General features: G+C 43.7%; 1 long non-coding RNA gene across 1 annotated transcript; it reads right to left on the reverse strand.

The window, feature by feature from the left end:
- Window positions 1-2462: 2462 nt before the first annotated feature.
- Window positions 2463-32770, reverse strand: LOC138297269 (uncharacterized). Its single transcript, XR_011203987.1, has 3 exons — window positions 32593-32770; window positions 3876-3915; window positions 2463-3066 (listed from the first exon to the last, which is right to left on the reverse strand). It is a non-coding gene; the product is annotated as an uncharacterized lncRNA (long non-coding RNA).
- Between the last annotated feature and the right edge of the window lie 39319 nt (window positions 32771-72089).

Here is a 72089-nt window from a genome sequence, read left to right on the forward strand (position 1 = left end):
TTTCATTAATATAGTTTCAGTAGATGACTAGCTGATTCAGAGTGGTTAACATAGTTTGAGAGCATATTAGATTGGATGCTAAAGTAGAATGTACAGTAGATTGCACTGAACTAGATGCTATTTTGATACTGTGGGAAACTGGCATTGAACACATACAATCCAAATTGCAGAAATATGAGCCAATCAAAGGCCAAACCAACTATACCTGTTTTGAGGTGCAACTTTGTCAACTAGAACTTTGGAACATTTTCTGGGGAAAAGTTCCTCCATTTCTGATTTAGCAAATTTTATGTATGTTAACACAGGAGATAGTTCTGAATTCAGTAATACTAAATGTGAAATTAATACATCAGTGTTATTCCAAAATCATCCAGTACCTGCCAAATTAGGAATTACAGGCCTTAGTCTCTGGATGGTGTAGTGTGCACAAATGCCATGAATGTTAGGATTCTGCCATGCTTTCCCTAGGCAGCACTCACAAATGTCCTCTTTTGTTCTGTTTTTATCCCTGAATATGATATTTTACACTTCTACACCTTGCATTCCCAGATACCATTTCTTTTCCAGTCCAGGCTGCAACACTACTGCCCTGGTGCATTATGCCCCTCTAGTCCTTTCTGTCTCCAAACCCTGCCCCGATCACACCCTGGTGGTCGTATCCTACTCTCCACCATGATCCTGGATACGACTGCCTTTCTGACTTCTTTATATCTGCAATGTGGATTTTTCAATCCCTTGGCTCCAACCCATTCTCTATTCCTAGTTTTGCTTTGTCCTGCCCTGTGTCTGCTGGTTTCCTTGATCTTCCTCTTTCCAACTCCCAGTTATGCCTTCCCTTCATTAGTGGTTCCCTGATTTCTAGCACCTGGCTGTCTTCCTGCACCTTTGCCCCTCACCTGGGCCTCCAGCTATTTCAGCTTGTTGAGTGCAGAGTGCAGTGGATCACAACTGACCTTACTGCTGGTCTCCAATCTCTCTGTCTGATCCTCCAGTTATATCCCAGGTTTGTCTTTTGTTTCAGTTTTCATTGTTGTTTGGTTCTATGTTCCTGTTCTGTTTATTTACTTGTCTAAGTTGCCAATCTTTTATTTATCCTACCTTTTCATTTCCCTGTTTGCCTTGACCCTAGATCCTGACTGCACTCATATTGTATATGCATATTACTTGTCCAGTATTCCTGTGTTCTTGTTCTGGCTGCATATTCCTGCCATTTAGTAGTTAGTGTGCAGATGCCTCTTTGTTTCTCTATTTGCCTTGACTCTAGTTTTGATTGCACACATCCAGACCTGTCTTATAGATACAGATTCCTTGTCCTGTATTCCTGTGCTCATGTTTTGGTTTAATAATCATTACTCCCCTGTCTCAGTTAGTGTACAGTTTTCCACTTTATTCAATTTGGTGTTTTCCAGTCCTATTCCTGATCCTCATTCATGTCCAGATTTTCCCTGAGCCCAGTTTCTGTTTCTGTGTACCTGCCCCTGTTCTCCTTTGTTTGTCTTGTGTGCTCATATTATATCCTGATTTTCATTGTTTCCAAGGGTGTCAGTTAGATTCCAAGGCTTGAGCCTTTGGCACAGGGAACCGCCCAACACTCCTTCTCCATAAGAGCTGGGAGTCTCCCTGAACTGTGTGAGATTAATCTGCTCCTTGCCTTCTTGCAAGATCTTTTTTCACCTCATAGAAAGATCACTTCTAGGGAGCAGAGAAATTATCATTTATGATAGTTTGGCTATCAATTTCCTGCTTTACCTTCCTGTTTGTACTTGTGTTATAGTTTACTCTGCAGACTTCCTGTTCCCACCAGCTTCTGTCCCGCTTCTCTCCGAGCCTGTAGGTATTCTCATGTTTATAATACTCCTCTCTTTAGACAGACTTTATATTTGATTAGAGCAAGAATCCACACTCTGCTGCCTTCTCCTGAAATCAGCTTGTCTTATTGACAGTTTGTGCTGAATTATCTAGATCCCTCACAATGATGCAATGGCCCTGTCTCTTGTATGAAGGCATTGTGCTGTAATTACTGTGAGTCAGGAGCAGAGAGAGAGGTCTGTGCCTGTCATTACCACTTTCATGTAAACATTCATAGCAGAGTCTCAGCCACACACAGGTTCTTTACAAACATCAACATTCAGAATAGAGGGAAGGCTTGCCAGTAAAAAGATTGTTGTGATGACCAAGTCCACATAAAGCAATTGTTATCTCCAGATTCTTACTGTACTCAAGTGTCAGGAAACAATTATCAGGACCGAGTCTTATATTCTTTTGATTAATAAAATGCTTCATTTAAGAAAAAATCTTTAAAATGTATAGATTTGACCAGCTCAACTAGCGTGTTTTGTTTGCTTCTTGTAACTTTATCAGGGCTGTAAAAACACTTATATACAAAATTACAATCATAGACAAACATAGAATTAAAAACACATAATCAAATTACTAATTATATTTACAAATTGAACCCCCTAAATCCTGATTAGTATTCTTAGCATACTTAAGATACCTATTTGCATGAGCATTTAGTCACCATAAGCAGTAGCGTAAAACCTCAAGAAGATGATAAAGTGTATCTGATACTTTAGGAGAATTAAGTTTTTCTAATCATGTCACTACTTCATTAATTCATGATTTGTTATACTACAAAATAATTTGGTCTTATTTATCTGTTGTATAACCCAAAAAATCACACAGATTTACAATCATAGACAAAAACAGAACTAATAGCATATAAACAAACTACTAATTACATTTACAAATTGGACATCCTAAACCCTAATACTTCTTCTTCGTAAAGTCAAGATACCTATTTTCATGAGCAATTCTTCACCGTAGGTGGCAGGTAAGGCCCTCCAGATAATAAAGTTTATCCTATACTTTAAGGGAATAAATCTTGACCAAATATGTCACTCTTTATTTATTTTTTTATGTTATAAAATCACATATATAAGTCATAAACTGTGAAACACCTTTAATGGAATCAAAATTAAATTCCTGTTGAGTATCTTCATTTCTTGTGGTTCGTACTAGGATCCCTCAAACTGATGAGCAGTTAATATGCAATCCCCAACTCATCTAAATCCAAACAGAAAATCAAATGGTTATTGACAAATTAGTAGGGAAATAGCCTATATAATAATGAATAAAGAATATTCTGTTGACGTACTTGGGTTCCAAATGTTTCTTGTGAAATACCAGTCAAAATTCACAAGAGAATGAGATTTACTGCTGGTGGTATCCCATAATCTACTTCATTTCATTTCCAAAGATCCATGAGCCATACAAAAATGACTGTCAGTATAATCAATCACAAGGAGATAAACAAGGAGATGCGTATGCTCCCTAATTTGACAATCCATAGCATGTTAATTTCCTTTAAAACGGAATGTCCATTCTATTTAATAATCTATAAATTACAAACAACAATCCAACCTCAATACCAAATGTTCTCATTATAATTGCTGACATTCTGTGATGTTCAAAATGTAAATTGGAGTGTGATGGCCTACCATTCTGGAAATACATGTATAGAAGGGACAACAGATCGCACCATAGTGAAACATGTAGAAGAAACAAAACTTTGGAGCCTAATACATATTCACATTTCTGATAGTTCAAAACATTAGTAGCATCATCCTATGTCTCATTCACATCTATAATCATACGCCACATAGTCACAGTGGAAACAATATATAATTCTTCAATAATCCCTGAAACTGCAGGAAGCTTCCCTGAACAAAATCTACTGCAGGTATGTGACTATAAATGCTGACATCTTAGAAGAGACACTTCTAAACAGACACTAGTGTATTATTGAATAATTTCTATGCCAAATTACTGCTACGTTTTGGTAAACCTAAGAATACTGAGAAGCCAAAGCATACCTCTCCAAATTGTGGTTGAAATATTTTAATCAGCAGCAACCTAAAAATTTAAAGATTTTGTTATTCCACCCATCTACTATCTAAAGTTTCAAATAACTTCATGGTGTTATAACACCAAAATTGTGGCCTCTTAAACTGAATTGTATCAAACATGTCAGAAGTATGAGGCACAGAACTATTCCTTGGCAAACTTACAAACCCAAAGTCTGCAAGGAAAATTATTTGTGTTGGTAAAGTACGGCTATAGGCATAAGCTACGTACATCCTAAAACGACAGAGGGCGAACATAAAGCATGCCCCAGAAACTATGTAATTCCTATAAAGATAAGCTGAACCTCCAATCAATATTCTTGTTCACAATTACACAAAAAAAAGCATAAATAATGTGCCATCTTAAAATAATGTGAACAAATATAGAACATGTCACAGTAGATTTCTGATTCATACAAGTACAAAGTGAAATTTCAAAAAGATTTCCTATTTACAATTGCTCCAATCCAGCACTAAGCAATCAATTAATCAGTGTGTCCCACTATATACTTACATTATAACATGGTTAGTCTCCCTCACGTAGTTCCAACAGCATGTATATCATAACTTTGCCCCACACTTATTTAAATAGCCCGGACTGAAAATACATCATCTTTGTGATCAATTGGCTTCAGCTGTATGTTGAAATCTATCCATAGTACCCCAGTAGGCCCACAAATCTCTGTCATCACAAAAGGTCTTGATCAAAATACATACCGTTTACATGATTATGATCACAAGGAATTTGATTGGTTTGCACACTGATTTAGATCTAATTTACATTAGAGGGTAACCAATATAAATTAGAACAAGGTGTGAGTTTTAAACAATATTGTCACTTACTCATAAACCTTCGACCCATGCACATTTTACTGTTAATAATTGGGACTATTATACACCTGCATAGACATCAGTCCACACCATCTCAAAAAAATCTATGAAAGATGGACAAAACTATCCTTTTCCACAATAAATTCCTATTTAGAGGGTGTCTCTCCTCTGCTTTTGTTTCACAATAATATAAACAATTACCTGCTCAAAAGATTATTGGACCCACAATCATTAGTTTTTACATCTATTCAAACCTAGATTTATTTTGTCTGATGTTAAACACATTCTCTTCAGTTCCATAGCAAATCAAAATGGTGTAGACCATGACCATTTGTAGGTCAGTAGACCACAGTGAGTCACTGTAAAATAGCTTTGTGCCATTTTGAAAAGGACAAATGTTTTTTTAAAGGGCCAGAGCTATAATATTATGAATATTTTCTACTGTGACAAAATAAATATTATAAGCAAAGGTTCTAACCATTCACATTGAAAAAGTATTATGTTGAACCTCAGCACATAACATTCACAACGACAAATGCCATGATGCTAAAAAGCTCGCTAAGCCCTAAATAACATAAATCATGCCTATTAAAGATTCAAAGACCCCTTAAAGTGACCAGTACATACTGTACTCTTAGTTTAAAGTAGACATATGATAGTACACAGTGTCCATACCAGGCCTCAAAAAATCTACTCACCCACTCACTATGGTGAGTCATATTTTATCAGGTTGAGCTATTTGTAGAACCTATTCCCCCTTTCTAGTGAGGTGACAAAGAACAGGTGTTCTGTTCAGTCAGAAAGTGAAGGAGTATTGAAGAATTAAATCTTATTTTTATCTTGACACATTTGCTCTGTGTTCAGAGAGAAGTCAAAAGTCAGTTAGTTTTCTTATAATTAACTTTCTTTCTCTGACTGCAGAGTTCCAGGATTTTTGAAAGTGAACTGTCTGACCGGCTGTACAACAGTAGGTTGTAGGGTGTCAGATTTTTCCTAACACACATTTAAATTTAAATAGCTAATAGGTCAACTGAACAAACCTTTCAAAATATATTTCAGTAGTTGTGAAAGCCCATTTTTGTACTTCTGAGTGATGTAAAAATAATTTAATAGAATGAAAAAAAATCGGAACACTTTACTTGGTGATGTGCAAATGATAAATACGATTTCTGAAACCCAATTGTCACAGATTGTTGTTAAAACACTGTATAGTTTTATCAGTTAAGCTACAAGTTAATGGGAATGTTTTTTGGCCATTTCTTGCAAATTTACTGTCTGTAGATGACAGTGTGCTACCCTATCATGCCTTAGTAATATATTTATCACAAGTGTGTGTTTAAACATAAACTGAGAAAAGCTCTTGCCCCCTGCCCTGATGGCAATGCTATTAGTAAATTAAGAGGCAAGTCATGGATCATGTGTACCCTAGAGGTGAGCTAGATTCTTAGGGTCTCATTTATGATGACCTTGCTGCACTGCATGACTGAGAAAGGGCAGAATGCACCATATTAAAGGCAAAGTGGTGCATTTCTGTTCTTTGCCAAGTGCTGGAGCACAAAAGGTTGCCTAGCGCTAACACAGGCATATGTCTGCATTGCATGCAGGATTGTTTTTGTGCAGGAAGGGACACTTTCTTGCACAAAAACAATTCTGGGAGTCATACACATAGAAAGAGGAAGTAGTGAGGAGAAATAGAGTTATTTCTCCTTGGTACCCCTCCCCTTGGAAGGTGTAAGATTTTGGCGCATACCCTGGTTTACAAGTTCTTGGAAATCTGGAGATGCATTGAGACCCACAAAATATGCATGGGACATCCCGTGCAAAATTCATGGACAGTGGCTTTGCATGGCTCAAAAAATCTGTCTTCGGATTTGCGTCACTCTTACATCACGTTGCATGGTGCATGTGTGATGCAAACAGCCTCATAAATAGGCCCCACATCATACATGGAACAAAGGTTTAGTCTATTTACTCAAACAAGATTTCTTGTACAGCAGAAATACTGAATTCACATATTTGAAGGTGCACTCCTATATGAAAATATGAAAATGAAGAAAAAGGTGACTCTGTAAAATAAAATATTAGGGTCACACAATTTGAGAACCGTTTATGGGTCAAATACATTACAGTGAGGTTGAGTAGACTATTCAAGTTATCAACCTGCATGTCTAATAACATTTTTATGATTTTTCTGGATGTGCATAATGATTGGCTTTAACTCACAAACTGGTCCTGGCATATTCATCACAGATATAAGGAGACACATCACCGTTTTTAAAACAACAAGTACATGCTGTACTACTAGACTATATAGGCATATATTATGCAGTATAAAAAAGAATTAGCTTGGACTCAAAGATTAGTACAGGTTTACCTATGACATTTATATGGAGACACATCACAGAAAGGAATGAAATACTTTCTCTAAGTTTAGTCCTTGCTCTACGAAGTGCAATGTTTACATTTATTTGCTTTTGCCTGTCTGAATCCTAGCTCTCTATCATCCCTTCTGGGGTTCCTAGAAATAATCTGAATTCCAAGAAATGTAAACTGGTTGTCTTATTGGTGCAACATTTGTATATGTCCAGCTAGGAGCCTCCTGGTTCCTTGTGGCCCTATTATGCCCTTGTATTCTTATTTTAAGGTCCCTAATCATGCTACCCACATAGGTCAGATTGCACTTATAGATAATGGCAGGTATAACAAACGTCCTATTGCAATTTAAGAACTGTGTAATCTGGTAGTTTCTGATCAAATTGTAATGGCAATCCATAATTCTGTTTATGCCTAGTGGCACATATTTCAGTTAGAACAAATGGAAAAACGTTTAGGAGGATATAGAAGCCAGGTTTTATTGGCTCCATCTACTCTTAGATGGTTGGTACCTATTATTTCTTTTATAGTTATATTCCTTTTAAATATGATTTAGAGGTGGAGGGGACTACTTCACTTAGTCCTGGTACCCCTTGTAATAGCAGCCAGTGTTTCTTAGAATGTTGTACACATACCTATGAGCAGAGTCAAATGCTGTGAAAAAGGTTAACCTTTCCCTTTGCTATCAAATTACTTTTGAGGGTTACAGTTCCCTAACCTTTTTAATGCATGTTTCAGACTGTTCTGCCAGGTTGCAAACATAGCCCCTGCTTCCTAATCTATTTTTTAACTCAATCAGACAATCCAGGAATATACCATATTTTTTTTTTTTTTTTTTTTTTTTTATTTATTTGTTTATCAATTTTATCAACTTACAACAATGCAACAGCTATCCCCCCAAAGCAGCACAATTCAACATATAACAGCTGTCCACAGTTAATCTCTACATACGTTTAGCATAGGGAGATCAAATAATTACACAATAATCCTTGCAGACCATTTGTTCTTCTAAATTCTTTTCCACCATTGGATGCTGCATCCATATCAGATTATCACGGGGCAATTAAATTAACCATGTTGCAATAATAACAATATGCAGCCAGTGGAGGGATATCAACAAACACACAGAAAAAAAAAAAAAAAAAAAAAAGGGAAGGAAAGGCAGGCGGTTGGAACAGACAGTCAACAGCAGACATTCACCTTTCAGGCATAAATGCCAGCGTACCAAGGGGGGGGGGCAATAGATCAGACCGGGCTTCTTTGAGTATTTCGTTCACTCGTCCTGAGTCGCCAGGTAATTATCTAACGGGGCCCAGATATTCCTGGGTCTGGACCCTTCAGGCATCAAATTCCAGAAGACCACGAGCTGATCATGACAAAAGGCAGCATCTCGCAACCATTCTGAACGACGTGGTACTCTCTTTCCGCCCCAACATATGGCCACTCTACGCTTGGCCAACAACAACAGCAGTCCCACCAAGCGTCTATTTGTTGGCCGGATATCCTCCACGTACCCAAGCAACGCGGTTCTAGGAGTGGCAGGAATTTCTGTATCGACCATTTCAAAGATTGCATCAAACACAGCCACCCAGAAAGCATTAATATCTGCACACTCCCATGCCAAATGTAAAAAAACGGCTTCTGGGGCCCGGCAGCGCATGCAGCACGCATCTTCACGTAGCCCCCGAGAATGGAGCCACACTGGAGTATAATATATTCTGTGCAAAAACTTAAAATGCAACAATCTGAGTCTATAATGGGGCGTCAGCGCTCTCATATGAGCACAGCAGCCACGCCACAAAGCTTCCGAAATGGGCTCACCCAAATCTGCCTCCCACGCTAATCTAGACGGCTCCCGAAAGTTACTCCCCCGCTCCTGCATGCAGTTATAGAGTCTGGTGACCAGCCCGCTGGAAGATTGCGCACAGCAAAGGATCTCCAGTGCACGGGACTCCACTGGGGCCTCAGCTGAGTTCCACAGACGGCTCCGCATGGAAGAGCGGACACGTATCACATACATACGCTGAAGCACCGTACATTCGCGGTCAGCCAGTATCTCGGACACGCCAAGTAAGCGACCATCCACCATCCAATCTCTCATCTCAGTCAGGCCAGCATCTCGAAGAAACCCCCGTACTCCATCGTCGCGGTGCAATTGTCCATCAGCTATCGCCATGACCGGCAAGGAGGGGGCGAATGGAATCGCAGCCCCAGACCGCCGCAGCAGTAAGCCCCACGCCAGCAGCGTGCAGGAAACCGGGTCGATCCCCCGCACCCGGGATGGAATACGCCCACCAAATGCCCTCGCCAGGTCGTCTGGCCACACAGAGTCACTCTCAGGCGCCAGGTGTGGCAGATAACGGATAGGATTTAACCAGTAATACGCAAAATGTGCCTGAGCGCATAGATAGTACAGTTCCATGTCCGGTGCAGCAAGCCCACCCAGCTCAAACGGCAACGTCAGCCTCTCCCAGGAAATGCGCGCGTGGCCCGCCCATACCAGACAGATCAGAGCAGAGCGTAGGCGCCTCAGGTAATCTCTCGGAAGCGGGAGCGGAAGATTCACAAACAAGTACAAAAACTTCGGCAGAACCACCATCTTTGCAACAGCAATCCTGCCGATCAGTGACAGCGGGAGGGTTCGCCAGATCTCTACCTTCCCCTCCAACCACGCCAGAGCAGCGCCATAGTTAGCACGCCACAACTCCTTCACGTCACAACTCAGCTGTATACCTAAATAGCGCACCGGGCCCTCTGCCCACACCAGGGGGTATCGGGACTCATAACGTGGCACTCTGGGGGTCAAAGGCAACACCACGGACTTAGACCAATTAATAGTGATACCAGAGAAGGTACCAAAACGCACAATCTCATCTAACAGTGTGTCCAGATTTTGGTCAGGGTTCCGTACATATAATGCAATATCGTCAGCATATAGAGATATCAAAATTGGCCGCTGCCGAAACTGTAGGCCCATATCGTTATATTTCTGGCGGAGCCGAGCCGCCAGAGGCTCCATCGCCGCAGCAAAAAGGAGAAGGGACAACGGGCATCCCAGACGCGTGCCGCGCGCTACAGGGAAAGGGGAAGACACATTCCCATTAAGGCGCAATCTAGCAGTGGGCAACGTATACAACAATTTAATCCAACGAAGGAAGCGCGCGCTAAGTCCCACCCGTCCCAGCAAGGCAAACATATAGTCCCATGCCAAGGAATCAAACGCTTTAGCAGCGTCCAGAAAAACAGCTGCTACATTATCATCCTCTACCAGTGTACTCGTCACCGCAAAGAAAGTGCGTAAATTATGGCCCGTAGACCTTCCCGGGACAAAACCCGACTGGTCCGGAAGTACAAAGCTAGGGAGGAGGGGCTGCAATCTTGCTGCAATCATTTTTGCAAGAATTTTATTATCAATGTTTATCATAGACAGCGGTCGGTATGAGTCGCATTGAGTCGGATCCTTGCCTGGCTTCAGGATCGTCACAATCAGAGCCTCCCTGAGCGAGGTCGGAAGGGACCCAGTCTCTAAGGCTTCTGCATATACCTCCAATAGTCGGGGAGCTAAAATATCCACATATTCTTTATAAAACGTAGAGGTTAAGCCGTCCACACCAGGAGATTTCTCCCCGGGCATGCTACGGATAGCCGCAGCCACCTCCTCCACTGAGAATGGCTCATCCAGATATTTCCGGTGCACTTCATCAAACCATATTAACGCAATGTCCTCAAAGGGCCCTAGTGCATCAGTCCCGCCAGCGTCCGCCGGAGCCTCGTAAAGTCTTGTATAGAATTCAGTGAATACCTGCATGACTCCACCTGATCCTGACACACTCCTCCCCTCACTATCCACAATCTCGGAGACATAGTCACCGGCCCAAGGCTTGCGAAGTAGTGCTGCCAACGCGCGACCCGCCCTTTCACCTTCCCCATATTGGCGAGCTCGAGCCTCCCTCCCGAGGAAACAAATTTCTCTGAGAGAGGCCTCCTCATACTGCGATATTTCTCGACGAATCTCAGCGAGAGTTTAGTTGGACCAGTGGGATTCCAATCGTCTTTCCAACTCAGCGATCCGAGCCTCAATTTCAGCCATCTCGCGCCTCAACGTTTTTACTATGCCATGTTGTTTCGAGAGACACACCCCTCTGATAACGACTTTGAATGCCTCCCAAATAGTTCCTGGGGACCTCACCGTTCCCTGATTCTCTACAAAGTACAATCTGATCGCCTCTCGCACCTCCTCGCGGAAGGCCGAATCCCGGAGCGCCCCCCTAGGCAGACGCCACATAGCCGATCTACCAAGTTCAGTCGGTATCTCCAATTCCAAACATACCGGTGAGTGATCTGACAGCGTGCGGGGGAGGTGGTCAATTGCTCTAGTCCAAACCAAAGTATCCCCGGAGCCCAGCCAGCGGTCAATACGGGACCAGCTACCATGCACGTAGTTTAAGCATGTACCCTCTCTCGCCTCCCCATGTCGTCGCCTCCACAGGTCCACCAACGCACCATCGCGCATCACCATCTCAAGCGCTTTAGCAGCTGCAACATGCTGCATCCTGGCTAGGCTCTCTCTATCCAACCTGGCGTCTAGGACGACATTAAAATCGCCCCCCCATATCACCGCGCCAGGACCCAGCGACTCTATTAAGCACCACAGCTCCAAAAAGAAATCTGGATCATCAACATTCAGCCCGTATACAGCAACCAGGCGGCACGCTTTGTCTAGAAGCACACCACTCATCATAACGTATCTGCCATTTGGGTCCACCAGTACCTCCTTCGTGCGCCACTGCAGCCCCTTACGAATTAGGATAGCAACTCCACGGGAATAGCTCGAGTATGTGGAGCTATGTATCTCACCCACCCACCCAGATTTAAGTCTGCATATTGTGGACTTCACCAAGTGCGTCTCTTGTAGCATACACACATCAATTGCATGTCTCTTAACATAGGCAGCCACAAGGTGAGCCTTCCTGCCATCATTAAGCCCTTGCACGTTCCAAGTCAAACATTTGATCACAGACACTTCCTCACCCCTCGGTCCCATCGACAATCAGCCAGAAGCGAATTCGAAGACCAGCCACCACCTGCCTTGTATTTAACAAAGGAGCTAATAAAACATCCATACAAAGAAAGGGAAATAACACCCCGCAACCATTCAGGAGATCAACCACCCCCCACCCACACAGGTCCCCCAAATGGACCCAACCAGAATCCCACCCATCTTGGCCCCAACACCCACCCCAAGAACAAGAACAAAAATTGACAGGACTCATCCTAGGGGCTATGACCAGCCAGATACCTCTCTACTCAGTTAACACCGAAAGAGAGGGGCCCGTGGGCCAACCATTAGTCCTGAGCTGACAGGGAGCCAGGCAAAAAGCAGCTAGCGCGCTCAAGCAGTTCCAGCAATGAGTACTCAGTCAACCAGAGCATATTAGTCATTGTCACTTAAGGCAGCATCGTCGTCGTCACGTCCCCGGCGCTCCACAGCCTCCCGTCTCCTAGGTAGCTGCCGGGCAAATTTAGTCGCCTGTTTCAGGTCTGTGAAGTAGATCATCTTACCCTCATGACGCACCCTTAACTTAGCAGGGTACAGCAGAGCAAAGTTTACTCCCGCTTGTGACAACAGACGCTTAACCGGCAAAAAGGCTCGCCTCTGGGACTGCACACCAAGCGTATAGTCTGGGAAAAAATTTATTTCGGAGTTCTTATAGAGTAACGGGCGTCTCTCTCGTGCCAATCGGAGTACCGTGTCACGGTCACGGTAATTCAGTAGACGTGCAATAATTGGGCGTGGAGGTGTCCCAGGTGGAGGACGGGGTCCCAAGGATCTGTGAGCTCTCTCTACCACCAGCAACCGAGAGAGCTCGCCAGCAAACAACTCAGATAACATCTGTTCTATAAAGTCTTCCATTCGCCCCATGTCGGTCGCCTCCGGCAGCCCCACGATTCGTATGTTATTGCGTCGAGATCTTGATTCCAAGTCTTCGTTCTTGTTGCGTATGACCTCAAGTATTCGATCCATTCGAGCGATCTGATCTCTGTCTCCCTGGCGTGCATCCTCTATTTCAGATGTACGTGTCTCCAAAGCAGCAAATCTGGAGTCATGATCATCAACACGCACCCTAATTCGATCAAGCTGTTCGGTAACATGGTCCAGCTTAGCATCAATGCCAGCCAAGCTGGTCTTAAGGTCTAAGAACATGGACTTCACCGATGCCACAGAACTGTCCTCTCCGCTCGGCTCCTCGCAGGACTGGGAGCCAGCAACAGCGCTCTTTTTTTTCCCACCTTCAAAGGTAAGTTTAGCCTGGCGCTGATCAGCCTTACCCATCGTTCCACACTGCGTCAGCACCTCCAACCAGACTCAGGTATGTGGAGCCAAACCAAGGGAATTCCCGGTTCCAAAAGAAACTCCTTCTGTAGCGTGACTCTCACCGGGGGCCCCCGTAACAGCCACAGGGGTTATCGACTAGCGGGACCCCTGAACGCCAGCCTGCCCTCACAGGCCCGATTGGCTACGCTGCCCGGCCGGATCCTCGCCTCCCGATTTTCTCCGCAGGAGGCTGCAATCTCAGTTTTCACCGCCCTCCATCAGATCGTACCTTTGTGTCCTCGAAATAACGGCCCAAGAGGCTCGCCCAGGTCCCGGAGTACTCCCTCACTGTGCCCAAACTGTCAGCAGCCACAGGTTCCAAAGCCCCACGCAAGAGCTCGCCTCTCCAGCCACGTCCGTATAATACCTCTAGGCAGCAGGAGAAACACGAGGACCGTCAGTGGCTCCTCGCCCCAGCGCCACCATGCAAAGCACTCCGTGGGGCCGTAGGGCCGCGACGCGACCCCGTCGCCGAGTGGCCCCCAGGCGTCACCTCGCTTGCGGACAAACACCTCCGTGAGCGGCAGGGGGCAATGGATCCCCCCGTCCGCTTCGTGCTTCTCTAGCACAACGCCCGGCCCTGTCCCTCAGCGGCCGGCGCAGGCTCCACCTCTGTCCGCCCACTCCTCTTGCGTTCCGCACACGCGGGCGCACCCGGTGTGGGCCCGCCCGCGTCTCCGCTCAGCTGCTGCTCTGGTCTTCGCGCCGTTCTGAGCCGCAGAAAACGGCCCAGGGGCGCTTACTATTAATGCGCGCCCAGCCGGTACCCGTCCAACCGTCAGGTGTGTCAATAAAATGGATAAACGGCCCCGGGCCGGGCAGAGCCTCACAAGGTGACGGCCATCTTGCCCGGCGGTCAGGCCACGCCCAGGAATATACCATATTCACTGCAGTTCCATCACATTCAGAGGACTTCCCCAAAGGGGATGCCTTTTAGGGTGGGTACTATCAACTTGAAGAATGCAATTGGATGTAGTCTTCTTTCAATATAATGTGCTTGCATTCTGTTATTGTGAATGTAAAATTCAACATCAAGATAGCAAATTCTCTGTCTACCAATCATTATGGTGAACAAGACATTGAAAGGATTTTCATTTAAGTACTTCATATTTTATTCCATTTGTGGTTCAGAGCTTGCTCAAATTATAATAAGAATTTCAATGTAATGACACCAAAAATTAAATAACTGGGTGCATTGTTTGGCAGATAGGAACCAAGCATGTCTCTTCTCATGCCAACTCATGGAGAGGTTGGCATATTAGGGGGCAAAACCTGGAACGTATTACAGTACCCTATAGCTAGTAGTACCACTCAGAGGGCCTGATTCACAAACGTAAACTTAGACCAAAAGTTTAAGTTTAGACCTAAAGTCTAACTTTACTCGTAGGAAAGCTAGACCTTTGGTGTAATTTTAGACTGAAAGTCTAAACTTAGACCAACCGTTTTTGAAGTTTGGTGTACGTTTAGACCAAAAAGCTAAACTTAGACCAAAAGTCTAACTGTACTCACAGTAAAGTTAGCCTTTTGGTCTAAACTCACACCAAAAGTCTAAACTTAGACCAAAAGTCTAACTTTACAAAGAGGAAAGTTAGACTTTGGGGGTCATTCTGACCCTGGCGGTAAATACCGCCAGGGCGGAGGTTGGCGGTAGTACCGCCAACAGGCTGGCGGTGCTCCGCCGGGCATTCTGACCGCGGCGATACAGCCACGGCCAGAAGCGGAAAGCCGGCGGTGTACCGCCGACGCGCCGCCATGGGGATTCTGACACCCCATACCGCCATCCTGTTCCTGGCGGTTCGCCCGCCAGGAACAGGATGGCGGTATGGGGTGTCGTGGGGCCCCCGTAAGAGGGCCCCACAAAGAATTTCAGTGTCTGCTTTGCAGACACTGAAATTCGCGACGGGTGCAACTGCACCCGTCGCACCTTCCCACTCCGCCGGCTCCATTCTGAGCCGGCTTCCTCGTGAGAAGGGTGTTTCCCGCTGGGCTGGCGGGCGGGCTTTCGGCGGTCGCCCGCCAGCCCAGTGGGAAACCCAGAATGACCGCTGCGGTCTTTTGACCGCGGTACGGTCTTCTGGCGGTTCCCGCTTGGCGGGCGGCTACCGCCGCCCGCCAAGCTTAGAATCAGGGCCTTTATTTCTAAACTTAGACTTTTGGTCTAAGTTTACCTTTGTGAATCTGGCCCACTGCTGAAAAGGAAAATGTTATTTAAAGGGCTATTTGCCATCTCCAACATCTTAGCATGGTCCATGTAATTGGCAGGTTTAGTTGATAAAAGCAAATACATTGCAGTCAGACCATACTCTTTTTTATACATATGTACAATCAAATTACTGCTAGACTGCTGCCATGTGATATCTTCAAATTTGTTTAGTATATCCGCTGTATCCGTTAGATATGATGCTAGATGTCAGACAAGAGGTTTCAACAAGTAATTAAGAATTCTGATAGATGCTCTGTGATTGAATCTATTCCTGATATAATTGGTTTACCTGACAGGCAATCACCCACTTTGTGTATTTTGGTCAAAATGCAAACAAAAGGACATTTGGGAAAGTCTGTCTTAAGAAACTTATATTTCAATCAGTTAACTAGTCCCAATTAATTTCAATGATGTTAATTTTCTTCACTTATTCAATGATTTCATTAATTATTTTCTTGGTCTGAAATGTAGGATTATCAGCCTCATGAACTACAATATGCTGGTCATCCCTTAAAAATGATAGCACCATTCTATCTTTCCTGATGATATTACAATGCTCTTCCTGCCTGACTTTTGTTTTATTGTGCAGTCATTTTTGTTCTCCAATGTGTACACATTTTCAGCTATTTCTTAGCAAATGGATCAATCCCTGCCAGTTGCATATTCTGGGTAACTAATTTCAAGGTATGATGTAAAACACTATCACAATAAAAGTCTGATTTAGTGTTTAATGATTCCAATAAGTAATGTACATTGACACATCCATCAACCAAGGATTATACAGTATGGATGCTAGCAATGTCTGCAATAGATAAATCAGACACATGAACTTGAGTCAATTTAGAATGAGCTTTTTGGTCAAATGGGGCAAAGTAGTGTTTCAGTTTCAAATAGTTAGTGAATTTGAACATATCTACTTGCATATTTGGAAATCACAAAAAGATGTGGAACAGAATACTAAGGGCCATATGTACGAACACTTTTTCCCATAGACACAGAATGGGTAAAAACCTTTGCTACATCTGGCCCTAAGTCCTTACTTAATGCAGTATTCTCAATAGGAGATACTACTCTGTTGGACAAAAGTACAAATTTCCAAGGCACCCTCATTGTCTGCACTGTTTGGTACTTCAATTGTATTAATCTCACTTATGCACCAGATGGCAACCCATAACTTCTTATTTCTTTGTTTAGTTGCAGGTTTGTACTCCTGACCTCTCTGAATTTTTCCAGATTATTTTCTACCTTGTTTTGTTTTATGTGTGCTTTTTGGGATTCAATTTGAACCTTGTGAACATTCTCTAGAAATTAGGATGCTCTTAGAGTAGAAGGAGATGGAGTCAAATCACTGGGTCCCATTATTTCTTCCAAGGGACAGTTCATGGCTACTGTACGAAGGCAAATCTCTTTCCCCTATCATAGTTTTAGAGTTTGCCTCCCTGTAAACTTGCATGCCATCTTCTTTTTTGCACTGCTAAAGATGTATCCATTATTACAGTATCTCTCCTCCTTATTTTATTCATTTTTGCTTATTAGTCAGCTGGTGCTCTCTAATTATATTATTCAGGATTTCATTTTTTTTAGCGTTTCCTCTTTTGACTCATTTTTCAGTTAATTATTTTATGCAGCACATCAATCTGTTATTTTAATTTGGATACCATTTAATTTGAATTCGCCCTTAAATCCTCATCAGTATCTGTGAGGCACATGTCAAATTAACTTCCCATTCATGCAACAATTCATTGGCCTGGTCATCACATTTTGGGAAAATTAAAATGTGTAGCTATCAAGGGACCCTTATATTGTCAAAGTAACTTTCAGAGTTGAGTCATCCGACGACTTAGATAATTCAGGTGCTTTCATCCTTTCTAGTCTTATGAATTTGTTTCTATGACTTTCGTTAATGGTATTTCTCCTTGTAATCAGGTGTGGTTTATCAAAGCTAGATGTTAATAGGTCCTCCCCTAATTCCTCAAAGTTGTCCTTAAATTGAGACATGTTTATGAATCAGCAACTTGCAGGGCTAATGTAACACTTAAAAAACTCTGCCTAACATTCTATGATGTTCAAAGACTAAATGTGGAATCCGATGACCTAGCATTCCTAGAAATATGTGTATTCAAAGGAAAACATATTGCACAATATTGAAATGTGTAGAAGAAACAACCCATTTGAGCCTAACTATAATTGCAACTGTCTCTCTCACATCTATAGTCATTTACCACATTGCCACAGTGAAATATGTATAGAATTCTTCAATAACCAATAAAACTTCAAGGGGCTGGATAAGATTCTGGCCTGATTATTCCATGCTGAAACTTGAGAATAAGAAGGAATTTGGGGATAACTATTTCTTTAAGTGGACTTGGACATCGCAAAACTTAGACATCACAACAATTTTTTACTTTTACTGGAGTACTTTTTCTTGTCCTAAATGTTGTACTTGACTTTTTGGGTCATTTCGGCAACATGACCAGTGGTTGGTTAAGCACCCAATATTAAATGGACTTAGTGTTGCATGTGCTGTGTCAATCATTGTTGTCTGTGTTGTGTTTCTTAACTTTCTTCGCCAACAACTCTCAGAGAAGCAGCCCATGCAGGGCAAGAGCGGGGTGCCTGGTGACCCCACACTCGGTCTCTTTTTCTCAGATTCTCCCCCAAGTCGGAACAACAGTGTCTCTAAGGAGAGGAGCGGGCATCGCAAGGGTGTCTTTCATGGAGGCAATACTCTTAAAACTACTTGCAACACAAACCTTGGTCATGCTATGAAGCTCCTGGTCTGCTCTCCAGTTGCAACTCAAGATCTCTCTTTATCTCTGGTCCTTCCCTAATGGGCCCTGTTTCTTTTTCTTTTACACACTGTACTGCACAGGAGAAACTGTGTAACCCCTAATCTTCTGGGGATATCTGCCTTAAATGTATGGAGCATAGAGTGTCTGGTACATGTAGCAGCATTCAGTGTCCGAGGGCAATCTAGCTGATCATCGACGAGGTCTGCCATGGTCCAAAGTAGCCATTAACAGTTTACATATGAGAGCACTCAAGGAGCATAAAGGCCTCAGTCAAGAGGGAAGGGTCAGTGATCAACTCACAGTAGCATGACTGTTCAACAATGTGAGGGGGCAGGATGCAGGGGAGGCAGCTGGCCTCTAACCTCTGCAGGCCCATACTCTAGTTCAGGCTAGGCATCAACAACTGTTTTAGCACAGGTTCACAGCAAATCCAGCCTGTCTAACCCAATAAGCCACAGAGGGAGCAGGCCAGTCTGATTGCCACAGCTCCAGAAGTATTCTGTTGAGGAAGTGAAGTAGTGCCCTAGTCATGCTGCCAATCTTAGTGCAGTAAAATTATGCTACATCAGACAGCGGTAGAAAACAATATAAAATCATATGTGGTGAAAGGGCAGAGTAGGCCTAAACTTTGAGTTGATGCCAGAAAGTTGAAGAGTTCACTTGAAAACAGAATGCATGACCAGTAAGGTTGAAGTTAAAGGAAAACCTGTGTTTGTAAGCCTAAGCCTAAAGGAATTAAGGCCCATATATGTACTGGTTTTGCACCACATTTGTGTCATTTTCTGACGCAAAAGCAGCGCAAACTTACAAAATATAATTGTACTTTCTAAGTTTGCGTGATTTTACATAAAGAAATGATGCAAATGCAGTACAAAAAAAGTATAAATATGGGCCATATTGTTTTGAGCACACAGGCATGTATTCTGTTGTCTCAGTAAATTAAAAGCATGATTGAAGAATGGGAGCAGGAGATTGAATTTGCCAAGGGTATGCAAAAACTGAGGAGTTCTTGGGAGTAGAGTGATAGAGCACACACACACAAATACACATGCATTTCAGAGTAGTGAATGGTTATTTTGTTAAGGATTGTTAGAATTGCAATAAAGAATATGTAGGAAATAGGCTAAAGGTTAAGGGACACCAGTGATGTGATTTTGCAACAAGTATGTAATTGCTAAACTTACTAATCAACCTTTTTATATTGTTCGTATTTGCTATATAAGTGGCTGCCTATGAAGGAGCAAACTGAGACTACCTGTCTACCTCTATGGTGGTAACTGCTCTCCCTGCCGCAACAGTAAAAAAGCTGTGGTTTACCTTCCCAAGAGGAGTCCTGTCTTTTTTATCTTAAGTTTCCCTGCAACATTTGGTGCATCTCTGCTGAGGTAAGCAGACATTGTGTTCTCTCTAAAGCTCTGCCTATTCAGGGGGGGTGTAGGAGCCAGTGATAGCCGTCATTTAAGGTGAGGACAGATGCAGACTTTGTTCCACTTTTTGTATAAATTGTATGACTTGTCTCTCTGGCAATGGTAAACACAGATGTAATACAGATATAAGGATATAAGAGTACCACATGCAAGAGTGTGTACATGTGTTGTACAATATTACGTTAAGGTGCTACATAGTCAGAAGAAGATTTATCCCAACCTAATAAATTGGATGTGGTCAATGTGGGTGATTCGAAGTTGGGTTTCCAATATGTGTTCCAATATTTTGACATAGAGGAATGGCTGAAAAGCCCATGTCATTAAGCTTTACCTCAAATATAATCTGAACACTCAAATTACCGTACTGAACCTAATATCCAGGAGTCACTCCATGGTATACAAGCTGCATGGTTTGAGGGTTATCGCCTCTTGGGGCATGGAGGGAAGTGACCAGTTGCTACTGACAGAATTTACTGTTTAGAGTTAGACCAATTGTTGATTCATATTTAGAAGTAGTTGAAGTGTTCTTATTTTTAAAATATTGGTGATGAGTGCGTGTGTAGGCGTGTAAATAGAAATGTGGTCACAGAGAGATGTTGGTAATATTGCATTGTGTTGTTAGAATGTATAAGGTTTAACATTTGATTAAGAAGACACGTTGACAGATTTTTTTTGTTTGTAAGGACTAGTGTACAAATTTTAGTAGACAGATAAAATTTAAATGACAAAACTTCTTAGAAATATGGGGGGATTATGGAGACTCCTTTAGAGAATATGCAAAATACTTTTCCGGATGACCATAAAAAATTACAGAAATATTGTCAGGAGTGGTTTAAAGCTACTCAGAAGCATACATATCCCTAACCAAAGAAAGGGGCATTTAAAGACAAAGTATTAGACATTCCTTAAGAGCAAGTACGTAGGAACTAAATTGCAGCAGCAAGAAGCTACCTTAGCATTACGGCAATTATTTTGTGAGAAGCCTAGGAACTCCTCAAATGTTTATACTCCTAGTACCCTGTCTACTTCCCCACCTGTCTATGACTCAATGGCTTCTTCCCCTAAGGTACCAGGTATTTATTCACTGACATAACCAGAGGGAGCCGCAGTAGGATTTGAGAAACCTGAAGTTGAGAACCCTTCGCAATCCCCAAAGGAATCCTCTAATGTTGCCCCACAGATGTCAAAGCCAAGACATACAAGTACTCCCAGATAACAAGTAGGGATGGGTGATTCTCAATTTTCAGGACAATTAGAAGCACAGTTTATACTGCATTTAGATCCAACTTCTCCCCAGGAGGGTAGAGGTGAAAAGCAAGGTTCAAGAGACAATGACAATCAGTAGCATGTTTCATCAGCAACATCACACTTATAACAGAAAAGAGATGTAACAGGAAGGGTAGTTAGAGAACGAATATCTACCCGCAACAAAGATCTGCAGTTGATTCTAAATGGAATGACAATGCACACAGGGTGTAGGAAAGAACCATCTTGCCTGGCATGTTACCCCAATATTTCACTGTATATATGTTGTTTTAGTGTATGTGTCACTGGGACCCTGCCAGCCAGGGCCCCAGTGCTCATAAGTGTGCCCTGTTTGTGTTCCCTGTGTGATGACTAACTGTCTCACTGAGGCTCTGCTAACCAGAACCTCAGTGGTTATGCTCTCTCTGCTTTCCAAATTGTCACTAACAGGCTAGTGACCAATTTCACCAATTCACATTGGCATACTGGAACACCCTTATAATTCCCTAGTATATGGTACTGAGGTACCCAGGGTATTGGGGTTCCAGGAGATCCCTGTGGGCTGTAGCATTTCTTTTGCCACCCATAGGGAGATCTGACTATTCTTACACAGGCCTGCCAGGGCAGCCTGAGTGAAATAACGTCCACGTTATTTCACAGCCATTTACCACTGCACTTAAGTAACTTATAAGTCACCTATATGTCTAACCTTCACCTGGTGAAGGTTGGGTGCAAAGTTACTTAGTGTGTGGGCACCCTGGCACTAGCCAAGGTGCCCCCACATTGTTCAGGGCAAATTCCCCGGACTTTGTGAGTGCGGGGACACCATTTCACGCGTGCACTATACATAGGTCACTACCTATGTATAGCGTCACAATGGTAACTCCAAACATGGCCATGCAACATGTCTAAGATCATGCCAAAGGATCGACCGCTGACTGCTCAGGAAGACTGCAAAACCGCAACAAAGTAGCAAAGACGACTACTGCAACCTTGTATCGCTTCATCCTGCCGGCTTTCTTGACTGTTTCCTGGTGGTGCATGCTCTGGGGGTAGCCTGCCTCCTTCTTGCACCAGGAGCTCTGAAGAAATCTCCCGTGGGTCGACGGAATCTTCCCGCTGCAACCGCAGGCAACAAAAGACTGCATCACCGGTCCTCTGGGTCCCCTCTCAGCATGACGAGCGTGGTCCCTGGAACTCAGCAACTCTGTCCAAGTGACTCCCACAGTCCAGCGACTCTTCAGTCCAAGTTTGGTGGAGGTAAGTCCTTGCCTCCCCATGCTAGACTGCATTGCTGAGTACCACGTGATTTGCAGCTGCTCCGGCTCCTGTGCACTCTTCCAGGATTTCCTTCGTGCACAGCCAAGCCTGGGTCCCCGACACTCTAACCTGCAGTGCACAACCTTCTGAGTTGTCCTCCTGCGTCGTGGGACTCCCTTTTCTGACTTCGGGTGGACTCCAGTTCACTCCTCTTCCAAGTGCCTGTTCCGGTACTTCTGCGGGCGCTGCCTGCTTCTGTGAGGGATCCCTTACTTGCTGGGTGCCCCCTCTGTCTCCTCATCCAAGTGGCGACATCCTTGTCCCTCCTGGGCCACAGCAGCGTCCAAAAACCCTAACCGTGACCCTTGCAGCTAGCAAGGCTTGTTTGAGGTCTTTCTGTGTGGGAACACCTCTGCAAGCTTCTTCACGACGTGGGACATCCATCCTCCAAAGGGGAAGTTCCTAGTCCTCTTCGTTCTTGCAGAACACAAAGCTTCTTCCATCCAGTGGCAGCTTCCATGCACCCTCAGCTGGCATTTCCTGGGCATCTGCCCACTCTCGACACTGTCGCGACTCTTGGACTTGGTCCCCTTGTCTTACAGGTACTCAGGTCTGGAAATCCACTGTTGTTGCATTGCTGGTGTTGGTCTTCCTTGCAGAATCCCCCTATCACGACTTCTGTGCTCTCTGGGGGTTGTAGGTGCACTTTACACCTACCTTACAGGGTTTTGGGGTGGGCTATTTTTCTAACCCTCACTGTTTTCTTACAGTCCCAGCGACCATCTACAAGCTCACATAGGTTTGGGGTCCATTCGTGGTTCGCATTCCACTTTTGGAGTATATGGTTTGTGTTGCCCCTATACCTATGTGCTCCTATTGCAATCTATTGTAACTTTACACTGCTTGCATTACTTCCTTTTGCTATTACTGCATATTTTTGGTATTGTGTACATATATCTTGTGTATATTTGGCATCCTCATACTGAGGGTACTCACTGAGATACTTTTGGCATATTGTCATAAAAATAAAGTACCTTTATTTTTAGTATATCTTTGTATTGTGTTTTCTTATGATATTGTGCATATGACACCAGTGGTATAGTAGGAGCTTTCCATGTCTCCTAGTTCAGCCTAAGCTACTCTGCTATAGCTACCTTCTATCAGCCTAAGCTGCTAGAAACACCTCTTCTACACTAATAAGGGATAACTGGACCTGGTACAGAGTGTAAGTACCCCTTGGTACCCACTACAAGCCAGGCCAGCCTCCTACACAGGGCTGTTAGTAAAACATGATGGCCAGTATCCCAAGAAGGAGATGAGGATTTTAGGAGTACTGAAGATAATCTACCACATTGACAGAAGGAGAAGGGGAATGTAGTAGTTTCACCAGAAAGGGTTCAGGAATGGTTGTCACAAGGATAGAAGGGATGTGAGAGAAATAAGGAGAAAACGATATTATGATGATCTTTCAGGGCAGATTCAGGGATGTTTTGGAAGGAGGGCAAAAACAGTAGAGTCAAAACACAGGCAGGTATATAACATGGGTAAAATACTTTCATCTCCAGAAGCTAGGCGCTCTACTTATGAAATTGGTATTCAAAAAAGGCCTCTTATTGATCTTGACCCTACAAAGAGAGCAATGGAATTGCCTAATCACATTGATATTAGAGAAAGAGAGCAGGACACATTCTCTAGAGCTAGGAAACCTCAAGCAACTGAGCTTGAGCGGATATGATTATGATTTCAATTTCAGGGAACGCATGGCCAGACAGACCCTAGGATGGGATCTTGTGAAGCCATGGGAGAATTTACACTACATGATAAACCAATGCAGCAGATGAGTGTTAATCAGTTTTATGCAGCACTGATCTCAACCCTAGTGAGAGTTGGTACAGTGCTGTACCTTATGTGGATAATTTGGCAGGATTTGGCAGGATGAACGGAAGGCTTAATTCCACAAATGAGTTCATGGCCACGAGAAGGGTCTTTTGATCCAAGTGACATGGCAAATGCTGAGGATTGTATTCCTTATGGTGAGGAAGATCCAGACTGGGATTATTCCTACACATAGAAATGTTTGTGTGTGGCTAAAATATGCCAGACAGATTAATCCCCAATATTCTGTCACTCACATATAGCAGATGCCCTTGATATGTAAGATACCTGGAGCACCTCATTATGTTCCTTTGCCACAAATGGACAAGAAGAATCTTAAAATGTTGTTACCGCCGTTTACAGAGGGAGCAGGGAAATGGATTAAGTTTTTTGAAAAGCAAACTACAGGTAGCACCCTAGCAGTAGGTGAATTAAAGAGTTTATTTAGCTCTCTTATAAGAGATAAGACAGATACTATTCTTCAGAAAGCTGGAGTGAGACATATTACCTTCACTGAGGCTAAGTATGATGCCCCCCATTCAATTTAGTTTGGACAATTGTTTGGGATCTGTTGAGGAAAATGTACCCTGCCAACCAGTTATTGGGTCCCTCATAGCTCAATCAGTGCAGCAACATGATGATCCTGCTCAGTTCCTCAGTAGGATGAAAGAAAAGTGGACTCAAGAAGTAGCTCAGGGTTGGGAAGTAAGAGGGGGTAAACGCTGTGTTCTACAATATAGTGAAAAGGGTTTACCATCTGGTGTACAAGACAACCTTAATAACATAGTGACATTGGAAGCCAAGTGCTGGAAAGAAATATAGGCACACACAATCCATTTCTGTAAAAAGAAGCAGGTGAAAAAGAGAATTAAGCAGCCAAGTTAGATCAGCAAAAGTTGGCAAAAAAAGGAGCAGTGGAAGGAGCTGTAGTAGCAGCCACCACTCAAATGACTGCAATTTCTGCAAGATCAGTCCCAGGAACCACCCAACAACAGTACCCACACAGCAGAATAATCAAAGGCACATGGAAGTAGAAGAGGGGGGCGAAGAGGAATAGGAAGAGGCAGGATAGGCCCCAAAGGATGGATCAAACATGCCATTACTGTCACAGATATGGACATTGCATTAGAGACTGTAGGACTAAGCAATGTGATGAACAGAATAGAAGGAGAATTGTTTATAATCAGCCAGGAAATACAGAAGTGCAGCCACAATCAAACCTGCAAATAGTAATGTACCTCAGATGCCACTACCACAAAATGTGCTGCTATCAGCAGTCCCTCAGGTGCAACAAATGTTGCGACAGCAAGGTTACCATGCACCCCCTAATGGCAACTCCACTTCAATGTGGACAGGGAGGTGTGATTGTGGGAGGAGGAAATATTTTCCAGACAGGTTATATGAGAGGATACACGCAGTTAAGGTGCCCACAGGGTAGCTCCATGTTTCTAGTATTGTCAGTGATGCACAGACCAGATGAGGAACCCACTGTGACAGTACCTATCAATGACAAGAGGTATGCATTCCTCATAGATGTGTAAGTGACCTGATTTTGTATGAGGGAGGGAGACCTTCCAATTTCTAATAGATCAATGGACACACAAGGATTCTCTGGCGGAGTAATGAGGGTTCTATTTACTAAACCAGTGGAGATGGAAATAGGAGGGAGGTACATTAATGGATGTTTACTGTACTCTACAGCTTCCCCAGCTAATTTATTGGGGAGAGATCTTATGGCCAAATTAAATATGACTATTCATTTTGAGTCTGATGCAACTATGATTTATTCAACCCTGGAATTCCATCCTCCAGGATAATGACTGTAACAGTAGATTCTTTCACTAGAGATCAAATCAGAGCTCAACCTACTAACATAGAAGCATTAATTACAGCAGTATATACAATAATAGCGGAAACACCTGAGTTACTGGGAAGAAAGGTCCAGTTACTGAAGGAGTTTCTTTTCTGACAACAAGGGAAAGAATCTTAGATACCTGACAATGAGTTGATATTACAAATAGAGGCCTTAGAGATAACACCAACCTATGGTGCTTTGATGGCCAATGATTATAGTCATGTCTTGTGTTATATTCATGGAGCCAGGTAAAATGGTTAGAGAAATATTGGATGATCAACTGTTTGATGATGATTCTATGAAAACAGTTGTAGCCTTTCAAAATGACATACCATTGAGAATAGCATTGGAAGTAAGGATGCCTACATCAGGTAGAGTCTTAGATTATGTCAGAAAAGCAGATATTTCCCAAGTACCAGACACTTTGTGGACCAAGGATCCCCATGATGTGGCTCTTATTCGTACTGCTACTCCATTTAGAATTCAACTGAAGGAAGGTGCTATATTACCTAGGGTGAGATAGTATCCTCTTTCTAAAGAAACAAGCAAGGTTATCACTCCTACTATACAGGTGTTACTAGAGGAAGGAGTAATTTACCCTGGAGTATCACCCTGTAATATTCCTACTTATCTGGTTAAGAAATCTAAGGACAATGCTTGATGTATGGTTCAAGACCAGCAGCCCTAGAATGATGAAGTAGCACCAGAATTTCCAATTGTTCCTAATGCATCATTTTGACAAGCAATCCTCGGGATGATAAATATTTACCTGTTATAGAGCTAAAGAATGCATTTTTTAGCATTCCTCCTCAGCCAGACAGCCATTATTTGACATTGTTTTCCTATCGTGGGGCTCAGTATTTGTATTCTTATTAACCTCAAGGGTATTGTAACTCCACTAGCATTTTTAACAGAATGGTGACAAACGATCTGTCAAACTTCCAGTGTGACAGTACCTTGTTGCAGTATGCTGATGACATATTAGTTTGCAGTTCTACTAAACAACAGCTTAGAAAATATACCATATCTCCTTTGGTTACTCTCACTCAGAGAGGATACAAGGTAGAAAAAGACAAAGTTGAATACTGTCAGGAAGAGGTCCATTACTTAGGAAAATGAGTCCGCTTCTCGTTAACGAGTAACCCTTGGAGAGGCAGCATCTGTACGTCAACTGACTGAGCCAGAAACTGTTAAGGGAATGCAGAAGTTTCTTGGTCTCTGTAACTATGTGAGACAATGAGTCTTTGATTACACCACTTTAATAGCACACTTGCTGGCTTCTATTATACAGGCAAAAGACTGAAATGGTAAGATAACTTGGACACCAGAAATGAGGAAGACTTTTCATAAATTGAAGCCTGAGATACCAAATGCCCCAGTTTTGGGGAGTAATGATTACACTAAGAAACTCCATCTCTTGTTGTTGCAATGGTCAAGTGGTGACAGCTGTCTTACACAAAAATATCCTCTAGAACTCAAAATCATTGCATATTTTAGTGGACAGTTCGATTCAGTGAGCACCCGCATGGCTGTAGGGGCACCTTTGACACGCTATGCAGAACATGCAGTATTTGCCATTCAGAAGGCTAATACAACTCTAACTACACAGAGACTGTCAGGATATGAGGTGATTCTGTCACTACCATCTTTGAAGGCTGTAAAGTGGCATTCAGTGAATCCTGCAACATTCTTTGCTCACCCTATATTAAACTCTGAGGATGATGTGCATGACTGTGCAACATGTTCCCCAATGAATCTAGTCAAGCAACAGAGTATCCTATTCCAGGTAGTATTGTCTATTTTTGTTGACGGTTCCTCCACTATTGACCAGGATACAGGAGTGAGACACACAGGTGCAGCAATAGTCAAAGCACAGCAGCATTATTCTTCAGACACACTCCACATAGTTGAGCAGTTAACACTACTAGCTCAAGCAGCAGAGTTGGTAGCCTTGATAGCAGCTCTTAAGCAAGGAGCAGGAAAAGTCATCACAATATATTCAGATTTGGTTTATGTAACTACCACTGTACATTCTAGCACAATGGGATGGAGCAGGAGAGGTTTCCTCAAATCAGATGGAAGTCCTGTTATGCACAGGAATCTTTTAGAGGCTTTAATAGAGGCACTTGCATGACCATAGGCAGTGGCAGTTGTGAAGTGTGCAGCACATACAAATGGACAGGATTTTGTGTCACATAGAAATGCACTAGCAGATTGGACAGCCAAAGCTGCAGGTAGGGGCAGACCCCTGCCCGTACCATCAGGTCCACAACATATCCCAGTTTTAATGGCCCAGACTGCTTCACCGTCTAAGTCTGAACCTGCCACTTTAGCGACACAAAAGGATGATAGACGGGATGCTGAAACTTTTCAAACACTCACCCCCAGTTACAGATCTGGGTTTAATCCATTGTTCTTTTGCTCACCATGCTACTTCAGTTTTCACCCAGCCATATGCAAATCAGTCTTGACCCTGCTCCCAATGGGAACAGTTCAGCCTGAGCTGCCAGGCTAGGTCCTCCCTGGACCAGAAATAAGCATCCTGGGATCGGTTTCAGGGTATCACCTCTCATCAAGCAGTCTAGCTTGAATCCAGTGGCACAGTGAGCAAGGGAGCCACGTCTGGGCATACCGTGGCCGCTTAGGGTGACGTAAGCAGCACAAAAGTTGGGGGACAGAGTGTTAAAGCTTTTTACCATGACACCCCACTTTGGACCCAGCCATAGGCTTTTGGGCTCTGCTCTCACCAGGAGAAAACAAGAAAAATCTACTTGTCACAGTCACATACAGATTGCGCTCCAATAGATCAGTGATGCATTCATGTCCACGAAGGGATTTCACATTTTAATAGGGAGGGTGGGGCACGTGTCCCTCTTCCCCAGGCTGATCTCAGCCCTGGGGACCCCATGCCCTGGGGCCCAACCTTAATTGAAAAGAGGAAGGGGGCTGTGAGCCCCCGCCGCTGATTTTGGCCCTAGGGATCCGATCCCTGGAACCCGGCCTTAAAAAAAAAATTATGTGGTAGGTGGGCTGTGTGGCCCCCTCCCTGGAGTCATTTTGGCCCCAAGGACCCCATCCCCCGACGCCCGGCCTTAACATATTTTTTTGGGGGGAGGAGATCTGTGCGGCCATCTTTCCCAGGTTGATCCCGGGGCTCAGCCATGTCACCTGGTTGCCCCTCAGGGCACCCTGTCACCACTGTTGGTGATTGAGGGGGAGCCTGAATGCCCACAAGGTTAGAGCCTGCTGCCGCCTCCTGCAGGAGCAGGCATTGCTGTCACAGACAGGGAGCTGAAGCCGAGTCCCAAGATGGCTGCCAAAACTTACTCGTTGAAGTGTTGCCAGCCAATCAGATCTCTGCATGAGATCTGGAGTATTCGAAAAGCCTTTGCACCTCTAGAGAGCTACATTTTTTTCCTTTAATATCTCAATAACTACTGAATCACTTTACACCAAATAACAAAAAGCACTCTTTCTGGACCAAGAGCTACCTTCCTACCAAATTTGGTGCTTACTGTCCAGTGGTTTCGGCTGTAGTCATGCCTAGAATCCCCATGGGAATTAAAATGGGAAATACACATTTTTACCTCCCCTTTTCCTTGGCCCCCACTTGGTGGATCACCCTGAAATTTCCCATGCACACCAAAAATTACCAGCCACACTTTTTTTGGGAGAATTTTATGAAGATCCGTCAAATGGCGCCAAAGATACAGGCAAGTCAAAAAATGCTTTTTCAATGGAAACATGGTCCTAAGTATAAATACTTACTGGCGACTGGAAACCACACCTACTGGCACTTGGGGCCAAATTGAATGGAGGACGGGGGTCGTGCAGCCCCATCTTGTGGAGCCATGCCCACACCTGCTACCTCCCGAGGTTCCCATACTCGGAGGTAGCTGTTTGCTTTTGCTTGGCAGGTACTTACAGCTCCCACTAAGGAAAAGCAAACATAACTCCACTTTCAGCAAGCGGGAGCTGTCAAACTCGTGCCCTTGCCATGCAGTTTTCTTATCATTAATGTTATTGAAAACATTACATTGATATCACAGTTGCCATACAAGATCTCATCAATGACATAATATGTGGAGTAATTAGCCGTGCATGGCGAAGGCGCGAGTTATAGTTACCTTAGGACGCAAAATATAGTTACTTAAAAGAACTCTAACTTAATTGCTGAATTTCTATGGTTTTGTACGAGTAAATTCAGAACCTAATAAAACCTGTAACCTTTGTTTTATCCAATGAATTTCTATGGATTTTTAAGGTAAAATAATTTAATTACTATACGTTATTCCAACCCCCAACGATCATGGCCTTTGACCGTGCGTGGTGGGGGTTGGTCGCAAGGCCGGTCTCTGTCAGTGGATGTTTGAGTGAGTGCGTGAACGTCTAAGTGGGACTGAAAGGGGGGGGGGGTGAGTCTAAAAGTGGGTCTGAGTGAGTGCATGAGTGTTGGTGTGGGTGTGTGAGTGGGCGTCTGAGCCTCTGAGTGCATGCATGAATGAATGAATGAGTCTGTGGTTTTTCTTTCAAATTTTTCCCTAATACCAAATATTTTGCAAATAACTCATGGAAATATGTGAACATGTGTGAATTTTCATGAATAATGTGCTGTGATGCAAAATTATATCAAACCTATGATTTGCCCCTAACACACAGCTATATCACTCCCCTGGGGTCAGGGCACCTTCAGCCTGACCCCTTATGCCACTGTAAATTTGAAATTTCTCCCCCGGGGACCCTGTCCCATAAAATAAAATAGCAGTCGCAAGTTTCTAGCCAGGTTGCAGTCAGCCAATTACAATGCTTCTTTTTGCATGTGTATTCAGGAAACTTTGAGAATGTTGTGAATTATTCACGGCCAGAGATATACAAGTGTGTTTGCCCTTAAATATCTCCTAAACTATGGAGCGTATTTACACCAAATAACAAAAAGCACAATCTGCATAGTAGCAGCTAGCTTTCTGCCAAATTTGGTGTAATTCTGTCCAGTGGTTCGGGCTGTAGACATGTTTACAGGTCCGATGTGAATTAACATGAGAAACTCAGCATTTTTTAACCCTCTTTTCCCTCGTCCCCCACTTGACGGATCACTCCGAAACTTCCTGTGCGCAACAAGAATCCCCAGACCACTTTTTTGGAAAATGATGTGAAGATTCGTCAAACGGTGCAAAAGATTGCAAGGTGCGAGTCAAAAATTGCTTCTTCTATGGAAACATGGTCCTAACTATAACTACCTAGTGGCAAGCGCCACTAGGTAATTTTATATCCATATTTATATATATATACACTCCGAGTTAGAATAATAATTTTCTTTCTTTCGAGTAAAAACATTTTAGAAAGTGACAAATGGACTACCACAGTGGGCTCCTGAAAAGAGACATCGAGGCGCTCTTATAGTGGGTGCTATGGATGGACGACCTAGGTGTATTGTACATCTTAAAGAGCATAAACATACCGTCCTCTGCATTTAAAGCTTTTTCTAGAGAAGACATACGTATTGAGTCAGTACTGGGTGCGTCACCTCCGCCGGGGAAGGTAAAACGTGCTAGGCCGCTGACTATTACACTTTGCATCGGATTTTAAGAGTTCCAAATAAGTGTATACCAGGGAGGACTTTTTCTATTATAGTGATTGTTCTTTGGGCTACTTCAGAAGAACATGAACAAGGAGTAAACGGGCTACAAATGGGGATTTATCCCCATTTAGCATTAAAATTCATTTAGATAAAATTGCCACAATCATTTAAATAGGGAGATTAGTTCCCCTCACGCTTTATTGCACTCTGTAAATGGCCCGGCTGAGGACATTTTACAAGACTGGAATTCCCTATTCCCGGGCTGCTCGTCGTTTCCTAGCTACCCACATTCAAAGTCCACGCAGGGAAGGAGGGAAACATTTTGGCAGCAGTTAAAGTGCAGTTCATCTGCAGGGACCAGGGGAGGATCCCCTGGAAGCTGAAAACAGACCAGTTCCCTGTCCCCTGCCTCCTGCCTGGGCTATAAACAGATGCGTTTCCTATGAAACATACATCTTTCCTAAAAGCATAGTCGCCCCTCTCCCTTTAGAGAGAAGCTCAGTTTGATTTGCCAAAAAACTGACATCCGTATTTCACCTTGTAACGATGCCTATAGACGAATATGGTTGTTCCCTCTCCCTTGTTTTCTCGCTAAAATATCTGTTACATGTCCACAAATTGTGAGTTATGTGACGTGTGCAAATCTCTCTCACTAAGTTTAAAGTTGACCTCCTTAGTGGGGTAAGAGATACTCCCGGCAAAATTCGAAGGGGTCCTACACAATGGAGTCATAGGCACTGACTGCCCTGCTTTCCACACACGGACGACGAGACAGTACTTTTCACGGGTGGCTGTTCTTGGCTTTGTTTAAATAACTCTCACGCACTAGAAGTAAACGGGTTCCAGTGAAATTCAGGGGATAGAAATCTCACCAAACCTGCCTGGCTGCCACGAAGCTCCAGTTCCAAGAAGTAACCCCTCATTTGCAACTTCCTGAAAATAGTACACTTTTCCCGCTGCTGTGTTCTAAGCTATCCCTCTCTTTTTTTTTTCTCTCGGTGCTAGAGGCTCTCCGGAGGCCGGCCCGCGATGTCCCTCATGTGAACTCCTCGCGCAGTCAGCTACGGCCAGATTGACTTGAAAGTAAAGAGAATAGTGTGTGCGCTAAGGCCCTCCCTCCTTGTTGCCTCTACTCCCTCTGAAGCGCTCCCCGTTCCCTTACCGGACTGCCTACTTTCCAGCCCAACCTCCCTCCTTTATCGGCAGACAGAGCCCTGAGATGGAAGCGCGGGCTCCATCGCCATCTATCGGTCATCCGAAGCAAAGCGCTACACCGAAGACTGAAAGCCAAAAAGCCTGGTTACTAGAAAGGAAGAGTTAAAGGACCAAGTTAGGCACGACCCCTTTTACCCCCGTGCCTCATTACCAGTGTGGAAACGGAGTTACCTCTGTAGAATAAACTGCTAGCAGTTTGTGCGGAAAATTCTTAACAGGCTGGAGGGATTCTCTCGTGAAAATAATGTGAAGTAAAAGACCGAACGTGACGTAAGTCATGACGATAAGCTTTAATGTACATGCATTGGAATAGTCAGAGCTATGTCCGAATTTGCAGTGACGCTTTACTTTTTTTCAAACAAAACTTGGGGTGCCGTTTGCTGAAGTGAAGCGCGAGTGTATATAAACACGCCGCTGGGTTTCTGTGACATACATTTTTCCTTCACTTTGGAAACGTGAGAGCAAAATATATGGAATGGAAGGGGTGTGTTTGAATTTGGCACCACACGCCTGGCGGTGGCAGTTTCTTAAGTTTGGCGGAGAAATAAATCAACTTCAATTGCTGGAAATGTCGACAGGGAGAGTTGCATTCACGAATCGGTGAACACCTTTGAGTGATATTATGTCGCAGTCGCTCCCTTTCTATTTGTAAGAAGCTGCGACAAAATGTACGTACCTCACAAAGGGCTCTAGATTTGCGGTAGTTTTATTGGCAGTATGGTACTTTAGTTGTTAATTATCTGCAAATAAAGAAATTTTGAGCACAGAAAACATTTCACGCTGAATTGCTGGCAAAGCATTTAACAAAAAAGCACCCTCTCAGTACACACAGGGGGTGTGAGTTAGAGGAGGAGTGAAACTGTGGCACTGCTGAAACGCGGACACAGTGCCCCTTTAGGCTCCGAAGTTGTGTGCTTTCTACGGAGAGAAAAGGCAGTTGCACTCTCTGTGCCACCCGATACTGGGCACCAGTGTTATCTGCGTGACTGTGGTATAAGTGGGTGGGCAATGGCATTGACGTTTGAGGTCCAGGACTTACTTTGTCCCGAACCAGGAGAGACAAATTCAGACAAGGAAGATATGAGGCAGAGGGAAAAAAGAAGAATAGTGACTAAGGTAGTAAGCGGGAGTAAAAAAATAACTCAAAAGCGAGAGAAAGAGGCAGGACTTGGCATAGGGTGGTGGGGAAAGGGGCATAGGTTTGAATCACAATTAGGTAGCTTTGGTATTCGGCAACCACAACCCCAGCACTCGGCAGTGCAAGAGGCAGGCTTTTGTATTTATTTTTAACAAATTAAGCACAGCTGATGTTGTCCTGGTGTTCTGCACCATTAGTTGGCCTCAGCATCCTTAGGTGTACTGGGAGCCCGCAGGTATACTGAGAATTCTTAGCGGTGCCGAGAACCTGTAGATATAATGAAAGCCGTCAAGTGTATTGGGCTTTTTCGCGTCCCTTGTGAACTATGTGCACTTGGGTATACCGAGCGCCCATTTGGGTGTGCTCAGCATCCTTGAATGGACCAAGGGCCCTTCGGTGTACTATGCATCTTTGAATGTATGGAGCGTTCTTGGTTGTACTGAGCTTATTTAGATGTAGTGAGATTCCTCGGGTGTCCATGGGTGTGCTGAGCATTCTTGGCTGTACTGAGTTTCCGTAGGTTTACCGAGCGCCTGAGGAGTACTGAGCAACCTTAAGTGTACTGAGCTTCCTCAGGTCTACGAGCGCCCTAAGATGCACTGAGAATCTTGGCTGTACTGGGCTTCTTTAGGTGTACTTAGCATTCTTGGATGTACCGATGGCCCTTGGGTGTAGTGTGCATCATTGGATGTACGGAGCATTCTTTGCTGTAGTGAGCTTCCTTAGGTATATTGAGCGCCCTTAGGTGCACTTGGCATCATTGGATGTACGAAGCGTCCTAAGATGTAATGAGCATCCTTGAGTGCACCTGGCGCCCGTGTGTGTAGTGAGCTTTGTTGGATGTACCTAGCGTTCTTGTTTGTACCGAGCTTCCTTAGGTGTACTGAGCTTCCTCGGGTGTACTGAGTTGCCCTTGGGTGTGCTAAGCATCCTTGGCTGTACTGAGCTTCTTTAGTCGTGCTGAGTACCCTTAAGCTTCCTGAGCATCATTGGATGCACCGAGCGCCTTTGAGTGTATTGAGCATCATTAAGTGTACTGAGCATCATCGGGTGTACCGAGCGCGTCGATGGTACATGTTTAGAATTTACCGTGCCCCTTACGACAATTTCTCTAATTTTATTTTTCGCACAAGGTTTCTGGTTTAAGGGGAAATGCTAAGGCAGCTGTTCACCTTGTCCAGGGACCCCTCAAAACGGGTACGTTGACCTTCTGCAATTTCATGTAGGCCTCATTTTAGCGCGTTGTTTTCACTCTTCCGTGTTTAGGGCATTAAGCAGTGAGAGAAAATCAATACTTTCCTACAGGCATCCTTCACAAACACCCCCACCCCAGCCAGTCCCAACATGCTCACCTCCTCCAGCAATTTGTAAAAGAGAATCTTTTAAAAAGTACACTGTCGCTCCTTGAATTTCCAGGAAACTTGGGTTGCATCCCTTTTTGGGAAACTTGGGCCGTGTTTCACCTCAAGTGCCTATGACGTATCCCCGAGAAACGAGAATAGTCTTTGCAGTGCCATACAATAAAGCAATGTGCTATGTAAAACGGGGTTACATATCTGCGTTTTACTCTAGCCACAGTGGTGCGTGTGTGTCCAAGTGTGTGGCAGGGAAACACAGGGAGGGATTTAAGAGTTCGGCTGCGTGAGTAGTGGTTGTCTAAGTGAGAGCAACAGTCTGGGTGTGCGTGTGTGGGGGCAATGGCGGTATGTGGGAAGCTAAGTTTAGGTTGTGAGTGAGTGCACGAGACAGTGCCGAGTGTGTCGTTCGCATGGAGACTGTTATAAAACAACGGTGGTAAATGATTCCCGTGTGTTTGTAAATATAGCTTGCCGCATTCCTCACAGCAACAAAGTGTGGTTCACCAAAGAGCCGAAAGAGTAGGGCTGCCTCGACAGTCGTAGTTAAAACATAGCATAAAATGGGGGCGTGGACACATTAGACGAGATAAATAGAAAGAGCCCGTGGTCGCCTATTTAAGTGGGTAATACATTATTTCACTGGACAAAAGTGCGTAGAACTTTTTTGCGTGAGTGGAAGCGAGCCTGGGGGCATGTGTTTTCAAGATAACCTCCAGTTCTATTTCACTCACTGAACATTCCGTTCTAAAACCTTCAGGTCCCTCACTTCAGTTTAGGAACAACACACACTGAAAGGAACAGGTCGTCTAGCGTCAATTGCTACACATTCTGCTTTAGCGGGCGGACCGACGTCCATCCTTCAGACTAACGGCTTTCGCCAGGTCTGGTTTATTCAAATACGTCATCGCACGTTAAAGCGCATACCACACGCGCATTAGTTCATTGTGTGCTTCTGTTGTGTGCAGTGAATTCTAGGCCGTTCTTTTTGGGGGTGCACCTGTCTTTATGCTGAAGGCATGCAGTGCTGGCGGAGGGTGAGCAGAACAACCCCCACCATACCCCCTGCCCCACCCCAGCGCCTGTTCACCTCAAGGCCTACTTCTCAGGGGCCATGTTTGCAGCCCTGCACCTTCAGCTCTTCAGTGACGGCAGTGGGTGCGGCCCTCGGACCGCGGTGCGCTTTGAGGCATTTATTTGTGCTCAAGGCACTGGTCTGGGACACTTTCTCCCCATGTATCTTAAGTTATCAGTGCCATCCGGCCGCCACTCAAACAGGGTAACACGCATGGGGAGCATAGGTGATCCCAAAGCCAGCCCTCTGAACTCTTGTCCAAGTGTCCCCGCCATAACATTTTTCGTCATTATTTTAGGGCAGTTGTAAAAAATGTGCTTCCCTTGAAAGCAGTTAAGCAAAGGTCCCCACACCGATCTCTGTGAACTGTAGTTGCTACCATTTTACGTGTTACTCTCCCGTCCATGCCAAAGTCTGGGAGCTCCTAGGAACAGATCTTCCTCCAGTATGAGTTTTTTGTTTGTTTATTGTGGATGACACAAGAATACATTAAGAACTGGCCACATTTCCTCAAAATTTGGACTGCCACAGAACGAGAAGCATTTCTACGCGAGATAGACAATATTGTTTTCGCCCTAATAACATGACTGCGACACAGCTCAGAAACTATGAACACCCTAGCTCTCAGAATGTAACCGGAAACAGCGCCTTGAAACTCCCAGCGCTTCTTTTAGAGCCCGGCTTCCTTTCTGTGGGTCCACACGTTCAGTAGTCGCATGTTAGCACGGGACACCGTGTCTCTGTGCAGTCCTCACTTGCCTTATTTAAAATTCACATACTCTGGCAGCTGCTCGGTGACACCAACACCAACTCTGTAAAAAAGCAGGGAAACAGGAAGAGAAAGGGTGAAAAAACGCGTACGACTGTTCATTTGGCTTTCCCTTTGGTGCCATGCTGGATGTCATCTGTTTCCTTGGTGACTGCTCAACCCCCAAAGCCCCTGGGCTGCCGGATTGTGCGAGAAGAGGCGTGCTATTTCTGCACAGTCATTTATCACTGTCACCACATAATGATTCCCTCGCAGCTCCTTATTGATGTTTGTAATTGCATTATCTCATAAAGGGGGGATCAATGGATGCGGGCCAGGCATTCTGGGGTCACGAAATGCCGGAGCACGGGGTGTCCCCTTTAATACCGCCAGCGCTCATTGTCTCCTTAGGGATGCAGACAAACAACTGACTCTTAACGGCACCCCAAACTCTAGAAAGAAGAAAATAACACACACAGCAAACCGGGTTTGGCCAACCTCGTGCATTAATGCTAAATCAATTGCCCGTCTCACATTTCAGCGAAATGAGCTCCAACAAGCGAGAGTCTCTTTTGAATCCCGGGGGACATGCTGTAGGTAGGATGTGGCAGCGCAAATGACACAAACTGAAAATAAAATACCCACATTGGCATTTCAAAACAACAGCCAGAGAGCTAAGTGAGCTGCAGCCATGGTCAGGGGAATAGCTGTGAAGAAGAAAGGGAAAAATCACTAATACACAATACCCCTTAATGAACACACACACACACATACACGCACATATAGAAATAACATATATATATATACACGCACACATAAAATATATATACACACATATATAGCACACATGCAATGCACATCTTTTTCCAGACCAATGAAAACAAGGTTATTTAGAGCAACTGTACTAATAAGCGTACATTCACACATTTATTGCTACAGTGCGAAGGTCAGCTTCGAGTGTATTACCACGGTACTGAAAACGTGACTTACGAATAATACTATTTACTGCTACAATTAAAAAGCATGTCACTGCGCGGATCTGCATATATAGAGTGTGTGGGAGGTGGCGTGGGAGATTGTAAGTGGTAGAGTACTTTGTGGTTTATTGTTTAAGAAGTTAAATAGATTTGACAAGTATTTATAAATTATAGATTAAGTATATTAAGCAATGCTCCTCTTGGATCTTTATAAAATATGTGTATTTTGAGCTTGTCTGTTAAGTAACATTCATATACGTTAATTCGTATTTTTTTTAAAGATAAATATTTCAGAATTTTCCTCGTATTTTTTTAAAATTAAAATCGGTTACTATAAAATATGCGGGTTTCTATCTAAAAGTGGGCGCGGTCTTGCTTAACCAGGTGAATCCGCGCACGAGCCCTTGAACGTGTTTACTGCCCGTCCCTGGGGGCAGGGCAGCGCCTGCCTGTGGAGATCCGAGCATCCGGCGCACGGCGGTGCCTGGCACAAGGTGAGGAGACGGATTATCATTTCAGCGCCGGGGTTTAGTGCACTGACACCGGGCAGACCACGAGCTTTTTAATTTTATTTCAGGATGGGCTGTAATCTATTGATTATCTCATGTTGGCTCTCATGGGCTCGGTTACCCTGATTGTTTAGTGCCATTAGGACACTGGAAACGCGTGTGTTTTGTGTGTGTTGGGATGGGGGGTACGCCGGACACCCCACTCACCTTTTTTTTTTTTTTTTTTTGTGCACCGGGGAGGGTGTGTGTTTTCCGACAGAGGAGCACCCCGAGCACCTACTGCAGCGCCAGTACCCACCAATAAGGGGAACACCCTCTTCTCACTCCATTGTCGCCAAGGAAGGGTAAGCGCTGGAACCCCCAGGAAACGACCCACTCATTACACCCAGACAACAGCTGTCAATTGTCAACTTTTTTTCTACTGCCTCTAAGTCATTTTCTTTCTTTCGTTTTGCAATATTTAATGCCTTACACGCACGTTCTGTGCTTATGCGAACCCTTTCCCGACTGGGTTCTATTTTCATTCGTTCTTGAAATTCATGTTTATATTTCTGGTATTTGTCATTTTAAGACATTATTTTTCCTTCATTGTCTTTCAGGCGGATTGTATGTATTCCTGCCTTCTGTGGTCTGTCCGCCTATCGATCTTCTAAATGTTCTTCATTTTTATATATGTTGCGCTCCTAATTTATCTGTTCCAACCTGGTTTCCGTTTATTTCTTTTCCCTTTTCCCGTTCTTCTTTCTTTTCTTTTTCTTCTTTATTCCCTTTGGTTTTCTGTCTTGCTTCAGTTTTCTTTCTTACTTTCTCTTCTTTCTTCATTCTTTTCGGGGGCAATACCTGCCTGATTCTCAAATATATAAATGCAATTTAATACTGGTGGAAGAATACTCGCTTGTTCATATAAAGAGAACCGTACAGCGCATTCTTATTTTATTTCATTTTGTCTGGATTTGGAAGAAGACAGTAAATATCACTCTTAAATACGCTCCAAAAACCAACCGAAGGCGGAAGCGCTTCTGTGTGCCATTCAGGAGTTGACATTTTTGAATGCTTCCTAAATTAATTATGTCTTCTGATCCTTATCGCGCCTTCAGAAGGACACTGACAATAAGAAAAAAAGTGCAGTAAACATCCTTTGCCTGTGACATAACAGGGATCGCCTCACCATGGAACCACCTTGTCGCTTCCTTTGAAAAGATGGGTGTGTCCGTTATGGGCAAAATCCAGTAAAGTACTCGAAGAGACACGCCTAAGAAAAGACAAACACCCCAAAAAAAAAAGAAATAGGAATATATGTACGTATATGTATCCTGCAAATGTGGATATGCACAGTGTATGCAGTGGTAGGCCTTCTAAATACTCAAGAATTCTGGTAATAAAGGAACTGGGGAAAAGAGATATAATTATCCACCAAGATTGAGGTCGTTTATTCAGGAAGGAAAGTCTAGTTGAGAGTGCTGAGATCTTGGACTCCAGGGCAACACCATAGTTACTAAACCACTAATCCTTGAGCGCAGTGGTTCTTATGAACAGTGTGGAGTACTCTCCCATCTGCGTGAGGCCAGTCCATCTGAGTGATGTCGCTCCCACCTGAAAGAGGTCACCCACATGTGAGTGAGGGCAGTACTATTTGCTATGCCCAGCCCCAGGAGCCCTCCCTAAGAATGGGCAGAATCTCCTAGGTGTGAGAAGTCCCATATGAGTCAGGACGTTCCTATTATCAACTCCATCTGATTGTGCCCAGGCCAAGTGGTGTGGCCAGTTCTTTCAAAGTATGCTCAGTGTGCAGTGTGGTCAGATAGCCTCAGTCCTATCTGAGTATGGTCAGTTCTGTCTGAGTATAGCCAGTCCCAGAGACTGTAGCCAGATCTATCCAATTATGCTCAGTCCAAGCGAGTATGGCCTGTTTTATTGCCTGTTACAGTGAGTGTAGCCAGTCCTACCCGAGTATGGTCAGTCCTGTCCTAGCATGGCCATTCCCAGTGAGTGTAGCCAGTCCTATCAGAATATGGCCAGTTCCGTCCTAGCACGGCCAGTCACAGTGAGTGTAGCCAGTCTTATCTAAGTATGGTCAGTTCTGTTCTAGCATGGCCTGTCCCAGTGGGTGAAGCCATTCCTATCTGAGTATGGTCAGTTCTGTCTGAGTATGACCTGTCTCAGTGAGGGTAGCCATTCCTATCTGAGTATGGTCAGTTCCCTTCTAGCATGGCCTGTCCCAGTAATTGTAGCCAGTCTTATCTGAGTATGGTCAGTTCTGTCTGGGTATGGCGAGTCCCAGTGACTGTAGCCAGACCTATCCTATCATGAACATTCCCAGCGAGTATGGCCTGTCCTTTTGCCTGGCCCAGTGAATATCGACATTCACCTCCTAAACTGTATATCGTATTGTACTGTATATCTTTTTTGGTTTGGTCTAATGGCAATTAGGCACTAGCAACCATACATCACATAGCATAAAGTCAACAATAAAAGAACTCCTATTCACAAACCTCTCAATACCCCTGATTATGGAGCTCTAAAAAATGTGCATACAGAAAACATAAACATATAATTACAGTACAAGGGCCAGAGCTGATAACAGATACATAGCTACTTGAATGGCACAGAACACGGCCTGAAAGTGCTCGGTATGTACTATACACACAAGTTTGCCAATAAAAAGAGTGACCTGAAAAAACAAATTGTGCAATGCCCGCAAAATGTGCAAAACTGAATGAAAATTCACTTTCATAGAGATAAAACATCACACAGCAAACAGCAACAACAACAGATTATGCAATGCTGTCAGAATGTGCCAGTCAGCATAAAGTTTCACCTCTTAAAAGTAGAAAGGAATAGCGACACAATAAAATACATACCCACTGTCAACACTCAAGTGCAAAGAGCAAATAGCATTATTTTGTAAGGGAAAAGGTCAGATTTTCAGCTACAATGAACAGGAATGTGGTCAAGGCCCAGCAAACTAACATATGACTGCAAAGCAGGATTATCCTCACTAGATCACTAATGTGATGAACATGCAGCTCTCTAAAAACTGACAATCGCAGCCAGCGCCTTGTTGCAGTGAAAAAAGTATAAAAACACGTATGTAAAAAAGTGACAGTGCTTCGTGCTTACAAAAAGGGCAAGAATCCTTGTCCTGCCCAATTTAAGTAATCCCTGTCCATCTGATAAAGTGGGGGACCTGACCCAGCCAGACCTTCAGGGCCCACCCCATAACTGATCTACTCTTAATAGCCCTTGAATATGACTGAATTAAACCACTCTGATCTGCCTGCAGTAAATGCTGCAATTTGATTCTCATATGGCCATCAGTCAGTTCGCTCTGTAGCGGACCCTATTTTAATAAGAGTTTTAATGATTGTTTCTGTTGGAGTACAGACATATTCAAAGGGGAATATCAAGCAAAGAGATTAATGGAAGAGTCAATAACCTGTAAGTTATTTACTCATTGACCTTTATGCTTCCTGTGGAGGTCGAGTTGTATGAGATGCCTCAAGGAGACTTCTTAGGATTTTAAAAGACCTGCCCGATAATTGAGCAGCCTCTGTCTATATTTAAAAAGAATATTAATAAGGTCCAACTCAAGCCTCAGGTTACTACTCACTGAGCCTGTGGGCAGACCCAATTTTTTTTTCAAATTGATATTTCTATGATTTACAGGCACTTGACATATGTTTCTAACAAAACATTGCAGCTACAGAGTAACTGAGTAACTATTTTTATGTTATACACCCTTCTCAACACTTCTGCATATTTATGGCCCAAAGTGGAATACAATCTCTCAAGCATACCCTCAATGGACTTGGCGCTTCTTGCAGCAAGACATGAACCCAGAAGTCTAGGTTGTGGCTAAACAACTCACCTAGGTATCTTTATTCATTTACCACCTCCACTTGAGCACCGTTCAGTCCCCACCTAAACCTCAGGGGTCGCCACTTACCTTTTGAGAAAACCATGATCTTAGTTTTGGCCCGTATTAATCTTTAGATCATGTCCATTGCAGTAATATGAGATATGTCAAGTTGCCGCTGCAGCCTTACCAGCATAAGATCTAGTAACATTGTATCGTTCACATAGAACAATGAGGATATTGATTCTGACCACAACTTAGGAAGAAAGGGCCTGACCTGCTTTATTCCTGCCAAAGCATCTGCTATGTAAATTAAGAACATGAGCAGAGATCAAATACACCCTTGTCTTAACTCATTTGGGGTGCTGATCTTTTTGGGCAGCACCCAATCACCCTCAAGATCCACTGTGGTCCAAGAGCCCTCAAGGAATTGGACTAGCAGCTTCAAAAGCCCCTATGGGCAGTTCCATCTGTCATCTTTTCCCATAAAAGAGATGTATCAACGGTTTCAAACGCAGATGACAAATACATTTTACACATGAAGGTGCTTTTTCCGTTTGAGGACATAATCCTCCACCAACAGCTTTAATATCACACAGCAATCTGTAGTCGAGTACCCTTTCCGAAAAGCCCATTTCCTTCAAAAGTAGAATTCAAGCAGCACTCAACCAATCTTCTAGTAGACCCAACAAGTGCCTTGCATACATTTTACTTGGTATGTCCAACAGGGTTATTATACAATAATTAAACAGCAATGCCCTATCATCCTTTTTAAATAAAGGAACCACAATGCTCCCTCCCAAGGTTCCAAGCATGCTATTAGAAATATGCCAAAAGCCCTTTAGGTTACTAATGTGCAGAGAAAAGATTGCCTTTGTCCATAGGCTCTCCTTTTCCTGCCACCTGAATTCATGCATTTCTTTCCTAAAGGCTTTTCTGTGTTGTGCTATCAGACTTCCTATATTCCCCACCTGCATTAAATGCCTCCCTAGTATTTTTATTAAGCACTACTTTAGCCTGTGCCTTTTCTGAGCTCAAAAAGTTCCTTCTAACCTTCCACTTTCCAGCCTTACAGCTGCCATATCTCTTATTGAGGTAGTACAATTTTCAAAAGCCTTGACTGTGTTGTGCAAATTAGATTAGAACTGCTTATTTATCAGCCCCATCAAGTCTTTATAGTATGGCATTTTAATTTGGCTGACCACACAATTCTATGCTCATTTCAACAGTGCAGGGGAAAATTATTGAGCCACATGTCTCTTAGCTGAGCCTCCCTGTCCTGTGAAAAAATAAGAGGCTTGCGATCACTACCCCCAAGATCACTTACAAAAAAATCCTTCCCCTTCACAATATACTTTGAAGCTATGATTGCATAATCGATCAAAGATGGTGCCCTCCAATTGTCAAACGTCAGCTGAGCCGGCTGAACCCCTGGGTACCTATCATTTATTATAGTCATGTTAAGACTACTTTGGCAGGATCTCGAGATGCCAGCCGGACCTCTCCCCTATCTGACTCCTCAAACCTGACAGTGCGATATCTTTGTCACTTTGGATAACATCTCTCGGCTGCAAAGAGGGAATTTTTATATTCAGGTCACCCATCAAGAGAATAAGCACGTAAGGGAATAATAATTGAATCTGATCCAAAAGAAGAGCCAATTCCTTTAATAGAATATTTTGCCAAGTTTCGGAGAAAAGTATTAATAAGAATTAAGTCAAGGCCTTGCATTTGATCCCATCTACATGTCATGGCAGATGGAAGCCCAGATACAGCTAATACTAATAAAACATGTAGAAACCCTAAGAAGGACAGGCACCACAACATTGTGCTTAACAGATACCAAAAGGCTAGACCTCCCGTGGGTCACCCAAATTTCCCCAAAATAGTCAGGCAACACCCAGTCCTCCATTTTCCAGGTTTCTTGAATGGTGGCTATCACTACTTTGTTATCCTCAATGACCTGCAGGAGCGACTCCAAGTTCCTTTTCAGCCCAGCTATATTCCAGGACAGGAAATTGACCCCGGTGGCATCAAGATCCAAGGAAAAGTGTTTTTGAGAACTCCCTCTTTGAATTAATTGTCCCTGCAGTCCAGTACCAGGCAGCTTAATGCTTTACTGGAGTCTCCACCCAGTCAGTGAAGATTTGCTTCCCCTTATCCATCTTCACTACAAGGATCTTTTCCCAGCCTACTCCCAACTGGCTTCCCTCAGCCAGGGGAACCTTGATTAAGAAGAAGGGGGACAAGACCCTGACCTGTCCATATGACTCCCAATGACTCTCGGCTGAGATAATGGGAAAGCCCTAGCTGCTGAATTGATATATCATAAGCACAAAACCTGACCGCCTGAGCTCAACCAATGATTTCAAAACTTCTTCCTCCACCATCCTAGAGCAAAAGTGAACCCATTCATGTGTCCATGCCACAGATGACTCACTTGGTTTCAACTGAACGACCAGGGATAAATCATTAGAGAAAATTTTCACAAGCTGTGGAATCGCGTTAAGGAGAGATAAAATGCGTGATCTGTTGAGCATCCCTTCTGCCTCAGAGTCTGCAAAAATATCCACAAATTGGAGAACCCAAATGGCGTCTTCATAGGGATTAGCAGTGGGTTGTAGCCCCCACCAAGTGACAGCCTCTAGTTTAATATTTTCCACCCCAGCTCTCACGGGAGGAACCCCCTCTTTCTGGGTGGCCAGGGTAACAATATGATCATCCTGGTTGGATCTAAGAACCACCCTTGTGTCTAACCCTATGGGCTTTGATGGAATTACAGCTTTATCAGGAGGCACCAGACCCAGAGAAACAGAAGCTGGTTCAGAAGAATTGGCATGCAGCACCATCAATTTCTCAGATGTCATGGCACCACTTTGAAATTGAACCGTTCTTGTTTTTCTCTTAGTTATTTTCTCACTTTCACTGGAGGATTCAGTAATAGATCAGGTGAAGCAGAAAGATTAGCCTGATCCAATGTTATAAGGCTGGGAGCACTCGAGGACAGGACCATGGATTGTTTCTGCTACTCTGATATTTCAGGTGGAACATCCCTCATCCCATCTAAGGCTGGGGACCCCGCCTTAAATGGTGAGCTATTAGGGAGAATGTAATCCAAACTTAATGAGTGCTGACTGGCCAAGGGGACAGTGAAGCATTGATGTTCCCTCTCCCTTACAGTGGGCATACGGAGGGCCACTTCTCTAAGGAACAATAAACTAACCTGTCCAGTTATGCAATGGGAGCAGCCAACTGTTCTTCTATCTGTGGCTTGGGAGGGCTGACCACTTCTGTTGCCTCCACCAGAGGTAGTGATTGTACCGTCTCTATGTCGCAGGGTTTATAATCAGGTAGTTTCTTAAAGAAAGCTGGTATTATGCTCCCTGCCTTTAAGTATGGTTAGATGGGGACCTCTATTCCTCAGAGGATTGGCTTTGGTCTTCTGGCATAGTCTGGAGATTAATTTGTGACCTGACGTCACTTTTTTAGCCGTCATTCTTTCCAGTTATATTTTCTGCCGATAATAATGACACAAGCCCCTGAGGGAAGTCATGAGCCTTCTCTTCCTCAAGTCAACAACCCAGAGACCTAAACACCTGGGCTAACCAGGACTATCCTAACAGAGAAAAACTGATGACTTAGCTAGAACTGTGGCACCCTCCAAAGGCCACCAGATACTTTCCCGGTTTATAAACACAGTGTTCTGCTCTCCCGGGATCCAGTTCACCCCCTTCATCACTCTCTGAATAACTGTGTACGCCCGTATACAGTCCGAGTACCTACCCATAAGCCGCACCCAGGCCGCCAGCCAACCGGCCAAAATGAAACCCAGCCATCACCTCCCTCCCACAGATGTATACTGCCCACTGCTGAGGCGCAGAGACTGCTAGCTGCCGATCCACCCAGCTTTTCCAACTCCCCTCCCTTGCACAATAAGACAGGAGGGCACCACCAGCGAGCCCGCGAGAAGGGGGAGCACAGTATTGGGCTGCACCTACAGCCATATCAGGAGAAAGCTGTGAAGATGCCGAGCTGGCCATGGCATGCGCATTCAGGCCACTTTGGTGAGCTGTGAGAGGCTGGACTCTACTCTGCCGGGTCAGTTTTGGTTTTGTGCAGCAACAAGTTAGGATCTGAAAATAACTGTCTAGAATCAAATAGATCTTAGGTCTGAGAGAGACTTTAGGAAGGGGGGGTGGGCCTCGGCCCAAAGGTGATCTGTTAAGGGTTAAGGTCCAGAGTGCCTCGGGAAAGATTGCAGGTCTGGTCTTTTAGTTTTTTTTTTTTTTAAATATCCAAGAGTCCTTTATACTCAAAGCTTCTCCATAAGTGCCTTTGCACACAGGTCTTAAAATGATGGGTTGACAGAACGAGTTAGTTCATTGTTTATTGAGGGGACAGGTGTTATTGAGGTGTGACGCAGGCGCAGGCGTTTACATTTACGTTTGACGCTATTTAGTCCAAACAGGGTATGTTAAGGGAAAATTAGGGGATTGCGTTGGGATTTCATCTAGGAGTGTATGTCCATGTCGAAGTTTTCTTTTAACATCGTGGGATTTAAGGGTGCTTCCCATTTCATTGAGAGGGATTTGAGGTGCATAATATCTTTGTTGTAATCTTAATGTATTTGTTCTTCAAAGCAATTGGAATTTTGACATATCATAGTTTTGTTGTCTGTATGTCTTGGTGCTTGCCTCTGAACCTAGCCGATGACAGGTGACCCTAGCTGGTGAGAGAGGCCCCACGTCATGAAGAGCTGAGAATAATTAAACCTATTTACAATAAGTTATCCTCCTTTACAAGCGTCTTATGTCTCTTTTAGTGTTTTATTTACTTTGCTCATTGGAGCTCTTTGTTTTTGTTCGTTGGAGGGGGTCGGAGGGTCGGGTGGAGGCCCTCTGCGTGATGGGTGTGTTAGTGAAGGAAGGGTCTTGGGGCTGTGTTATGGAATGTTACCGCTGAGTGGTGAAAATATGGAATAAAAACACATGGGGGGCGAAAATAAGCCATAGTGTCTGTCTCTTTACGAGTGAAGAAAACACGACCCATCTTAGAAAATATAGTAAGAGCACAGGCTGCCAGGTTGAAGGGCAGACGGACAGACAAGCAGTCCTCAATCCACACATCCAGACAGAGAGCGATAGATAGATAGATAGATAGATAGATAGATAGATAGATAGATAGATAGATGATAGATAGATAGATAGATACATAGATAGATAGATAGATAGTCACACGGAGGGAGGGAAGGACTGACAGATAGACAGAGCAGACCACTCAATAGCAAATATACACTATGGAGAGATGTGTGTGGTTGTATGTGCACGTGCTGGGTGTACCAGTGATTTCAGCAGAGAACATGTTTCTCTTGCCATCAGGCACTTTGAAATATAGAATCTATGTTCGGTAACGTGGTTTGATTGTCGGGTGGGGTTCTAGGAAAAGCTTCAGGACTCTCTGTAAACGAAACGATAATGTTATGACCCGTAGCCCCAGGGAGCGTGCCACTCCGAGGACATGTTCCTGGAAGTCCCTGCCCCCGTCAATGTGAGAGTCCTGCTGCCAGGGGTACAGGGCAGGCTGCAGCAGGTCTGTAGTCTGTTTTCTAAATGTTTGACAATTTGAAGGCGTAACTCTGCAGTAAACAGCAGTCACGCCTCTCAAGTGACAAGGCCCCTTGTCATCAACAAAGAGTTCAACCTGACACTGCCTCCTGTGCTGCTTTCTCGCCTTTAAATACACTCACAACGAGGAAGCACAAAGTCTAGACAGGAAAACGTATTGTGTTCACTGTGGATAAAACAGAACATGTTAAGAGTGTTGAGGGGGGGCGGCCCTACAGCGGAGGGAGCCGGACGAACGGAGGGCGAGCATATGCATTTTTGCAGCCCTTACAGCAAGGGGGACAGCAGTGGCCCAGGTTTGTTAGTCAGAGAGTCGAACTGTCCTTGTGTATTTTCGTCAGAAACTCCTTACCTTACATGTGCAGTGAACAGTCAGATAGAGAGAGAAGACAGGTATTAGACGTCATGTTAGGGAGCTGGGACTGCCGTGTCAGCACAGGCCCATCTGACACTGGAATAGCTGTCAGCTTCTTGACTCTCCAAAGAGGGTGAAGTCAGGTATTTAAAAAGGTGATGCCTTACACTGAACGGAGAAGTAACTGCTTTTGGAGGGTTATAAAGATTTGAAACAAAGGTGTCCTGTTAAAGTCTATGGAGGCACGTTTTGTCAGGAGACTAAGGGCCTCATTACAACATTGGTGGGTGGCAACCGCTGCCCGCCAAGTTGTAACCGCCGTGCGCCTGCCAATGCGGCCGCACTCCCGCGGTGCCCATTATGACATCCCCGCTGGGCCGCAACATGGGAGCCGGCTCCAAATGGAGCCGGCGGTGTTGCGGCTGTGCAACGGGTGCAGTTGCGGCCGTGCGACGGGTGCAGTTGCACCCGTTGCGCTTTTCACTGTCTGCTGTGCAGACAGTGAAAAGCTGTGTGAGGCTGTGCCAGGGGGCCCGCGACTCACCTTTCTGCCAGCCTTCCCATGGCGGTTTCTACCGCCATGGAAAGGCTGGCAGGAAGGGGACTCGTAATCCCCTGAGCAGCGCTGCAAGCAGCGCTGCCCTGGAGGATTAAAACCACCGGGACCACTGTGGCGGAAAACCGCCGGTCCCGGTGGTGTGACTGCGGCGCTTCTGCCGCGGTTGTAATATGCGAGTTTGTACCGCCAGCCTGTTGGCGGTACAACCTCCAAAACAGCCCTGGCGGTCTTTGACCACCAGCGTTGTAATGAGGGCCTAAATATGAATGAATAGAGAGTGACAGCCACCAAATGAGGGTGAGTTGACAGCTATGCTTCGAATCTATGTGCACTTCATAAAGATCTTGTATCATCATCTTTAGGGAAAGTGGCAGCAACAAATCCTGTCACAGTGATGCACCCCCTCCCCCGCACACATACAAAGAGCACAAATGCACATACATAAAGACACATTTAAACACATACTCTATCATACTAACACACATGTCAGTACACACACAGAGGTAGACAAACACATGAAGACATATAGCGACATACTTGTACCTTTAAACATCCATACACGCACATATTCACACACCACACACACACATGTTCTCAGGTGCAGTTTCACACAGACACAATAACACACAGACACAAAGGACCTATTCACACGTGTAGGTTTTTTGATGTATAAACTTAGTAATGCACCTAGTAGTAACCTTACACTTTTTTTGCTATTGGTCAATTCCCAGTGTATATTTAATACTAGGCACAGAGTTATATGTCTCTGCTTCCTCCAAACTAGGGTAAAAGCATACAAGTAACTTTTCACATGTAGGCGAAGTGTCTGTCACCGGGATAGGCATCTCCATATATATATATATATATATATATATACACATATATAGTAAACTATACAGGAAAATTATAAAGATTAGTAATAATAAAACAAATATTACAATTATTTTAAAGTAAAGTAAAAATGAAATTATCTTAAAAATAGGATTCACATAGAACTAAAAAAGTGAAATGTTACAGCACGTTAACTTACCACTTTAAAACTTTAAACATCTAATAAATAATTATATACATATAATACATTAATTACATTTATAATTATTATTATTACAAGTATGTTGAAAAACCCACTAACACCATCACTTTATGTATAATTATTATTTACTATATTTAAAACCTATTGGCTTGATTAATTTTATGTAAGTTACATTTGTAATAAAAGTTTAAAAAAGCTTAATACGTTTTTTTTATTTAACTAAAATGTTTAAAATAATTTGAAATAAAATATAATACATAAATATATATATATATATATATATATATATATATATATATATATATATATATATATATATATATATGTATATATATATATATATATATCTTTGAAGTAAATTATTTTGGTTAACTTTACTTCCTATGAGATCTTCACAGCCATAACTGTTTTCCACAGAAGTGTTCTGCAGTACCTGTGAGTAGTGAGTCACTATGTGTGGTGCTGGACTTACTTCAAGGCTGAACTGGAGTATATTTGCAACTGTTTTAGGTGCCTTTGAGTTGTAGTAAAGTTATAAGTGCAGTTTCAGACTGTATTGTGGGTGGATGTTTGTATTTGCATGCCCCCCTCTTAACCTATACTGATGTCCTTAGCCTCTCCTTACCCTCTCTAGTCCACTCCCATTGATGAGTATAGATTCCCCATCTTCCAGAAGCTGCCCCTTGTTCTTCCCTTGTTTGCTGCCAGAACATACATCTAGCAGAGACTTCCGATACCAGAGTGGAGAACTATGCATAACAAAATAGGAGAGGCAGAGGCCCCTGCATATAGATTAGTGAATAGACTTACTTAGCACACAAGTAGTATTATTGTCGTACCAATAAATGTACTACTAAGTGCAGGTGTGAATATACCTTTGTCTCTCGAATGCTCAGGTTCACAGAAGAATTTCATCAAACACACATACTCAAACAAATATGTCTACCCAGAGGCATAAAGACAGACACTCTGGGCCTGATTTAGAACTCGGCGGATGAGTTACTCCATCACAAGGGCAACGGATATCGCGCCTGCCGAAATCTAAATCCCGTCCTATTGGATGGGATAAAATTTTGGCGGACAGGATATCCATCACCATTGTAACGGAATAACCTGTATGCCGAGTTCTAAATCAGGTCCTCTGGCTCCTTTCAGCACCCATGTATTTCTTTTGTTTTGGCTCACCAAATTGTTTTCTGTTTTTTTCTCTCCCTTTCTCTCCCTTTCTCCCTGTTTCTTTTACTCCCCCCCTCTCTCTATCTTATGGTCTCAGTCACATACATACACAGAGAATATAATTTTTGCACACAGAAGCGGGGAAAACAATCACAGAGGTCTGATAATACAAATACTCTCATAGGCACTATCAATCACATCAGCATATTCACAGGTACCCACAGGAACTCTCTCTCTCCATAAACATTGGACCTTATTCATTAAGCTTTGTGATTAAGTCCTGGATAATGAAGTGCAACTTACACCTGAGCCAGAGGTAAGACACAGGTGTTCATCAAAAACAACATGTGAATTGACCTGAGGTATCTCTCTTTTTCTCTCCCTTTCCTTCCCACACACACACACCCACACACACACACATACATAAATATGGAAACACAGAAACAAACGCACAGAAACACAGACACAGTGTGCCCACTGCCACCCATGTCTAATTTCCTACACAACATGCAGAGGCTCAGGAGCAAGCCACTGAATCAGTGAATAATGTGCACACTGTCAGGTGTTCCAGTGACATGTTATGTATATCTGACCTACTCCAGCAATTACAAGCGCCCAGGCCGTCCTGTCAGCGCGCAGGTTTTTTTCATAGTGATCTGTACCTGCCCGGAGCATCCCCTGCCCTCTCGGTGTGGATGTTCCTGACCTCTCCAAGAATACATCCTGCAGAGGAGCGGTGGATAACCTTGGCAGCTGAGCGCCAAGGTCAGAGTCTCCCCGGCTGCCTCAGGTGTCAGCACGGGCTCAGCTTGCTCTGCGCCTCTCCACCTGATGCGAGCCGATCCAATAATAGGCACTGTGTTAGTCTTTAATGAGGCCCCCTGTCGGGGCTCGGCGGCCCCCACCTGCTCTCCCCGCTGCCCGGACACCAGAGCCAGAGAATGCCCGAGCGCTGCCAGCATCCTCTTCCCATTTTCTGTCTTGTGTTCAGAGATATAGGGTTTCAGGCCCTTACAATAACCACTTCTACTCGGGCCTTCCTTTGATCCCCGCCTGCCCAGGAAGAGCACATGACAGTGAACTGGATGGAAAACAGCAGACAGGCTGAGGCAGAGAATGGGCTCATACAATTGTCTGGTTTGTGTGAGGAGGGATTATGAAAAGTGAGAACAGTATTCTTCAACCTTTCACAATATCAATGTCATACGGACCAGAACACAGAACGGAATATCTGTTTGCTTCCTTTCTAAAGGCATGCCTTGTAGCTGTGTATCAAAGCAATGGCTAGTGTGCACACGTGCACTATCTGATCAATGTGCTTGAATAAATTTCTGCCTTCCGAGAACGCTACATAAGCCCTCATAATTTTCAAGGTATGCTATACAAATGGATTAGTGAATATTTAATTTAGGGTGCACACATTTGCCTGTATTTTAGTGTGTTCTTCGATATGGTTTCCTGTGTCTATCCATTTAGGTGGAATACTGTTAGACCTGGCATCCCTGAGGTGGTTTCCCCTAACTTTTTGCTCTCTGACCTTCTGTTTTCTGACTTCATTTTTGCTGACTCTTAGTATTCTGGGCACTTTACCACTGCAGACCAGTGCTAAAGTGCAGGAGCTCTTTACTCTAAAACATGGTAACGTAGGATTCTCCACAATTGCCAAATTTAGTTTACCTGTACGTCCCTAGTAAAGTGCACTACATGTGCCCAGGGACTGTGAATTAAATATTACTTGGGGGACTGCAGTGCTGATCATGCAACCCACTACAGTAGCCTTTTCAAACATGTCTCAGACCTGCCACTGCAGAGCCCGTGTGCAGTTTCAAACTGCCATTTCGACCTGGCAAGTCTACCCACTTGCCAGGCCTAAACCTTCCTTTTTATTACATGTAAGTCACCCTTAAGGTAGTCCCTAGTTAGCTCCAAGGGCAGGGTGCAGTGTATTTAAAAAGTTGGACATGTACTTTTAAATGTAACATGTCCAGACAGTGAAAAACTCTTAAAATTGTTTTTCACTTTTGCAAGGACTATCTCTCTCTTCAGGATAGCACTGGAATTAACTTGAAACGTCTTTTAAGTGTAATTTTGAATTGGGAAGAGATAAAGATATTGAGTTCTGTGTTTCTGGGCTCACAATTTAAAATCACAACTTATGGTGAAAGCATATTTTAAATTATACTTCTGAAAATGACACTTTTAGAAAGTTGGTATTTTCCTACTAAAACCATTCCCAGCCTCTGCTTGTATCTGAAAACACGTCTGGGCTGGGCTGGGCTGGGTGACAGCTACACTTTGTGAATTCCCTCTAGACAGCCACAAACACAGGACACTCAGCTGCATTCATCTTCATACGGAAGGGGAGGGGAGGGATTGACACACTTCAATAGGTGGCATTCCGTCTCCACACAAAGGATTTATTACCCCCCACAGATAGACTGGTAGACAGAGCTAGGATGACAGGGACTCTTGTGCACTTCAGATGACTATTTTGAAGTCTCCCCCATGTCAAAGGAATTTTGGCTATAATACTGGACCCCAAACCTCAGCAAATCAGATCTCTCCTGGAACCAAGGACACTCTGCCAGGAAGAAGGACTGCTATGCTGCCAGGAGAGACTGCCACTCTGCAACTGCATTGCTGTGTTGACCTACTGCTGCTGTTGTAGGAGGGACTGACACTTTTGCTTCTTGCTTTGCTGTGTTGGCCAGCTGCTTCTGTTCTGCAGTGAGAAGGACTGGACTTGCTCTCTACTTCCTTGAAGCCAAGAAATCTCCAAGGGCTAGCTGGCTTGCCCCCTGTTCTTCTTCAGTCTCAGAGACATCAAAGACTGCCTGCAACTCACCTGCTATAGCACCTGGACTCTGCCATATGTGAATCTACCCTGCCAAGAGGATCCACCTCAGTCCTGGATCCTTGGAAGTGGGCCTAAGGTGCTCTGCTTTCTGTGGTTTTCATTGGGACCCCTGTGAAGCAATGTGAAGCCCCACAAAGCCTCATCGCACAGCTGCCCACTTCACCAGAATCAACAGTGGTCTATGTGAAGCCTTGCAAAGCCTCACCACACAGCTGCCAGCTCATTGGAAGGGATGCACAACAACACCAAGCCCTGCAAAGCCTCACCGCACAGCTTCCTGGGATCAATGCAAAGCGACACCAAGACCCACAAAGTGTCGCTGCACAGCTTCTTGGAACCGATGCTGGATGACCCGAAGCCTCTCAAAACAACCCAGCACAGACCACACACCAGGATTTAAGGTACTGTGTTCAGGGGGTCCAAGTGGGTCCCTGTAGCCGGCACGCACTTCAACACAGTCAGCCTGAACTTGTGACCATGACCCAGACTAGCGCAACCAGATTCCCACAGTTGGTGCTTTGTGCTTCTTTTTGCTATTTTCACCTAAATCTTTTAACTTGCATATCACAAGATCTACCTATTGGATTTTCATCATTGTGGTCTTGTTTTATTTATAATATCATAATCTGTGTTTCTAAACTGGTGAGAAGACTTTCTGAGGTGTTTTCACTGTGTTACTGTAATCAAATGTTGCACAGATGCTTTACACATTGCCTTCTCAGTTAAGCCTGCCTGCTCTGTGCCAAGCTAGCAGAGGGTGAGCATAGGTAAACTTAAGTTGTGTATCTGACTTACACTGACTAGGATTGTAATCCCTACTTGGACCGGGTGCATACCTCTGCAAACTACAGACCCAATTTCTAACAAATAAGTTATGGGCATTTTTACTTTTCACACAGTGCTCTTCTACCATGTGGTCACAATCGCACAGAGAATGGGCATGGGCTGCTGCACTGGACATTCATGAGCACTTCCTGTGACTCAGGTGTGTGCAAACTAGAACACTAGAGATAAGCAGCAGGAGGACTGGATCATGGGGTCTATTCACAAAGGAATTTTAGAGAGCATAGAGTAGTAATCCCATGGCACTCTATTATGTACTTCTGCATGCATTTGTGAATTGGCCTCAAAACATTTAAAATGGAAAAAATGAATGTTCAGCGAATGCTCATACGTGTTTAGTACACATAAAATGGACTATGCCCTCTTTGAACTTTTACTAAAAGGGAGTTAAACATTTTGGATCAGATTAAGAAAGACATGTAGGACTGTGTAAAAGAATACTACAGGAATACTACTTCTTGAATTCATAAATGTTTTTTTTTTGTTGGTTACCACATGCTCATTCGGATATGTGAAATAGATGAAGTAGCGAAGAAGTGGTGCTGGTGATTGCTTATTAAGCTAGTTGGTGGGATGAAGTGTTTGTACACAAGTTCGCCCTTCTCTATGGGAGAATGGAAGCATCAACATGGAGGCTGGACTCACTGGGTAATATTTTGACCCATAGGTTTCAATAATGGGCAGGTAGGGTGAAGACGGGAGGACTTGCATTACAAAACAAGCATTTGCAATGCAACTGGTCTCGCATTTGTTTGAGTTAGAGCTATTAGCGTTGTAAACTCCTAACCAGACTTTTCTTGCCACACAAATTGCAAGAAAAAAAAACACAGTGCGATTGCACTATGTAAAATCCAGCGCGATCGCGCTGAAATTGAAAACGGAAAACTGAGCACGATTGCGCTATGTAAACCACAGTGCGATCGTGCTGCATGGAAAATAAAAAGATAAAGTAGTCCGGAAACCATGCTGAAAACATCAAGCCTCGAATGGTTTCAGTAGTTTACCAGTGCTGTGTAGGTGGGCTAAACACCGGAAAAGGCATGACGTATGCATGCCCTTCACAAATGAAAGCAAGCAGATTTTAAAAGGCAAGCCCATGAACCAATGAAAGTGACTGAAGTGACATGGGTGTGGTTAGAAGCCCTAAGAGAGATTACAGCATGGGACGGAGTGCTTTGCGCTCGCCCAGAAAAAGGACACATGCATATAGGAGGAAGAGAGGATTGGATCTGGTGTAGATTAACATCCCAGGTCTGAACTTGATCAGACAGAAGATGCAAAGAAAGATAGAAAATAGGGAGAAGGTGGAAGGGGGAGGTGAGGCAAGCCTCAGCTTACTTCAGTGGAAGAACCATGGACAAGCAGCAGTGAACGAGGTAGAGGCATAGCATAGCATAGCATACCACAACATAGCATAACACAATATAACACAACATAGCATAGCATAACATAACACTACATAGCATGACATAACATAACACAACATAACACAGCATAGCATAACACAACGTATTATAATATAAAACAAAACAACAAAACACAATGCAACATAACACAACATAGCATAACATAACACAACATAACACAACATAGCATAACATAACACAACATAGCATAACATAACACAGCCTAGCACAACAAAACAACATAGCACAACATAGCATAGCATAACATAAAACAACATAGCATAACATAACACAACATAGCATAACATAACACAACATAGCATAACAACATAATTCAACATAGCATAACATAACATAACACAACATAGCATAGCGTAACATAACACAACAAGCAATACATCTCTGCAGAACAGAAAACCTTTTCATACAAGGTTGTGAGGGTCTCATCACCAGATGCAACCTGCCACCAACTTTCTCCTTTAACTTTCTCCTCCTTTACAGACCTCCACCTAACAATTCAGCATTCCCAGACACAGTTTCAAACCTTATAACGTTATACTCCAATCTCTGCTTTCTTAGGGACCTCAACATTTGGTTTGACAAACCCAATATTCCACACCTAACAACTATCACCACTGGCCTACTCACATTGAACCTACATCAGATTGTACACAGTCCCACATACATCTCTGGACACATCTTAGATGTCATTTTTGTAAACCACACAACTAGTTACCATTCAAAGCATCACGCCAGCCACATGGTCAGACCACCATCTGGTAACTTTCCAACATAAAACACCACAAACCAACTCACCTAAGACCACCTTTCATATTTCCATCTATCGACTATGGAACAAACTTAATTTGAAGACTTAGAAACACAGCAAACACAGATCTAGACACAATAAATTATGTTCCAAAACGTTACCAGTGGCTACAGGAAGCTTTTGATATCCTAATACCACTAAAAAAAAAATAAACAGGACAAAAGAAGACCAACATCTTGGAGAAATAGAGAACTAAAAACAGATAACACAACAAATCAGAAGGCTGCAACTAACCTGGCTCAAAACAAACAACATTCAAGACAAACTTCACCTACACAATCTTAACAGAAAATACAAATCATAAATCAAAAAAGCTAAAAAAGGTACTACTGAGACAGAATTAAAAATGCTAAATCTGCTAATAAAGAATTATATTAAATTATCAACCAATTTTGAAAATCTAAATGCATGGAAGGAACTCATCCCATTACTCAAGAATTCACAGAGAAACTGGCAAATCATTACACAACTAAGGCAGACACATTGGACTCCTATTCAAAACAAGGGAAAACCACCAGTACCAACCCATTTCCTAAAATCCCCTCCAAGAGTAAGCTAACCCAACATCTGCACTCCTTCAAACTAATATCACAAACTGAACTTATGGATTTGGTCAAAGCAAAGGAGGCTTCCGGCAGTCCTTCCAACCGTTGTCCAGCACACATCTTCAAGAACATTCCTTTATCTACTTCTGCTGCCACACCTGTAAGAAGAATCGTCAATAATTCTTTTACTACAGGAACCTTTCCTGAAGACCTTAAAAAGGCATATTTATGCGCCCATTATTAAAGAAAACAAACTTGAACCCATAGGACCCCACCAACTATAGACGGATTACAAATGGACCTTCTCCTGGGCAAACTGATAGAGAGAGCAGTATGCACCCAGATGTCACAATTCATTGAAGTTAACTCCATACTCTCAGACTACCAAACTGGATTCTGCTCAGGAAGAGACACTGAATCTGTACCCATCGCAATCTGGGATGATCTTAAAAACACAGGTGACCGCTATGGAGTTGCTGCACTACTTCTCTTGGACCTCTCAGCTGCCTTTGACACTGTTGACCATGAACCCCTAATTCAAAGACTCCACAAAGGCGGCATAGAAGGAACTGCTCTTGACTGGATCACACACTACCTTCAAAACAGAGCAAATGTCATCTATTCTCCCCCTATCTCGTCCAAACCTTACTTCACAAAAACAGGGGTCATTCAAGGATCAATCATCTCACCTATGCTTTTCAACATCTACATGATGTCATTATCAGAATTGATCAATGAATTTCAGAATCATTGATCAGTGGATGACTTGGAGCCATCTCAAAATGAGGGGCATATTTATACTCTGATTTTGCTGAATTAGCATACATTTTTTATGCTAATATAGCACAAACTCAACGCCAAATTTATATTTTGATGCTAGACCTGTCTTGCATCAAAATATTGGTGTTAATGTCAATTTTCGGGTGCATGAAACCTCCTTGCATCAATGAGTTGCAAGGTGGGCGTTCCCATTCAAAAAATGACTTAAATCCCCTAGAGCCATATTTATCCACCCGGACAAAAATGACACATGGGTGGGAGGCGGACCCAAAAAATTACGTTAACACCGATTTGCGTTAAAATGTAATGCCTGGGTCAGGGCAGGCATTAAAATGAGGCAAGCACATCACTACTTAAGGAGAACACACTGAAGCAACATTACCAACCCACAGGAGAAGATGGAGGTGATACTGATCCAGCTTGCGAAATGATGCAGAGGACAGCAACAACTACAGCAATCACCACCACTATAACGTGGCCCACAAAGGCAAAGCAAAAGGCAGGAGAGGGTCTTCAGAACAAGGACAACCCTTCTTAGCCTCAGGGACCAGGACATCATTAGGACCTACAGACTGAACTGGCAAGCCATACTACACCTGTTGCACCACATTGAGCCATAAATCACAGCTAGCCTGCAGACCCCACACAACATACCACCTGTGACAAAGCTGCTAGCTGTCCTGCACATGCTGGCAAGTGGCTCATTTCAAACAACAGGTGCCCTGGATGCTGGTGTCTCACATCCGTCATTCTCTGCATTTCTGCCAAAGGTGTTAGATGCTATTATCTCCTTGACACCCCGCCACATCAGCTTCCCCAACACCCAGCAAAAGCAGCAGAAGAAGAAACAGTGATTCTATCAAATCCATGGCTTCCCGCATGTGCTCAGTGCAATTGACTGCACCAGTGTCCGGCTCGTACCACCTGCAGCAACCGAGCACTTATACTGGAATCGCAAGGACACTCATTTCATTAATGTGCAGGCCACACTGGACCACCGTGGACTATTCATAAACATTTTGGCCAAGTATCCTGGGAGTGTTCATGAAGCCTTCATATTCCAGCAAAGCAGGATCAATGAACAATTCCAGGATGGACAATATGGAAATGGCCTACTTGTGGGTAAGTAAACAAACCTAGCAATATATACACAACGCATCAACCCTGCAGGACACACAAGACATACCACTACATTAACACATGGTCAGAGTAACACAGATGTGCAGGTAAGAACACATATGAACCATGCTGCAGTACAGCACAATCAGTGCACACCACAAACAAATACACCCACATGTATGTAACACACCCACAACTTGACAGACACACCGCATGAAGGACAGGTGCATACATGTACCCTTTGCTAACAGAAGAACTACACAGGCCACTACAAGTGCTCACAGGTTGCCTACTACGTACACTTCACACACAGTACACCAAACAAAGAATAGCACAGCCATGTCAGTGACATACTCCATGCCCATGTCATGTAAGTTCCATATAGGCACAGATCCCTCAAGTCATGCCGTGCAAATCATTGCCAGAACAGACATCAAATACCAGACAACTGCTACCTATACCAACTACATCTCATCAACACATACCTGACTTAGCTGTAGTGTGCAGAGACATCTGCCTGAGGCATTATATCACACACATAGGAATACAAGCTCAATGCCCATCAAATGTGTGATAAGTGGTACCACACCTACTGTAGTGCCACCTCATATGTAACACTTACACACTCACAACACCATCATGTCCATACCAGATACAATAAATGGTCCACCATGGGGTAGAGTCGCTGTCAGACAGTGCAGATCATGTAGGAGAAAACAGGACATTACTGACCTCACATGCACTGTGCCAAGGGTCAAATTTGCTAAGTAGCTGAGCTACATCCCATAGCCTGCACTGTGCATGTGTTGACAGTATAAATGCTTATTCATGTGTTGGAAGATAGGAGAGACATTGGATGTTATGATGTTATGTTAATCATCTTGTAACAATGGGATAACCACCCTTGGACACCTCATGGCTGCCACAAACATTAGCTGCCACTCTGGATCACCAAGGGACCTATGTAAAAGCCCACAGTGCCATTGTCATGACCTGCACTGTGTATACAACTTAGCAGATGACCATTTCATAATGACTTGAAGCCACATTGTAAATCGGCCACCCTCCCATGCTGTATGTAGTGTGGAAGGGGTGTGCAATGTGTGTTGCTGCAGGTCTGTCACCACAAGATACATAGCATGATGATGCTGACTCAGATGAAGGTGCCACCTAAAACCTGGGGCAGTGCCAACAATAAACACCACCCCAGGGGTGCTGTTTGCAGGTTGAAAGAAGGAAGTAGACTGTGCTTTGAACTCAGATGATTGTGCCACCAATGCATGTGTGAATGAGTCATGTGTGTTGCCCACAATGCTAAAAGTGATGAGCTGTCAAATGATCAGATATCAAAGTAGGCCATGTGGTGACATTGTTTCCCATTTAAGGGTTCCCCATGCACGAGCAGAGAGTCATATCTTGTGAGGCTTGTGGTGCTCAAAGAGCAGCATTGTGTAAACAAGGTGATGACAAGCCACATGTAGGCACATATGTGACTAAGAAGTGCACCGCTGTGAGAATATTGGCACTGGGACACACCGTCATTCTCACAACACAGTGATGCACCATTTTGAACACAAATTGGTGCATCCACGTATTGTGATGTACATGTTGGACTGGGTAGGCAATTGTCCCCGAGCATGTGTCCCCATATTTTGTTCTCCATTTAAGTGTCACTTATGTGGAATGTAATAGGTGTGCATGCAGGTCAAGGCCAGACGTGTGCTGGCATGGACATGTGTGTGTAAGCAATAGTATTGGCAGATCAGGTATTGATGGGTGTCAACACCTGGACACATGAATCTAGATGTGATAGACCTATGGATACCAGCTTCCTAGTTGGCAGCCCTCCTAACACATGGTCCACTTACTGACTCCATGTATGAGTGGGCATGCGTTGGTGGATGACCTGGACATTTGAGATGATGGATTGCATGACCATCCCCTCTGAGGCACAGGGGGCGAGGAACAACAAATTTGTAGGTAGATGTGATGCTCACAGTGAAGGTGACAGTCATTTTGTTCAGGCTTGCATGTGTACCTATCAACACTGAACCCTTATGGTTACCAACTGCATCCCATCCTCCCATAACATAGTCAAGTTATTGGTGTTGTATGGTTGAAAATTGACACAGATGATGAGGAATAGTGGCTCTGATCTATGTGAAGTTGGCACTGCCTTTGCATTGTTACGCATGACACAAAATCAATGCACACCTAATTTGGTTTGGTTCCTAATCTTGTTGTGTAACGCTTTGGTGCCAATGAAATGATGCTAAGGCAGTGTTGCCGTTTTATTAATCAGGGCCATTGTTTTATCCGGAATGTGAGTTGGAGTGCATGTGCAATTAGATGTGGAGTGTAAGCTAATAATCTGCACATACTCTACACGATACTGACACTGATGGTTGCCTGTCTCAATTTAATAGCTGACAACATGAACAATGAGGAACTGGGGGCATTTCAGAAGAGGGCAGTCCACTATAGGCACATCCTGGCAGTGGAATCTGGGTTCAGGATGATGGCACACCGCTATTGCAGGGAGCGATCCACTGGGGAATATCGGGCATTCACCCAAGTGGGACCCACACTGCCCACAAAAAGAGGACCAAGCACACCCAACCTAATGCCATGGACATGAATGCAATAAAGGACCTACAGAGGGATGTGACACTGGTCCTCACAAAGTTGGACAGTCTTGAGAAAGAGGTGGAGAAGAACCCCAAGAGACTGAAGTTCATCAAAAGAAAACCTGAGAGGGCCAATCTGTAATTGACTTAATGACTGTCACCCACAGTTCAGTCCCCTCCCTCCTCATTTGTTTTAATATTTTATAGTGGGTTTTAGGGGGTTAGTGTCAGGTTAGATTAGGTTAGTAGTATAGTTAGGATAAGTAGGTTTAGTTGGGTTGGTTTTCTACTTTTTACATGTTATTTTGTGGGTGGGTGGGTGGTGTAATGTTGGGGCATTTATGTATTGTATAAAAATAAAAGATAACAAATATATAAACATAAAAAAAAATACCAAAGAATATATATTTGTTTAGATATAGGTAGTATGTGTGTAGTTTAGTATATGTTGTCCTTCATGTGTCTCATGATATAAAGGGGCGGGGAGGGGGCAATGTTTAGAGTGTGTTGTTAAATGTATTAGGTAAGTTTAGCATAGGGTAGTTAGGGTCAGTTGTTGGTTTTGTATAGTTAAAATAGGTTAGGTTAGGATAGGGGTTAATTCTTTTTAGTTTAGTTTAATTCCTATTAAAAATCTTTGGGTACTCCCTTACTTCACATGCTTGGGTCTCAGAGTCTTCCCACGAGTGTACAGTGAAAATTGTGTGTTGGCCTAGGGATTCTGTCCTGCCTCCAGATCCCTCTCTTGACATGTTCATCATCTTCTTACAACTGAGCTGTCACATTGGCAGCTACAACACCTCTACTTGCCTATGTATCTGCCATCCAGTGTACCCATCACTCAAGGTGACTATGTTAACCACGTATTAGACAGGTAAGTGTGATAATTCAGCTGTCATTGTTTGGGTCCTGTGTCGGAATGTTGGGCACTGTGGGACATCTGACAACAGCCTACATTTCATATCTATACTGCTAAACTGACCAGTGGCAATTACAGATGAGGTTAAGTACCTGTGTTTCACACCAATGTGTTCTACTGGCACTCCCAGCTGACGATATTGCCCGAGAACTGTTTTACATCATTCCTGCCGCATGTAGTGGCTGAAGCTTACATGTGTCCAACATTTTTGACATACTCAGTAAATTGCTTGTAGGGGGTGAGACCTGCATCGACGTTCATCATGTGGGTACACTGTGCGTAGATATGTGCCCCCATATTCCTTCACTCTTGTACTGACACTTTGTGACTAAAGACATGTTACACACATTACAATTCCTAAGCGTAGCAGATGTGTCACAATACACAAAGACATGCTGGTTGTGTAGGTGGTGTTTATTTACAAGTGTTTTAGTGCAAGATTTACAATGTCTAGGTCTGTGACCCCATTAGTGAAATCTATACAATTGTGACACAACACAAGTCCAGGGTTGAGGGACATGTCATTGGACATGCTTGGGTAAAGTGTCTTTCAGTGCAGGCGATCATAAATTGCCAGTTGAAAAGTGTGAGACAATTGCACTCCATAGCAGAAAGGTCAACATTTTGTCAGTGAAGAGTGCACATCTCCAACTGTGCAAACACTGGCATTATGTCAAGCACAGGACAAAGGAAAACACTGCCCATGTGGCATGAGACGGTGCTACAGGGAACTCCTATGGGTGAATATGATCTGTTCCACATCTTCATCCTCCGATGTGTGTGGTGTATCCTCTGCCCTTGATAGTGGTAGTGGAAGGTGGGGGGGGGGCATATACAATTCAGTGGTTGGAGATGTGGACTCCCAAATCCCAGTAGCTGCCATCTGTGGAACAACATATGACATCACTGCAGCATGGAGGAACTGCTGTTTTTTTAGTAAAGCAGCAACATCCTTATGGTAGGCAGTCATGCCTGCCCCGAGGGAGATCATTTCCCGGTGCATGGAGTCCATCTTGTTCTCAAGCACTCTGATGCCAGTTTGGGAGGGCAGTCTGCTCAGTAGCCATAACCATGCCCTTGTGCATACCCTCTAGGCTGGCTGCCATAGTTTACTTCCCAACCCACACCTCCTTGGCCATCTCCCACTGGACTCCTACCACTATTCTCTCAAAGTTGGTCCCTGGATCCTTGGAGTCCTCAGCTGTGTCGGTGCTGGCAGGTCATACCATTGGGGTGTTAGGCGGGGCCTGTGGGATGGCTGCTACGTCAATACTCCTCCTTGCGACTGGAGGTGGTGTCTGGAGGTTTACAAGGAGTTCTTGGAGGATCTCTTGGCTAATGGTTGCTAGCTGGTCATCCAGGTCATTGAGGTACTCCAGGACAGGCAGATCTGCAGTCTATCTGTGTTGTGGCAGTTGATATGTCATGTCACTGACTTGCTATTTGAGGCTCATTGTCCTCTTAGTTCCAAAACATTGTTCCTGTATTTCATGGCTGCAGTCTACAGCCCTATGCCCCACCTGCGTGTCATATGAAGGGAAGCCCAGTTGGCTGCATCATATCTTCTAGGTGTGATGACTATCCTTTTTTGTGGCTTGACAACATCTTGTCATTGTCAACCCTCCTTATGCATCCATTTGCATGGTGAGGCCTTAAAATAGGTGTTGTTGTGCTAATGCCACAGCACTACACATGGCAATTTTAACCTATCACAGTGTTACATGTTTCATATACACCCATGCGGTGCTGAGACCTTGCACCACCCCAGGGATGCCAGGACACTATGCTCTTGGTACCACTGATGGCTCCTCGTGTTGATGTTTGAGTATGTGTGCTACATTGCATGGCAATCATGGATCTAGCAGAGTTCAATTTCATCTTCTGTCTGTGCAGGTGTGTTTGCCTTCCTACACACCTATGTCCTCCCTGTCCCTCCCCTGGGTCTTGTTTGTGTCCTCCTGGCTGGTTCCTGGTTGAGTGGGGTCTCCCTGGGGTCTCTCCTGACTTCCTGGGACCATGTTGCTTCTCCTTTGCACTGTTTTCTCCGTTAGCGGCTGTATTTGACGCTATTGAGGGCAAAAATGGTGCATTTCTGTTTGGTGACGTGTTTACATGTCGTAAAGCGGATTAGAGTAATTTTTCCTCCATTAATGTCATTTTGCCTTACCACAAGGTGCAATGGTTAACATCGAGAAAAATTACTCTGACCTATTTTTAGCACCACCCAGCGTTATAGTATAAATATGACGCCCGGGTGGCTAGTCAGCGCTAAACTTTTTGACGCAAAATTGCATTAGTGCAGTTTTGCATCAAAAAGTATAAATCAGGGCCTGAATGCTTCCAAAACTGAAATACTCACATGTGGAAACTGGAAAAATTATGACACACTCTGCCCCTGGCCTGACGATCTGGGACCACCTCCACAAGTATCTAAGGAAGTTTAAAACCTTGGAATTACCATGGACTCCAAGTTACCAATTAATGCCCAAGAGGACAAATTAGCATGATAAAGCTTCATCACCTTGAAAACTCTGCGATGCATTTTCCTCCACTATCTAAACTAGAATACGCAAATGGCCTATACCATGGATCATCTCAATCTACTATGAAAAACCTACAACGCATTCAGAACTTGGCTGCCAGACTACTACTACATGTAAATCTGCAAGCCCACATCTCTCCTGCCTTGAAGGAAGTACATTGGTTACCGGTTAGCAGAAGATCTACTTTCAAGCTGCCCCACAAAGCAATACATGGAACAGGACGGCATTTTTTCAGGGATAACATCACCAAACATTCAACAAAGAAACCTCTTCTCAAGATTGCATCCTGCCTTAAAATACCACCTTGCAAGAAAAAGACTGTAGGTGGTACATCCTTCTCTGTTCAAACAGCCAAACTATGGAATCCATTACCCCCAAATATAAGATCCACTGATAACTATCTTATCTTCAGAAGACTACTCAAGAGTTGGCTCTTTCCTTCATAACCACCAAATCCAAACAGCAATGGACTGCATATGCCTGTGTTCATAAACATTTATAATCTGATTATGTGTATATATCCAGATATGTGTATTTCTTTAAGAAATATGTATAATTACTATTTGATTATTTTCATAATAATAAAATATGTACATACTCTTTAGTTCCTGTTTAATAAATGTATACTTACTGATAGTTAAATGTATATATGTATGTGTGTGTGTGTGTAAATATGTGTGTATATATGTATATACAAGTATGCATACAATGGATGCACTCATGTCTATGTTTATTCTGTGCTTAACATGTTCTTGGTCATTGCATAGTTCCTAGATACATTGTTGGATTAGATACTTATGAATCCCTACTTTCAATTTATCACAATGAGCAAATGTTATCCTAACTATTTTACCAGCAAGCATTTCGCTATGGAAAATTGAGGAAAGATAAACTGATGCTAGAAAAGTATACAAATAAATTAACCTCAACTATTGCTAATCTTGAAACTCTGTGCTTATAAAACACAACTTTAAATCTCAAAATATTATATCCATTATTATATTCCTTACAAATATATACCCTTACTATGTATTTACGTATCTATTTCTTTATTACTTTAGTCCTACTGTACAAGAGGAAAAAAATATATATTGAAAAAAAATGATTTACAAAAATTCTCTCTCATAAGCTTTACTCTGTCTCCCCATCACCCATTTACCTCTATCAATCTATCCTCCATCCCCACTCTCTGACTCATCCCAAACCCATTATACTACTGTGATCTCCAAAATAACCCTGCGTAAGCTCCTCCCTCCTCTACGGCTCCTGACTTACCCTAAACCTCAGTTGACTACTATGATCTCCCAAACAAACCTACTATATTCCCCCTCACTTCTCTCACCTCTGAGTCATCCAAAACCCCTTCTACTAATACAATCTTCATAACCCCTTTCTACAGACTCTTCCCTCCTCCATCTCTCCTTTATTTATCCCAGGCCTCATCCTATTACTATAAACTCCCAATTAACACGTCTGGTTTCTTCCCTCCTCTATCCCTCCTTTATTCTATTCATACTTACTAACAAACTCACATATCCTTCTGTTCAAATCAACTCATACTAATACTAATACTAATACTGTACTTATATTTCCCTATACTAATACACCACTAATCCTTTTGAGTTCCGGAATAACCTGCTATTTGCCCCAAAAGTACTTCCACGTCTCATCAAGGGTAGTAAGCGCTATATAAATACAATTACAATTACATAGTTAGAATGTCACCAAATTAATGGAGGAGACCAGTCCCTGGTCAGATGAAAAGATTTGTCAAGACCAAATGATGAGTGTGGCCCATGAGATGTCCTAACTCAGGTGACAGAGGCTCTTTTGAAAAGTCTTGGTAATGAGTGCATACATGCCACAGATTCATTAATCTTGTTAAGCATGAACAATCCAGAACTGGACACTCATCTACCCTCCCATGGCCCTGGAAAACACCAAACAATTTTTAATAGATGGATAGTAGGCTAGCTATCCAAGGCAATCACATTGCTTCATTCTCCTTTCCAACCATAGCTCAGGTGCAATCTTTGGAAAATATATATGTGGATAAATATATGATTTGAAATTCGAAGTCATCAAGTATCATGGTAAATGCACTTATTTGTGATACTATATAAAATACACACCATTGTTCGTAAGTGTGATGTAGAGATCTCAGAGGTTTGTAAACGTGCTGTGTTTTTAATAAGTGTCTGAGGTATCTTTATGACTGTGTGAGTACCAAGCAAAGAGAGGAATACACTATATATTAACACAGATGAATTTATGAAAACATTTAAAAGTTATTTTATCTACTTTCAATCACATGCATATTTTCCACACATTAAAGGCTAAGGGCCACATGTACGAAGCATTTTCCATGTTGCAAACGGCAAATCGGGCCGTTTGCGACGTGGAAAATGCTATTTGGGATGTACAGACCCATTTTTGCGATTCGGTAATCTATTTACCGAATCGCAAAGAGGGTTTGCGAGTCGCAATTAGGAAGGGGTGTTCCCTTCCTAAGTGCGGGTCGCAGTTCATGTATGATTGTTTTGTTCTTTGTGAATGGCAGGGCAAATTTTTTTCAGCACAGGCAGTGGTTCTACAGAGCACTGCCTGCACTGAAAACATGAAATCAAAACTTTTCCTTTTTTGTTTTTGAAATGCATCTCGTTTTCCTTTCAGGAAAATGGGCTGCATTAAAAAAAAATGCTTTATTTAAAAGCTGTCACAGACATGGTGGTCTGCTGTCTCCAGGAGGCCACCCTCCCTGTGAGGGTGGCCATTCCCAATGGGGTCACAAATTGCGACCTACCTCATGAATATTCATGAGGTAGGTCATTTGCGACCCCATTGGGAATCGCAAATAGTGTCATTGACACTGTAGTGCATCAGGTTTTGCGACTCGCAAATTGCGAGTCGCTATGACTTGCAGTTTGCGAGTCGTAAAACCTGAAGATCATACATGTGGCCCTATATTTCTTTATAAATGGCACAGAGTATAATTTTTTTTAGAAGAATTGGGGGTACGCTTGTCTGGTACATCTTAAAAGGACCTTTTAATGAGTCAAACACATGTTGTGGTTTTAATGTGCTAATGTATTGGTGCTAATACGCTGACAAGAGTGCTATGGCTTGAAATTGCAACATCATGCATGTTTCTGAGTCCCCTCAGTAGATTTTAAATACGGTAATCACTGTAACAGCGCTGCTCTCCCATCTTTTTCGCCCTACCCTTCTCTCCTGCCTCGGCTCACAGCACAGGAGGACATCTCTGCTGCCTCCCTCAACCACAAGAAGCCATGATATACAATTTGAAGCTTCAGACTTGAACCTTTGGCCCCTGCAAGAAAATATTGGTGCGCCACAGGCTACCTGACACCTATGGTGGTGCGCCCAAGTGTGATGGTTGATAGATGTAGGAGAGACACTCCTGTACAGGGACTCACTTCTTTTGGAGATGGGGGACAATGAACTGTTGTTCACCCTAGGAGGACTTTGCAATTATGGGTTCTGCTGCTTCAATCACTGGGAAGTACAGGCTCTATTGCATGGAGGTCCAGAAAATTGTGAGGCATGATGCTGGTGAGAGGGTGAATGGAGGTGCACTGGGTCCCCCAACTGTTGGAAGAAGTGAGGTCGCTCTACAGAAGTGGGACAGTATTCATTAGGTCTTACCCAGTAAGACCTGTGGACCATGGGCGTATACAATAATATGAGAAAAATTGTCCTTGAGAAATCTAATATTATTTCCAACAGTAGTTGCCAAATCATGCTATTATTTTAAGTGTAACTCGCCATGAATGGTTCTGAAATATCTTATAAAGGAAATTTATATTTTTATTAGGAAGAAGGAAGGCATTTAGCGATAGAAAACTCTGAATGTGAGCAATATGATGAACTATTCACACATTCTAATGTGATCAAATAACCTTGCATTAAGGCTGATGCTACAAAGACAAGCATTCAACGGGTATTGCCTTGTGGCCACTGTGGACCGCAGGCACATAGAAAACTACAAGAAATAAATGTCCTTGGATGATTTTTTTTATTTCTGATAATAACCAATTATTGTTATGAGTATGGTGCGGTGCTTTATTAGAAGCAACGTATTTGTATCTTATTTTGAAATCATTCGAGTGCCATGCTTTTCTCAATAAAACACATTTCATAACATGTCACATTGAATGTTACAACTTTTATTAAAACATTTTGTGAAAAAGATTTAAAAAGATTTGAAAAATATTAAAAACCACTCATGAAGAGTCCTTATTTTTGTCACGGCGTAATTCTTTCTAGGGCAAGCAAAACCTTTCTGTTTTGTGCTTTTTGTTTTTTACCACACCGATAATGCAGAACAGATGCATTTCAGCCAAGGTTAAACGTCTAGTGGCCTTCTAAAGACATATCACAACGACTTGTTACAGTAGATGTGATTAAAACAAATTGAAACCTTTTTAGAATTCGGATTAAGTAGACGTGCTGTTCTGGGACACGGTATATTAGTAAATACTGGTAATACTGTACACATATCAGTGTAAGAAAATCATATAGGGAACAATAGTCAGCAATACCTTTGGCTGTTGCAACCTGCAGTATGACTATGATGACCCAAAGCTTATGATATCAAAGGTCGAATGAGACAACACCTAACCCCCACGGTTGTGAATATAGGCCGTTTTCTGGATGGTGTTCCTCTCTGTGGGAGGATTATAACAAGGCCAATGACAGCAAAGAATGTCTATGGGCAAACAAGGGTGCTGTCATCAGTGGAGGAGAAGGTATGGTGGCACATGAATACAGAGCAAGATGTGAGCAGTTTGGGACAAGTAGAAATCGGAAGAGGGGGAGACGTATTTGAAAGTAGGACATGGATGGATATGGGTTTTTCTAACAGAGGTTCTATTCAGTACCACAGCCCGGGCAGGTGACATTTTAAACAATACAACAGCATTGATATCTTCTCGCTATGAGAAGAAATGCACTACAAAGAGATTGAGGCAAACAATGGTAGAAGAAGTTAGGAGCAACTTTGCAACAGATGCAAATGTGATGAATTTGACATGGGGGCCAAGTAGGGTCCACCAGGAGCAGCAGCTGCTACCACTGGCTTGACGTTTGGTACAGAAAGCACTGCTTTACCTCCCCGTAGCATCCATAGTCTTGGAGGTAATGTAATGGATAACACACTCGTGATAATACAGCAAAAGAAGATAACCAACTTAAAGAGCTTTTCTAGCAGAATCATGCACTTAACGTATTTCCTCATTAAATTTATTTTCATTACAAACAGAGGTGTCTGCCATCACTTCACTGAGGAACGAAAAAGGATTAAAATTTACACTCATGCTGTATCTACAGAGTAAGCTGCCCGTGCAGCATGTGTTTTGTTGGTAGGATGAAACAAATCATAAATCAAATCAAATCATTAACATTTATAAAGCGCGCTACTCACCCGTGCGGGTCTCAAGGCGCTAGGGGAAAGAGGGGGTTACTGCTGCTCAAAAAGCCAGGTCTTTAGGAGTCTCCGGAAAGCGGAGTGGTCCTGGGTGGTCCTGAGGCTGGTGGCGAGGGAGTTCCAATTCCTGGCCGCCAGGAAGGAGAAAGATCTCCCACCCGCCGTGGAGCGGCGGATGCGAGGGACGGAAGCGAGTGCGAGGCCAGAGGAACGGAGGAGGCGGGTGGGGACATAGAAGCTGAGGCGTCGGTTGAGGTATTCCGGTCCCTTGTCGTGGAGGGCTTTGTGTGCGTGGGTGAGAAGTCGAAAGGTGATCCTTTTGCTGACTGGGAGCCAATGCAGGTGTCTCAGGTGTGCGGAGATGTGGCTGTTGCGGGGTACGTCGAGGATGAGGCGGGCCGAGGCATTTTGAATGCGTTGCAGGCGATTTTGGAGTTTGGCTGTGGTCCCAGCGTAGAGGGTGTTGCCGTAGTCCAGGCGGCTTGTGACGAGGGCGTGGGTCACGGTTTTTCTAGTGTCGGCGGGGATCCAGCGGAAGATTTTGCGGAGCATGCGGAGGGTGAGGAAGCAGGCGGAGGACACGGCGTTGACTTGCTTGGTCATGGTGAGAAGAGGGTCCAAGATGAAGCCGAGGTTGCGGGCGTGGTCTGCGGGGGCCGGTGCGGTGCCGAGGGCCGTGGGCCACCAGGAGTCGTCCCAGGTGGACGGGGTGTTGCCAAGGATGAGGACTTCCGTTTTTTCAGAGTTCAGCTTTAGGCGGCTGAGCCTCATCCAATCTGCGACGTCCTTCATACCCTCTTGTAGGTTGGTCTTGGAGCTGACGGGGTCCTTAGTG

Source organism: Pleurodeles waltl, chromosome 5 (assembly GCF_031143425.1).
Source record: "Pleurodeles waltl isolate 20211129_DDA chromosome 5, aPleWal1.hap1.20221129, whole genome shotgun sequence".
NCBI lineage: Eukaryota > Metazoa > Chordata > Amphibia > Caudata > Salamandridae > Pleurodeles > Pleurodeles waltl.